The following is a 72,089-nucleotide window of genomic DNA, read 5'->3' as shown; positions in this document are numbered from 1 at the left end:
ACTTAAAGTTGGCTCCTTGTAAAGCTGATTAATATCTTAAGTGTGAAAAGGTCTATTTAAACTACATGTTGGGTTGAACTATTAGGCTATAAGTGTATTACATAATATAATGATGTATACTTACTACTAAATTGTCTATTCTTCTTACCAGTACACTTGGTACAATCAAAAACCTGATAATAAATTGTTCAAATAAGGCCTTCGAAAATAGTGGAATTAATTACTTTTGGAGTGTCAAGAACTCGTTGGAAGTACTTGATAAATTGCATGCATATATTGGTGATTTTGAATCTGTTCAAAGTTTTGATTTTTCTACCCTATATACCACATTGCCTCACATTCTCATTAAGAAAAAATTCACACACCTAATTAAATGGGCATTTAAAAAGTCAGAATGTGAATATATATGTTCAAACTCTTTTAGGTCATTTTTTAGTAGCAATAAACAAAAAAACTATGTCAATTGGACATGCTTTGATACTATATATGCCCTTGAATTTTTACTAGATAACATTTTTGTTCGCTTTGGAGATTCCGTATATCGTCAGGTTATCGGAATTCCAATGGGGACTAACTGTGCACCACTTATTGCGGACCTTTTTTATACGCCCGTTTACGGGACGTATTATGGTATACCTCTGTCCGTCCGTCGTCAACATGTCGGACATTAACTCAAAAATGCTTTAACCAATTTGTATAAAACTTTGGTGAATTGTTTATATCTATTGACGTGAGCTCCCTTTCGTTTTTCATAAATTTTAGATTGTATGTTTCCGAGTTATGGGGTTTTATTCATTAAAAAAAGGGGGATTTTCCAGTTTTCATCCAATAACTCAAGAATGCTTTCACTAACTTGCAAGAAATTGTGGTGAATTGTTTATATCTATTGACATGAGCTCCCTTTCTATTTTTATAAATTTTAGATTTTATGTTTCCGAGTTACAGGGTTTTATTCAGAAAAAAAGGGGGATTTTCCAGTTTTTGGACAAAAACTCAAAAATGCTTTCAGCAGTTCTTATGAAACTTTGGTGAATTGTTTATATCTATTGATGTAAGCTCCCTTTAGAATTTTATAAATTTTACATTTTACATTTCTGAGTTGTGGGGTTTTATTCATTAAAAAAGGGGGGATTTTCAAGTTTTCAGACAATAACTCAAAAATGCTGTCAGCAATTCTCATGAAACTTTGGTAAATTGTTTATATCTATTGATGTAAGCTCCCTTTTGATTTTCATAAATTTCTAATATGATTTTGAGAATTAATTGAACTTTATTTGTTTATAGTCTGAAAACAGATTTACTAAGTATTGCGCAACAGCACAGTGTATTACACAACAGCAAGAAATCTTTAATTGAATATAAATTCAATTCATATAACCAATTTCAAGTTCTTTGACTAGATTTATTCAGAAACCTATAATATGTCAAATATTTAATTACAATCCAAATTCAGACCTGTATCAAGCTTGAATATTGTGTCCATTTTTGCCCCAACTGTTCAGGGTTGGACCTCTGCGGGCGTATCAAGCTGCGCTCAGCGAAGCAGTTTATTTGTATTGCTATGAGTTACAATTTATGACAAAAATCAGTAAAGACCCATCGAAACAACATCTGATACACAAATTTAATAATACTTTTAGATATTTGGATTATATTTTGGCTCTCAATAATGACGACTTCAGTATGTATACTAAAGAAATTTATCCTGTTGAACTTACTTTAAATAAAGCTAATACTAACAATGACCACTGCCCTTTCCTCGATCTTGATATCTATATCATTAACGGAAAGCTTAATACTAAAATATATGATAAAAGAGATGATTTTTCATTTCCTATAGTTAATTATCCATTTTTAGATGGTGACGTTCCCTTGTCACCATCTTACGGTGTTTATATATCTCAACTTGTACGATTCGCTCGTGTATGTAACAATGTTTTAGATTTTAACGAGAGAAATTTATGTATTACTGAAAAATTATTACACCAGGGTTTTCGATATCACAAACTAGTCAAAACATTTACTAAATTTTATCATCGGTATAAGGACATCATTCGTAAATATAGCTCAACATGCAGACTTCTTATACGTTCAGGTATTTCACATCCAATTTTTTATGGAATTATTCTTTATAAAGCACAAAAATGTCAGTATTCACCTCTGAAACTAACAAAACCTTTAAATAGACTTATTAAGAAGGGATATAGTTACGATACTGTTGTCAGGTCATTAAAGATTGCATATTTTGGCGTTAATATTGATTCACTTATAGGGTCTTTGCATCGGCACTAAACACATTTATTTAAAAACCAGTTGTTGGCATGACACGGGTTATGTTCTTCTCATATATGTTATGATGGTATGATACTAAACCCCTAACGGGAAGGATTGTGCCTGATATTCATATGATGAAGACATAATCTTTCAATCAGTTTAATTGAAGTCTGGAGCTGGCATGTCAGTTAACTGCTAGTAGTCTGTTGTTATTTATGTATTATTGTCATTTTGTTTATTTTCTTTGGTTACATCTTCTGACATCAGACTTGGACTTCTCTTGAACTGAATTTTAATGTGCGTATTGTTATGCGTTTACTTTTCTACATTAGCTAGAGGTATAGGGGGAGGGTTGAGATCTCATGATCATAAACATGTTTAACCCCGCCGCATTTTTGCGCCTGTCCCAAGTCAGGAGCCTCTAGCCTTTGTTAGTCTTGTATTATTTTTAATTTTAGTTTCTTGTGTACAATTTGGAGTTTAGTATGGCGTTCATTATCACTGAACTAGTATATATATTTGTTTAGGGGCCAGCTGAAGGACGCCTCCGGGTGCGGGAATTTCTCGCTGCATTGAAGACCTGTTGGTGGCCTTCTGCTGTTGTCTGTTCTGTGGTCGGGTTGTTGTCTCTTTGACACATTCCCCATTTCCATTCTCAATTTTATTAAGTCTGAAATAGACCCTCATGATTTTTTTTTTTTTTGCAGGCTCCAAACTGGAATGCGTGGTGCTTTTGGTAAACCACAGGGAACAGTAGCTAGAGTACACATTGGCCAGCCTCTTATGTCTGTGAGAGCCCGTGACAATCATAAGGCTCCAGTCATTGAGGCACTTCGTCGTGCCAAGTTCAAGTATCCAGGTCGTCAGAAGGTAAATAAAAAATTATGTATTAATGTGATTGGATGTAAGGCTATAATATATTTTTTTAATTATGTCCCAGCCGTAGCGGAGGGGGCATCAAGTTTTACCCTTGTCCGTCCGTCCGTACATACGTACGTCCCAAAATTTGTTTCTGTTCTATAACTTTAGTTTGCCTCAACCCAATGTTATGAAACTTATACACAACGCTTATTACCACAAAACACAGATCATATTTGGATTTCAGATCAATTAAAAAATTTTGGTAGCGTCACTTTTACAGTTCTTGAGTTTATCCCTTTACAACGTTATATTCAAACGGGGGCATCATCTGTGTCCCATGGACACATTCCCCATTTATTATTTATGAATAACTGCAGTGTGTATGATTACAATATAAATTTTGAAACACATTGAAATATTTTATATGAAGAAATTCCACTTGAAGATAGTCATGCTATTATCTGACTTCAATTACTAAAACAGAATAATAAAGTTCTTATAATATCACAAATAAAAAAAAACAAATATTGTTGACAGTTTATGAAATGAACAAAGTTTGTATACATATAAAAATGAGATGTGGTATGATTGCGATTGAGAACATTCCACCAGAGTTTAAATTACAGATGATAGCAATAATAGTTCACCGTATGTCCTTTAACAATGAGCAAACCAATACTGTATAGTAAGCTATAAAAGGCCCAAGACCTGACACAATGTGAAACAATTCAAATGAGAACACTACTTAATTTATCAAAAACAAATGTGACAGACATAAGCTAATGACAACCACTGAATTACAGGTTCCTAACTTTAGGATGGCACATAAAGAATGCTGCAGGGTTAAACATGATTACTAGCACGTAACCTTCCCCTAGCCTGGCATCGTGATGTAGTGCTACATAGAACAAGCTATACAAAACATTTGCAAATGACTTAACTTGCTAGATCCTTTTACTTTAGGGCCAACATTAGTATACAAAATCTGAACTATAGTTTCTAGAACCATGAAATTAAAACAGAGTTCGAATGTGGCTTCTTACAATAATTTTCATATCAGTAAATCAAAATGTTTATGCTTATTGTTGACTTTATTTCTTGCATTGCACTTTTTTCCAGATCTATGTATCAAAGAAACATGGATTCACAAAATGGGAAAGGCCTGATTATGAAAAAATGAGACTAGATGGAAGACTAATTCCTGACGGTGTTGGAGCCCAGTATATGCCTGACCATGGTCCACTTAAGGCATGGAAAGATAGACAATAAATGAATAAACTGGGGAATTGATATCTTGTTAGCTTCTTTAGTATAACTGACATTATTTATTGAAGTAAAGAAAGCAATAACTATGTTAGTATCAACAAATACAGTTGTGTCCTCTCTTTCCAAGGTTTTACTAACTTTTTCAACATATCAAAAATGTAATACAGCTGCTGGGAAAAATACAAAACAAAACAAAGTTGTACAATCAAAATTGAAGAAACCTGTTGAAATCAAATTTTTCAACAACATTTGTGTACTTCTTTCAAACAGATAGTAGGCACAGAACTTGAGGACTATATGCTAGTTTAAAAAAATAGGTCTCTCATGAATTTCATATGATGTCATAGTCTGACAATCTGCCACTAGATAGCCATTTGACACCTATTCGTCATGTTACTTCTTTAGTGATCAGGTTATGGTTGGGTTAAATCTCTTTTTGTCTCGCCTTGACTGAGTCAAAAAGCGAGACATAGGTATGCTGTTTCCGGCGTCGGCGTCAACAATGTATTAGTTTGTGATTAGGTCTAGTTTATGGTGAACCACTAGTGGTAGGTCAATGCTATTTTGTATGCAGTTGTATTAGCATTGGCACATCTCATTACCATGGAGATTATTTGGCCCCGTCCCCTCAGTTATGGTCTATTGACTTTGCTTAGTTTACATGTATTAGTTTGTGATTAGGTCAGTTCATGGGGAACCACCAGTGGTAAGTTAATGATAATTGGTATGCAGTTGTATAAGTTTTGGCATATCTCATTTCCATGGAGATTATATGGCCCTGCCCCCTCAGTCATGGTCTATTGACTTTGAAACTTTTGCTTAGTTTTCATGTATTAGTTTGTAATTAGGTCAGTTTATTGGGAACCACTAGTGGTAGCTCAATGATATTTGGTATGTAGTTGTATTAGCATTGGCACATTTCATCACCATGGAGATTATTTGGCCCCACCCCCTCAGTTATGGTCTATTGACTTTGAAATTTTGTTTGTTTACTTGTATTAGTTTGTGTTTAGGTTTGTTTAAAGGGAACTACTTATGATAAGTCAGTTGTATTTGGTATGCAGTTGTATTAGCATTGGCACATCTCATTTCCATGGAGATTGTTTAGCCATGTACCTTCAGTCATGGTTCATAGACTGAATATTTGCCAAACTTAAATGTTAATGTGTTTCTATTTTAATTTCAACATTTGCATTATCAAAATTACCAAAAGGCGAGACATATCTCTGTGTTAACAGTTTAATTAAGTCATATAATGTGAATTAAAAGGAGATAGGTATATAAAAGACCGCAAACCAAAAACACAAATACCCAAAAGACTTCTAGAAGTCAGCATCATCTTCAACAATAGATGGGTGTCGTACAAAATGTCCAGCTCTTGATCTTTCTGATTCTGAACTAAACCAAAACAATTGGATCTGCTATCAATGCCAGATTCTCCAAATAACAAAAACATTAATGGTTGTTGCCAGAATTATAAGTAAAGTGAACATTTTATAATTGTGAGTAGTTGGGGTATAATAAAAAGTGCTTGCCATCCCCCATTACTTAAAATCTGGAACAGCACTAAAAATGGCATGGACAAATGCTAAAAAAAAGTAACTTTTATTTTGAGATATCTTAACTCCATCCTGATAAGTCTTGGTCAATGGAATAACAAAGTTCATATGAGAACATACAATGAAAATCAGTACAGGAAAAGCACAACTCTGAAATAGCTGTATAATATATTAAAAATCCTAAAATCAAAGAATGCTTTATACAGTCAATGACCGCAAGCTCAAAAGATGTTTTTTGCCTTCCTACACATTAATATTGGTGGCTTTGCTTCAGAGTAAATAGTATACAGCAATGACAGGAACACTGAATCTTGTGTAATGCCCTTAAAAAATTTGCATTAGGTATAAGGACTTTATATATTGGACCTATATTCTTTTTTATACAACAGCAAAAAATTTCTGTTCGTATAATGCTATCATGTCGTCCGAAGACACGTTTGGTTTCCGGACAGTAACTAGTTTAAGTGGATGGATCTCTGAAATTTTACCAGAAGGTTCAATACCACAAATGGAAGGTTGGGTTTGATTTTGGGGGTTATGGTACCAACAGTTTAGGAATTGAGGGCCAAAAACAAGCATTTTTGTAGTTTCCGGACAATAACTAGTAAGTGTATAGCTCTCTCTGAAATAGTACTACAAGGTTCCATACCACAAAGGGAAGGCTGGGATTGAGTTGGGGGATAATTGCCCCAAATGTTTAGAAAAAAGTGGCTGAAAACAAGCATTTTTCTTGTTTCCAGACAATAACTAGTGTTACAGTTTATGGAACTCTGAAATTGTACATTTTTCATGAAAAGAAAATTTTCAAAATTCCAAAAAAAAATTGGAGTGGATTTTGTTTCAAATTTTTTTTTGGGGGTTCATATTTTTTTCTTCTAAATTTTTGAAATTTCAAATTTTTTTAGGGGGGGACTTTTTTTTGAGTGATTTTTTTTTCATAATTTTTTGGTTTTTTTTCCCAAAAATTCTCCATTTTTACATTGATTATTTCTGATTTATATATAAAAGCAACAAATACTGATATGGCAGGAGATACACACCAAACAGTGTAAATTATTATATATAACAAATTAAGTATTGTGCAATAGTACAGTGTTGCGCAATAGCAAGAAATCTTCAATTGAAAATAAATACAATTCTTTTAACCAAATTCAATGGAATTAAATTAAGTCTTTAATTTTTGGGGGTTCTAACCTTGTATTACTATTTTGGATATTCGGCCCCATTTTTAAATTGGTCTCTTGTCTCATTGGCACTCATACCACATCTTCTTAGATCTATCTACATTGAGGTCCTAAGGGTCCAAAATTAAACTTTGTTTGATTTCATCAAAAACTGAACTATTGTGGCTCTATGATGTGCTGAATCTTATTGTGCATTTAGATTTATTATTTTGGGCCCTGTTTTCAAATTAGTCCATATTAAGGTTTGAAGGGTCCAAAATTAAACTTTGGTTGATTTCAACTAAAATTAAATTTTTGGTGTTTTTTTATACGACTGCAGGTTGTATATTGGTATGACGTTGGCGTCGTCGTCGTCCGAAGACGCATTGGTTTTCACACAATAACTTAAGTTTAAGTGAATGGATCTCTATGAAATTTTACCATAAGTTTCAATACCACAAAAGGAAGGTTGGGATTGATTTTGGGGGTTATGGTACCAACAGTGAAGGAATTAGGGGGCAAAAAGGGGCCATAAATAAGCATTTTTCTAGTTTCCAGACAATAACTTGTGGAACGGTGTATGGATCTCTCTGAAATTATACCACAAAGGGATGGTTAGGATTTGCTTTGGGGGGTTATGGCTCAAACTGTTTAGGAAAAAGGGGGAAAACATGGGTGTCCTGGTTAATGGACAAATACTTTAGTACAAAATATAATTTAAAGCAGTGTAAGGGAGATAATTTAAATACATCATTTGAATTACCTCCCTTACACTGCTTTTTATTAATTATGTATAAAGTAATGGTTAATGAACAATTAAGACAATTTAAAAGCAGTGTAAGGGAGGTAATCCAAATACAACGTTTTGAATACCTCTCTTACACTGCTTTTAAATTATGTTTAAAGAAATGCATATTTGTAAAGGAAAACCAGTAATAATATCTGCAAATGTTGCATCTTTTTTTTTTACAAAAAAATCCATATGAAAGATTTGACACCATATTTTAAATTCTATTATAAAATAGATTAAGTTAGCACTATGGTAAATTTAAATGGGTAATTATGGTTGCAAACTCCATTGGAAATTTGAATTGAGATTATGACCATATCTTGAGGGAAAGAATTTTTTTGGGGAAAAGGGGGGGGGGGGGGGGGGGGTAAAAAGAAATTGTGGGGGGTCAATTTTTTCTCATTTCAGATTTCAGAAATTAAAAAGAAAATTCTTCAAATATTATTTTTTTTTGCAAAAAAAATGTGTGTGAGGGGGGGGGGGGGTTAATACGCAACATCATAGTGTATTGCACAAAAGCAAAAAAAAGGGGGGGTAAATTTTTATTTTTGTTTGTGGGGGGAGGGGGGGGGGGGAATTCGCAACAGCAAAGTGTATTGCACAAAAGCAAAAAATTGAATATAAATTCAAAACATATAACCAATTCTAAGTTCTTTGACTACAGTTATTCTGTGTCAGAAACCTTTTATGTGTCAAATATCTAATTACAATCCAAATTCAGACCTGTATCAAGCGCGAATATTGCGTCCATTTTTGCCCCAACTGTTCAGGGTTGGACCTCTGCGGTCGTATCCAGCTGCGCTCGGCGAAGCAATTTATTCTATGTTTAAAAAAAAAAAAATGAGCGGTAATATCCTATAACTAAGCAAGTGACAATTTCGGTTATGTTGACCTATTTGTAGGTCTTATCTTGCTGTTAAAACATCATTTATATATCTGTTATAATAGTTTTCAAGATAATCGACAATACACAAATAAAATTCGTAAGGGGTTGCGCGGAACCCTGCGTCTCGCCTGCGATTGCTGCTGTCAGTGTAAAAGTGTAATGTTGACTTAAAATAGCATCGATCTTAAGAAAAAGTTTGTACGTGTGAACGAGGCATAAAAAAGTGAGTCCATTTATCAGTAAAATACAGAATTTTAAAAAAATATATCAAACTTTTTCTTAAGATCGATGCTATTTCATGGTCTTGAAGATTGGCTTCTGTTCAAGTTTCATAACAATCCATGAAGGTTTACAAATTTATCACGCCAACAAAAATTAATCCCAGACTGTCTAAATGTTAAATGTAAAAAACTAAGTCCATCTACTAGTATAAAAAAAATACTGAAAATGAAAAAATAATATTTTCAAAAGCTTGCTTCAGACATTATCTCGTAATCATAAAAAAGCTTCTGCCAAAGTTTCATAAAATTCTATGAAGGTTTGTTAAAGTAATTGATGTGTAACAAACTTTAACCGCAGACTGTATCTATTTTTTAAATTTAAAAAAAAAAGTCCATTTATCAGTTAAATACAGAAAAATGAAAAGAAATATTTTCAAATTTTTTCTCTGAATACTTAATTTTGGTCATATCTAAGCTTATGTCCATATTTCATAAAATTCCATGAAGGTTTGACAAAGTTATTGATGACTGAAAAACTTTAACCTCAGACTGTATCTACTTGTTAACTGTAAAAAAAAAAATCGTAAGGGTTCCACGGAACCCAGTGTCTCGCCTACTTTTTCTGTTAATTGCAGGCTCAACAAAAATGAGGAAGTAAATCAATAAAAATATTCCTCTTGATACTATCTTTTGATTGTAAGAAGCTTCTGTCCAGGTTTGGTAAAAATCCAGGATAGTATAAGAAAGTTAATAAATTTTAAAAACTTTAACCACAGAGTGAATGTGTTGTTTCCTGGCAGAAAATCTAAGTCCATTAAAAGTAAAATACGGAAAAAATGGATTTATTTTTTTACAAAATTTCCTTCTAGATACTAGCTTTTGATCATAAACAAGCTTCTGTCCAAGTTTGGTACAAATCCAAAATAGCAAAAGAAAGTTATTAAAATTTTAAAAACTTTAACCACAGAGTGAATGTGTTGTTTCCTGGTAGAAAACCTAAGTCCATTTAAAAGTAAAATAAGCGAAAAATGGATTTTTTTTTTACAAAATTTACTTCTGGATACTATCTTATGATCATAAACAAGCTTCTGTCCAAGTTTGGTAGAAACCCAGGATAGTTTAAGAAAGTTATTAAAATTTTAAAAACTTTAACCACAGAGTGAATGTAATATTTCCCGGCAGAAAAACTAAGTCCATTTATAAGTAAAATACGGAAAAAATGGAATTTTATTTTTACAAAATTTACTTCTGGATACTATCTTATGATCATAAACAAGCTTCTGTCCAAGTTTGGTAGAAATCCAGGATAGTTTAAGAAAGTTATTAAAATTTCAAAAACTTTAACCACAGAGTGAATATTTGTGGACGCCGCCGACGACAACGACCGTGACGCCGCCGACGACAACGACGACGACGACGACGACGACGCCGACGGAATGTAGGATCGCTATGTCTCGCTTTTTCGACTAAAGTCGAAGGCTCGACAAAAACTAAGTCCATTTATCAGTAAAATACGGAATGATGAAAATAAATATTTATAAATTTTTGCTCTGGATATTGTATTTTGATCATTAGCAAGCTTCTGTCCAATTTTTCTAATATTCCATGAAGGTTTGACAAAGTTATGGATGTCTAAAAATACTTCAACCACAGACTAAACCTAGATGTTGCCGCCGACGACGGAATCTAGGATCGCTATGACGGTTTCGCTTTCGCGACATAAATGTCGTAGACTCGACAAAAATGAAAAAATAAATTGTCATTTTAGGGCAATAACTTTTATAGTATAGGACTAAAAAATATATAGATCTAGTCCTGATAGTACATATGGGGAAGAGCAAAAGAAAAAAAAAAAAAAAAAACCAACATTGAAATGTACAGCTACTGCATGCTTCAGAAATGCTATAAAATTAAAATATCCACATCCATGACATGACTAAATTTCTACGCAATAACAAATCACTATTATCGGAAACACATTATGTAAGTATTGTTTACTAGAATACTAACACAATTACTACACGAGTGCATCTTAGTCTTGAACCGGTTATTAAGGCATTTCAAGTCTAAACACATCAAAAGAATTGAAAACCAAGAATATATAAAGCGAACCAAACATTAAGATATAGCAAAATAATACGATACTGTTATGCAAAACAAACTACTTAATCTAAGAGGCTATTTTAAAAAGGATTTGTATAGTACATTATACAAATCCTTGATTTAAATGAATAAAAGTTGTATATGAAAATAATTAAAATATTGAACACTCACTAAAACAGGGGATATAAAACAAAACTATATTCAGTGCTCGTGTGCCGTTTGGCTCGTCATCAGATGTACTTCTACCAGAAAATGGCCACACACAGTAAACTTTGACCTTGTCCACAGTTAATTTAGCTGAGAGAAACAAACTAGAAGTTTCACGGTGGGACACACAAACGGCACATATACTGGTATATCAGTAAAGCATTTTTAGTAACAATATTAGATAAGACAAAACATTGAAAGGCAAAATATTGTTTATTTCTAACTTTCAAGGATTTTTAAATAATAGTTGTATTTTCCTATTATCAATAAAAGAGGGGTGGACAGCTTTTGAGGGAGGTGGGAGGTGGAGGCGGGAGGTGGGAGACAAAAAATAGGTGGGAGAGAAAAAAAGATTCTAAAAGTGGGAGGCGGGAGGTGGGAGAAGGGTACCCCCTGTCCACCCCCTCATAAAATCCCTGATTAAAAATATGTTTTTCTTCACTTATGTATGATACGTCTCTGATTGCAACATGGATGTAATATCCTGTTATGGGTTTTTTTTCTTTAGTTTAGTGAACTTGCCGAGAAGTGTATCTAATACTTTCCTCTTTAATGCATTTTAAAAAAATTTGTTAAAAAATGCCAAAAATTTACGGAAACTGCCTCATGCTTTTAACTGTCAATTTATCACCTGATATCAAAGGGAGATAACTGATGCAACACAACCCACTTTCTGAACGATAACCAGATGAAAAACCACAAATATTTATTATTCAAAATGTTTTCACGAGTGTGAATGTTACGAATGTCAATCCCAATCCATAGAATGAACAATGAATGGTGAATATTTAATGAACAGTTAAATCCGAATGAAATTAAAGGATATGTGAGCAATGCAAGGGCACAAAAAAAACAAACCCAAAAAACAATAACATCAACATCACTGTCAAGTCATGACAGTAGACCCCAAAAAGACAACTATTTAGAAACTGAAAAAAAAAACCAACCTCAATAATATTTTTACAGTGTCCAATTTTAGATAAACATTTTTTTCCTTTTTCATTAGAAAAATCCATCAACTCTAAATTTATATTCTGAAACTGATACTACTAGACTATATCTATATTCTGTGCAAATATAAGTCTCTGATTTAAAAGATTATCGTTATTTTTTCTTTGTGTGGTGTCTTAAATTAAGTATGACTGCTTTAGTCTTAGAAGTCTTACAACCCATTTTTTTTCTACACTCATTCATTTACCATTGTACATGTTGTATGCACAAAGCATGAATAAATAATTGGAAAAAATGTATAAAATGAATAAGGAAGAAATACACTATCTACACCAAGAACTATATTAAATATCAGAATAGGTCTCCAGACTAACCATAAGTGCAGGACTTTGTCCTAATATTTTAGCCCAGCCACTATACAGAGTCTAATAGTTTTTTAATCAACTAAAATTGATGAAATCTGATTCCATTGAGAAATACACTACTAAGTTTAAGTTATATGTCCCCAGGGAAACCTGTGTGTGCTTGTTTGTATGACAGAACTTTTTCCATTGAGTATAAGATACTTAACTAGCTGTTATCAGTAACTCACTGTGTCAAAGGACAGTGGTTTCACACCCATGTCTGGTACATGGACCATGGTATTTTTTTTAAGAAAAACGTGCTCTACTGCTACATTTAAAGTTTGAATATCATTTGTTCTTGTGTCTATATTTTCAGTATTGGTGGAATCATTAGATTTCTGTTAACTTCTGTTTGGGTTTTAATCCAGTGTTCCCTAAATTAGTTCCCTGGAAAGAGTAGTGGGCTGATTTTATAATTGTAAATGAAAGCTTGTCATTTATTGTTACATGTATTAAAGTTTTTTATTGGTATGATAATTTGATTGACAACAAATTTAAGTAGAAGGTAAAAATCTTGGTGAAGAAAGGTATTTAGTTAGATATCTTCTTCTTGAGAAAACAATTTACATGTCCAAGAGATAAAATGGCATCCTTCACTACGTTGGTTGCTGCACATATGCTAAAAAAAGATGTTTTATTGAAAACAGACATTATCATTGTTATGAAGAGACATTATCATTGTTATGAAGAAAAACAAATATGAATCAATTCAAGGCCTTTTATAGCAGTTTTTGTAAGAGTTCTTTTACTGCTTTGCCTATTATTTCCTATTCCGTAGGTGTGACCCTCATTCAATGTTGCAACCTCCAGTCTTTTTTAATTTTTCCTAACCTTGACCTATAATGGTTTACTGTTATAAATTGTAACTTGGATGGAGAGTTGTCTCATTGGCACTCATACCACATCTTCCTATATCTATAAACACAATTTATGAAATCTAGGCTTCATTTACGTTAAAAAAGGGAAATTTTAACCTAAAAAGGGAACTTAAATAATCTAAATAACAGCGGAGCAAAGAAAGGTTTAGTAAGAACGGTCAGTCCATAGATTGTAATTGACAAATACTTAGTACAACACTTATATCTTGATTCTAACGCAAAATTTTAATTTCAAATCCCACTGGAAACAACACAAAACATGCACAAAATATTTAAAAGCAATAGTAATTTAGCATAACATTTTAAAAGTCAGCTGGTTAGAATAAAAATGTATCAAAGTTGCATTAGATAAAATCAGAAAAAAAGGGTTTAAATACCATAGGTATAATTGGCAAAAGGATGTGCAACCTTATCAGCTAAGAGATTTACCAAAACGTTCATAATAAATAGATATTTTATCGTTTTTACAGGTGATGAACAACATGTAAGTGAAAGACAGAATCTTCTAACAAGACTACTTGATGCTGTTAAACAGGTAAAGAATGTTTGATCTAAAGACAGAAAGAAAACTCTTTATCAAAATACCTTTGTAATTCCACTGTAAGCACAGAAAATGCTGAACAAACTATGTTAAAATGGCTATAAAAGAATTACATCCAGAAGACAATACATAAATGAAAAAAAAACCTAAAGAAATTAATAAAACAGATAAATATGAATAGTAAACACTTGAAACTAAAGCTAGGGCAATACAATCTAACAGAACCATGAATGAATTAAGTACTTTATAAAAAGGGTAAACACATCATGCTGAAGGCATGTGAAACCTGTCACAATGGTAAGAGGTTTGAGCTTGTAATGAATCAGAATATTGGAAAGGAGGTGAAGAAAATGCATAAAAAAAGAACTTTTTGACTTGGATGAATCTGAGTAAGCTATCAAATGTTATGACTTGCAGACCTATTGTGGACAGTTTCTTAATTCTTTGTCTGGTCTTATCTTCATTTGAGAAAACAGATTACTGTGGGTTCATCATTATTCATGGGATACCAATTATCATGGATTTCGTAGGTACAGGTAAACCATTAATTTAAATATTCAATGAAGTACCAATTTTCTATACGCTTGTATATAGACTTTGACAAAACCATGAAATCAAATATCCACAGTATTTTTTTTTATCCAAATCCTGGAAAATAGGTTTCAATAAAAATAAATGAATCCATAGTAACACTTTTTCCTTTATTTGTCATGAGGTAGACTTGTAATACATCAATTGAAGTTAGTAATAATGAAACATTTTTTTTTCATTTAAAGATATTTTTGATTATGAAAAATTCTCAACTATTTTTGAATTTGATCAAGCTCATTTTATGTTTTATAATCAGTGCCAGGTACGATTTGGTGGTAGAACAGAATTAGCTGCAGATGCTGATAGTCGAGTTTCCTGTCTCTGTGCTGCATGGGAAGCTGTATTGCAACATGGGTTAAAGCAAACTAGCAAAGCTTTTCAGGCTCTCAAGTAAGAATTGTGTTTTACAATATTTGAAATTCATGTTTTGAAATTGAAAAGTTTTCTGAAGAATTCTTTATATAAACAAGTTAATGTGAAATATATGTTGAACCTGAAGTATGTAAACAAGTAAACAATTTTAATATCAATTTCTTATGAGAAGCTAAAGTTTCTAATATCTATATATATTTTTAGCTCACCTGGCCATCGGGGCCAAGTGAGCTTTTCTCATCACTTGGCATCCGTCATCCGTAGTCCTGCATCCGTCGTCCGTAAACTTTTACAAAAATCTTCTCCTCTGAAACTACTGGGCCAAATTTGACCAAACTTGGCCACAGTCATCATTGGGGTATCTAGTTTAAAAAATGTGTCCGGTGACCCGGCCAACCAACCAAGATGGCCACCATGGCTAAAAATAGAACATAGGGGTAAAATGTAGATTTTGGCTTATATCTCTGAAACCAAAGCATTTAGAGCAAATCTGACATGGGGTAAAATTGTTTATCAGGTCAAGATCTATCTGCCCTGTAATTTTCAGATGAATCGGACAACCCGTTGTTGGGTTGCTGCCCCTAAATTGGTAATTTTAAGAAAATTTTGCAGCTTTTGGTTATTATCTTGAATATTATTATAGATAGAGATAAACTGTAAACAGCAATAATGTTCAGCAAAGTAAGATCTACAAATAAGTCAACTTGACCAAAATGGTCAGTTGACCCCTTAAGGAGTTATTGCCCTTTATAGTCAATTTTTAACCATTTTTCGTAAATTTTTGTAATCTTTTACAAAAATCTTCTCCTCTGAAACTACTAAGACAAATTTAACCAAACTTGTCCACAATCATCATTAGGGTATCTAGTTTCAAAAATGTGTCCGATGACCCCGCCCGCAAACCAAGATGGCTGACATGGCTAAAAAATAGTACATAGGGTAAAATGCAGTTTTTGGCTCATATCTCTGAAACCAAAGCATTTAGAGCAAATCTGATGATGATAAAATTGTTCATTAGGTCAAGATCTATCTGCCCTGAAATTTTCAGACCAATCAGGCAACACATTGTTGGGTTGCTGTCCCTGAATTGGTAATTTTAAGAAAATTTTCCAGCTTTTGGTTATTATCTTGAATATTATTATAGATAGAGATAAACTGTAAACAGCAATAATGTACAGCAAAGTAAGATCTACAAATAAGTCAACATGACCAAAATTGTCAATTGACCCCTTAAGGAGTTTTTAGTTTTTAGTTTATAGTCAATTTTTTACAGTTTTCATAAATTTTGTAAATTTTTGTAAATTTTTACAAAATATTTTCCACTGTAACTACTGGGCCAAGTTCATTATAGATAGAGATAATAGTAAGGAGCAAGAAAGTTCAGTAAAGTAAGATCTACAAACACATCACCATCACCAAAACACAATTTTGTCATGAATCCATCTGTGTCCTTTGTTTAATATGCACATAGACCAAGGTGAGCGACACAGGCTCTTTAGAGCCTCTAGTTTATACATGTTGTTTTTAATTTAGACTTATTTATATTTTTTATACATGTACATATTATATAGAATTTTGATCTAGCTTATATGTTTATGATTTACTGACAATTGAAATATGCATGGCACAAAAACAGTTTTTTTAAACTAGCGGTTTCATTTTCTTGGAAGAAAGCATTTTGTTGAATTATCTGAGTTTTTTAACTTTAATTTATAGGCAGGTAACAGAAATAACAGGTTTAAACAAAGTATCAGATGTAATTGCTGACATCACAAGTAAAGAGATAGAACCAGGTATGGTCATTTTATACTGAAGAAAATACTTTAATTTACCTTAATTTACTTCTGCACAATTCCTCATTTAAACATTTTTAATGTCTCTGAATAAATATTTCACCAGTGTGAACTTTAAGGGCTATTTAGTTAAATCCTGAAATATTGGTTCCAGTATTCAGGTACATGTTGTTCTCAAAAACTTTTTAAAAAAAAAGGTGATTTCAACCATTTGTTTTTAGCATCAATCCTATCAAAGATGGAGACCACAAAAAAAATATAAACAAACAGCAGATCATCAAACACTGCACAGACAACTGTTTGATTCTTAGACTGTCATTTTCCTCTATTTGTCATCTGTTAAGGATGTTCGCTCCTCTTGTTTTTGAATTTTTGCCCGATATTCGGAATCCTCTGGTTTTATCCATGTAGTGCCATTAAAAATTTGGCCCACTAACCCCTACTTTTCTTTCCAAAATTTGATTACATATAGTTTAAAATGTCATCATTGAAAATGTTATAAAATCCTTGTTATTTTTTCATCGTTTTTTAAAGAAAAAAGGTGCTAATGTTAAATGTATGAAAAATCTAGAGAGAATTATTTCCCGCCAAATTTTCAATGGTTTATATCTCGAAAACAAGCACACGGACCCTTCATTTTTTTCAGCTTTTTTAGTTTCTTTATTTATATACTATTAATCTATAACAGTCTTTTAAAAAGCTTGTTATTTTGAAACAGAGTAGCAAACATCCTTAAGAGTATTGTTTTAATGTGAGAGAAAGTTTTTACTAAGTAATGCATTTTCATGTCTGTTGGGTTATAAGATTATACATGTCTACAGTTAATTATTTCTTGAACTTTCATTTATATATATTGTCGTATATTACAGAGTACTGGCTCTATGTGAAAGAGCATCTAACAAAACATGAACAGGACAGATTTTTTACATTGAAGCATATAAACACAGATGCTGGACGTGGGAGGGCCTGGCTTAGAGCCTCACTGAATGAACATTCTCTTGAGCGTTACATGCATATGTTATTAGAACGAGATGAATTACTTCGGTAGGTATTCTTTGAAGATATAAAGAAAGTTCACATTGATAAATTTTGTAACAGTTTTTAAATTAAACAAAGCTGCCATAAAAAAAACACACATTTTCCCTCCCCAGAGATTACTATCTTTTTACTATGCATGGTCATAGTATTTAAATGTAGACTATATGGTTAGAAATTCAGTCTTGTACAATATTTTACTGGCTTTTATGTAATAGCCAAGAGAGCTGAATATGGTATTAAACACCAATTATCAATCAATCAATCATATTTATATGAAATTCACCCTTTGACTTTTGTAGCCTACTCTCCTATTCTATCTTTATAACATAATAAAAACATATTTATTTGTTTTTTTTTGTAGTAATCATTATGAAAACTGGGCATTTTTACGAGATCAGGAAAGAAACAGTATGTTGCCTAACATGGCTGCTGGTGAGTGAAAACAAGGCTGTAATGACTTCATTTTTGTCGACCTCTTGACATTTATGTCACAAAAGCCAGGCATAGCAATCCTAGATTCCATCGTTAGTTTCGGTAGTGTCAACATTTAGGTTCAGTCTGTAGTTAAAGGATTTTTGGACATCAATAACTTTGTCAAACCTTCATAAAAATTTAAGAAATTTGGACAGAAGCTCGTTATGACCATAATACAGTATCCAGAGCAAAATTATGAAATTTATTTTCTTTGCAGTTAACATTCAGATTTAGTCTGAGGTTAAAGTTTTTCAGTCATCAATAACTTTGTCAAACCTTCATGGAATTTGGACAGAAGCTTATTTATGACAAATGACAATATCCAGAGCAAAATTTCTGTATTTTACTGATAACTGGACTCACTTTTTAAGTCAACATTACACTTTTACACTGACAACAGTAATCGCAGGCGAGACGCAGGGTTCCAGGGAACCTCTTACAAATTTTTATAATATTTATGTGTCATACAAACCGAGTACAGAAAACAATTATGTCATTTAATCATGGATATGTATTTAACACATGATTATCATATAACCTTCAATCATTGTGGATACTAATTTTGATGGATTTTGAAAAAAAATTATTTTCGTAAATCCTGATTTCATGGTTTTGACAAATTCTGAATACAAGCCCTTATGAAATGGTTACCTTGATAATGTTTAACACTTTTGTAGTTCACCAGTAACCACGTCCAAAAAAATCCACAATGTAGAATTTTCTGAATTTTCAGAGATTTGCTGAATTATGTTACTTTATTTACTTGCATCCTGGATTTATTAGTAATCACATGGTTGGTTGTGATATAGTTGTTACTGTATAATTGGAAATTGTTCTGGTGTCCTACTTTCTCAAAGAATTGGATAAGTTTTCAATGTAGTTTTTATTACACATTTTCCAAATTTCATCAAAATTATAATTTAAAACATTTCTTTAATTTAAAGTTATAATTTAATTTCATTTTATGTGTGTAGTAATACAAGTACATATATCAAGTTTAAGAAAACATACTCTATTTAATTGACTTCTGTGTTGCTTTTTCAGGGCTTGGATCAATACTGTTTGCCATTAATGTGGATAACTCCGACTTAAATACAGTGAGACGTCCAACAACAGCTGTCAATATCCCTAATACAGCCAAACTGGTTGGTAGATTGGAAGAGGAGCCACGCCCAGTAATAGCTGGGGAGGAGAGTCCTCCTGGATCTGGATCTTATGGTCTGTTTACATTATCAGGTGTATTCAAGTATAACAGCAAGATAAACAAATCAATTCAAGTTTAATTAAGATTACAATGCCCTTCAGTCTTCATAAATTAGTCCTTGCTATCGTTCTTGTAAATGATGCCTTTATATTCAATCTCTAGTGTCTGCAACAATGATAATTCAATGATAAAACTGAAGTTTCATAAAAGTTGCAGATAAAAAATGTCTTGTTCAGATATGATAAATGGAATGAGTGTTAATTTATAATCAGTGTGATATTTTATCTTTATATGGTTTAGCATCTGATTTGACCCTTACCTGGGTTTTAGTAGCATTTTTTTTCTTCATTCTTTAATATTTATGAATTGTTGGTCCACCATTGTGTGGTTTGTTTGTCTTTTGTCTCTTAACAAGATGCTCTTTATTGCTTTAAAGTTTTTGATCACTCTTTGTTATCATCTTATTATACCCCCGCTTTAAAAAAGTGGGGTATACTGTTTTACCTCTGTCTGTCCGTCCATCCATCCGTCAGTCCGTCCCGTGAATATTTTTCGTCGCATCTTTCTCAGGAACTACATTACAAGGATTTCTGAAATTTGGTTTCAGGGTTTATATGAGTCAGCTATACTGTGTGATGCGTTTTCAGATTCATCACTCAACAACTTCCTGTTTACCTTATACTTTTATCGGGACGGGGGTATCATTAGTGAGCAGTATTCACTTGTTTTTACTACCAAGTTATGGTCTAGTGGCACATTTATTGTCTTTAGATTCCATTTGTCCACAAATATAGTCCCTAGTGTGGACAGTGTGTAACTTGCAAATTTTTTTCATACACCTTTCAAATTTATTTTAATTCTTTATATTTTATGCATATGATAGTAAGTAGGGGGATGAAATTGGTCCAAAAAAAGGTAAAAAATTATAGTATGTCTGAACTGAAAATGTCAATCTGAATTATAGATCCCCTTAACATAAAATTGTCAATATTTTGAGTTGGTAGACTTTTCTATAATTTTGATATGATTTGTTATAATTTTAATATAATTTGTACCTAAAGTAGTACACACTGTAAAATTCTTTTTGAGAAAATGCAGGTGGGATTTATTAAATTTCCATTTGTTCTTCTAAAGAAATGCACTACAAAATAACTGTCCAGGGCCGATGTTTTTTTCGAAATTATCTAGGTACATATTTTCCGATACAGTCAAAATTGATTCAGTAGTAAAATGTAAATATTTTGTATGATTATTTCACATCACATTTCCAAGTTTTTAGTCCCCTACCAACGAAGTCGAAGGGGACTTTAGGTTTTCACTCTGTCCGTCTGTCCATCCGTCAGTCCGGCAACTCAGCTTTCCACACTTTTTTTCTTCGTTCTTGAAGATATTGATTTGATATTTGGTATATAGTTATATCATGATAAGTTATAGATAAAGTTCGAATTTTGTTCAGGTCTGATGATTAAGTCCAGAGTTATGGTACATAAAAAAACTCCATAACTTATGTTAGAGTACTATGTTAAACCATATATATATGTACAAAGGGAGATAACTCATTTTTTAAAAGACATTCTTTGATAAATTGTTTGAGGAATTTTGTGGCAGGTTTATATGTTATTTTGTTCAAACTAATTTTCCGAATGCTACATGTATATATATATATATATATATATATATATATATATTTTTTTTTTTATTAAGTGAAATCCTTTAATTAGATAATAATCTATTTTTATTAAGGTATATATTTCATTACATTACATTGTGTAGATAAAAGTTGTTGACATTTTATAGATAAGTTACAAATCTATATTAGTTTGTGACAAATGAAAGAAAAAATATTTGGAACTATTAATTATATTTGATCGTAATTTGAAAATTGATATACATTGTATTACATCATATCTAATTTGAGAGAACTATTAATCATATCTAATGTTAGAGTGTTATAGGTTTTCCACACTTTTTTTCATCATGCTTGAAGATATTGATTGACAATTGGTATATAGTTTTATCATGACATGTTACAGATCAAGTTCAAATTTTTGTTTCTGTCTGATAATTTTGTGCAGAGTTATGGTCCTTGGACTTGAAAAAATTCACTCATATATTCAGTTTTCCACACTGTTTTTAGTCATGCTTGAAGATATTGACTTGCTTTTTTTGTTTGTTTACACCATGACAAGTTATAGAACAAGTTAGCATTTTGTTCCAGTATAATGAATTTTTACCCGGTAGGGGACTATGTATTGCTATGCAATACTCTCAGAATGCTTGTTTTTAATAATAAACTACAAGAAACTATTCAAAGTATATTATCAATAAATATTTCAACTTTATAGATCCAAAAAAGAAAGAAAAGAAGAAAAAGAAGAAAAATACTCATATTGTTAGTTTTGATGATGGGACTTCACAAACTTTATTTCATCATGTGAATCCCTCAGAGCAATATTCTACTCAGCAGACGGAGCAGATAACAGATATATCTGTATCTGGCACCTCACCAGTGGAAAATATTCTGAGGAGAGAATATTCCTTAAACAGAGAGCCAAGTATTGTTTCCAATACATCTCTAGACCAGGCTTCTGTCAGTTCTGCAGATTTTGATGTCAGGTAAATCATATATAGAAAATTATGCTGTCAAAAAAATTCACAAAGCGAAAAACAGTGTGATACACTTATTGAATATGTTTAAATGAGTAAAATGAAGAATATGAGAAAAATTTAGATGTTCATAGATTGTTCTGTTTTATTTTCTCACCTGTACTGCAATACTAAGATGTGCCATTTCTGGCTTTTGTTACCAGTTACTGCTCCATTAGTAGTAACCAGTATGTTGCTTAAGAAAAACATAATTCTGGATAAGTCATATTAAATCTATAAAAAATTATTGATTTCAGTGAGAGTACAATGCGACCAGTAGATTTTTCAGGTGATCCAATAGAATTTGGTATTTCTTCATTCAGAGCAGAGTCTAGTAGTATACTAGGATCATCTGGTTAGTACTTTAACTTAAGAACTAGTCAAGTACATAACTCAGGATGTGATACAAACTTTTCTGAAAAAATTGCTAAAAATTTATTGTTACCAGGTTGAATTTGTTTCTAAGGAAACAAATGCTTCAAAAATATGTTGCCTTTAAAGACTGAATCTTTTTGACTTATGCAGGATTGATTTAGGTCAACTTTTGAACGACATACCAGATCAATACCATTTACCTACTTTCTCAACATGAATGATTCTTGTTAAATTTTGCATTTTTTTCTACAAATTCTTTTGATTAATATATGTCTATTAATTAAGTATTCAAATCAGGTTTTTCTGTAATAAACTATTTTTGGTAGTATTAAGTGAAATGTTTGACAGTAGGTCAGCATCCCAGCAATTACTTTTAAGTCTTATAGTAATGGGTCATCTTAATGTATTTCTATCAAACATAAAAAAACATGAAAAATAGATTTCTTTTAAGCTGCTCAATAACATAAAAAAAAATGGACTTGTTAGTTACATTTTTCAAATAAAAGCTTGATATAAGACTCTTTACTTAATAATATCATTGGCAATGAGAAGCAAAGCATTAATTAGTTTGCAAAAATGTTGTCCTGCATTGATAGCTGTTATCTACTGCATTGCAAACTTTCTCTGTGACTGAGATAGTGATTTTGATGATGGAAGGAAACTGCCATGTGAGCTGCATAATCTTTTTATAAAACTAGAGGCTCTCATGAGCCTGTGTCGCTCACCTGATTCTACTTTGGTTTTGGAAATCATGTAAAAATAGATTAAAATCATAACAGATACCCTAATAATGAGTGAGGCCAAATTTGGTTTAATATTGGCCCTGTAATTAAATAAAAAATCCTGGTGGCCATCTTGAACAGTAAACCAGCAACAAAGAAGCAACACTTCATCAGCACCTCATAAGAAACATTTATGCCATGATTGGTTTCATTCCATTCAGTGCATCTCTAGAAGAAGCATTTGTATATATTTCCAATAGGGTCTTATGTTAAAGGAAGTCCCCCCGCTGGCGGCCATCGTGGATGAAGGATCAGCTTCAAAGTAACAACACTTAGTCAGCACCTCATAAGGAACATTCATGCATTGTTTGGTTTCATTCCATTCAGTGGTTCTCTAAAAGAAGACATTCGTATGTATTTCCCATAGGGTCCTATGTTAAACACTGTCCCCAGCTGGTGGCCATCTTGGATGATGGATCGGCTTCAAAGTAACAACAATTGGTCAGCACTTCATAAGGAACATTCATGCCATGTTTGGTTTTTCATTCCATTCAGTGGTTCTCTAAAAGAAGACATTCGTATGTATTTCCCGTAGGGTCCTATGTTAAACTAAGTCCCCCCCCCCCTGGCGGCCATCTTGGATGATGGGTCGGCTTCAAAGTAACAACACTTGGTCAGCACCTCAAAAGGAACATTCATGCCATGTTTGGTTTCATTCCATTCAGTGGTTCTCTAAAAGAAGAAATTTGTATGTATTTCCCGTAGGGCCCTATGTTAAACTAAGTCCCCTGCTGGCGGCCATCTTGGATAATGGATGGGCTTCAAAGTAACAACACTTGGTCAGCACCTCATAAGAAACATTCATGCCATGTTTGGTTTCATTCCATTCAGTGGTTCTCTAAAAGAAGACATTTGTATGTATTTCCCATAGGGCCCTATGTTAAACTAAGTCCCCCGCTGGCGGCCATCTTGGATGATGGATGGGCTTCAAAGTAACAACACTTGGTCAGCACCTCATAAGGAACATTAATGCCATGTTTGGTTTCATTCCATTCAGTGGTTCTCTAGAAGAAGTTCAAAATGTAAAAAGTTAACGACGGATGACGAACAACAGACGCCAAATGATGAGAAAAGCTCACTTGGCCCTTTGGGCCAGGTGAGCTAAAAAGGGGGGAATCAAAACTCAAAAGCCAAATAGAGACCAACAAAATCATGGCAAAAAACAAAAAGACAACAACCGTCTACAAAACACTACATTAGAAACTAATAACTGAGCGACACAAACCCCAACAAACATGGGGGGTGAACTCAGGTGCTCTGGTTGGGTTAGCAGATCCTGCTCCACATTTGTCACCCGTCGTGCTACTTTAAAATACATTGATGAGTACATAGTACCTCTGTGTTTTTCAGTTTCCTCTTCAGAACATGGTGGTATTGATGTACAATCAGCTGCTTTAGCTTTAGATATGGTACAGAGAGGAATGGATCACAGGTTAGTTGAGGAACCTTTTCTTACTATTGCCAAATCTTGGTTTGTCAACTGTCAGAAATATTGCATTTTTCTATAGCTGTAACTGTAAAATTAGGAATTTATGCATAAAATGTCAACATGGCAGTGAATGTCATAATAATTAAACTTATTGTTTAACATATTTTGCAGAAATTACATTAATAAATCTCACATTAGTATTTGTTGAATGTGATTTATAGCACATGTCATTAATGCAGACATTAAATTCATTATAATTATTTTTGTCAGTTATTTTTATACGCCCGTTTACGGGACGTATTATGGTATACCGTTGTCCGTCCGTCTGTCCGTCCGTTGTCAACATGTCGTACACTATCTCAAAAACACTTTAACCAATTTGCATGAAACTTTGTTGAATTGTTTATATCTATTGACGTGAGCTCCCTTTCAATTTTTATAAATTTTAGATTTGATGTTTCTGAGTTATGGGGTTTTATTCATTAAAAAAGGGGGGTTTTCTAACGGTTTTCGTGAAACTTTGGTGAATTGTTTATATCTATTGACGTAAGCTCCCTTTTAATTTTTATAAATTTTAGGTTTTACGTTTCAGAGTAATGGGATTTTATTCATAAAAAAGGGGGGATTTTCCAGTTTGCAGACAATAACTCAAAAGTGCTTTGAACAGTTTTCATTAAACTTCTGTGACTATTTTATATCTATTAAAATAACCTCCCTTTAGTTTTTTTATTAATTTCTGATATGACATTGAGGAGTTATGGAACTTAATTCTTTGAAAAAGCGACATGCGTATCATGCGCTCATGGCGCAGCTCTTAATTTCACATAACAGTCAAATTTCTTTCTTTCCAACAGTAGACAGAAAATATGAATTGAACCATACAATAATAAAACCAATTAAGAAATCTGCTGTTCAATTTTTACCTGCTGGTTTCTATACAGCTGTATCATGCTGTAGCGATGTTGTCGTCTTCGTCATCAATCGAAGATATTTGGTTTCCAGACAAGAAGTTGGGTATAAGTGAATGGTTCACTATGAAATTGTACCACAAGGTTCCATATCAAAAAAGAAGTGGGATTGGTTTTGGGGGTTATGGCCCAAACCGTTTAGGAATTAAAGGCCTAAAACAATACCTTTTTAATACTTTTTATAAAATGCTTATTTCTTGACCCATTTCAATGGGGTTTAATTCAAAGTCTTGAATTCTTGGGGTTCTTTAATATGCTGAATCTAACCATGTTTTATTTGAATTTTGGATTTGGGCCCAAAAAGAATTGGTCCACATTGAGGTTCAAAGGGTCCAAAAAATGAATTCTTGGGGTTCTTTGATATGCTGAATCTAACATGTATTTTTTAGATTTTTGATTTTGGGCCCAGTTTTTCAAGTTGGTCTAAAATTAACTTTGTTAAATTTCAACAGAAATTGAATTCTTGAGGTTCTTTGATATGCTAAATCTGACCGTGTATTTCGATTTTGGATTTTGGATCCTGTTATCCAATTGGTCTACATTGAGGTCCAAAGGGTCCAAAACTAAAATTAAGTTTGATTTCATCAAAAATTGAATTCTTTGGGTTCTTTGATATGCTGAATCTAGCCATGTATTTAGATTTTTGATATTGGACCATAATAGGTAAATGTCCAATTTCAAATTTTTCAGTCCTTAGACCACATTCATTCTATGTCAGATACTTACGCTGTGTCAAATATATAATCACAATCCAAATTCAGAGCTATATCAAGCTTGAAGGTTGTGTTCATAATTGCCCCAATTGTTCAGGGTTCAACCTCTGCGGTCATATCAAGCTGCCCCCTTCAGAGCATTTTATTTTTGTAATAAAATGGATTGTAGCATCATTTCTTCTTCAAAATTTCATGGTGTTAATGTATGTATTATATAGTTACAGAACAGCCGGAGATGGAGGAAATGATAAAGAAAATATAAGAAAAGATGCCATGTCAACAAGTATGTCTGATTTATTGACATTATTTAAAGATTATTGATGGTTTTTTCAAAAGAGATGTAGCCAAGAATCATACTTGAGCTTTTAAGACCATTAAAAATCTGTTTATCGTTATTTGTTGAGGCAATGTCAATGACGTAGGGTTACGACATCATGTATTCTTGTATACTTGACTGAGAAAAACCCATATAACTCGAGTAGTGTTATGGATTGTTATCATACAGAAAAATCAAAGGAAATTTTGAGAAAATAGTGATGCAGTTATTTTTAGAAATGCTGCTAATCTGCTTATGTATGTCAGATGCATATATTTTTCAATTGACAAGAGAAAGACAACTGTATCATCTCTCATTAAATATTATACAAAGCCAGTTGCCAATTTTTCTATCTTTTTGTTTCTGATTATATCTTCAAGTGAAAGAAGAGAAGTTTTCATGCTTTATTGTTATCTTTCCATTTCTTATAGTAGCTTATTATTGAAGAATCAGTTCATATAAATTTCATATAGGATGTTGGAAAAAATTTACAAATGGATAAAAGATTAAAAAGTGAATAATAAGTAGCAGTTACAGTCAAACCTGCTTTAAAAATCACATGTATTGAACGACCACTTATCAATCCCCCACAATAGATTTCCCTGCATATTTAAACTGTAATAAGCGACCACCTGTTTAACACGACCAGCCACCACACGCCCTGTCTTAAATGACCACAATTTACATGAAAGGATCAACAACTATGGAAAAAGTATAATCATACCACCAATCCCCCCGCCATTTTGATGATCGATGAAGATTGTTGACAATCTAACAATGGGCAAACCTTGAGTGAATCTGCTAGAACAGAATAGAATGTGTTTAGATGATTGATTCTGATCAAGATTTCTACAAAGTTCAACAATCAGGACGTATATATATATTATCAGTTCGTCAAATCAGTTTTCCACACTTTTTATGCCCCCGACGTAGCAGAGGGGGCATTAAGTTTTACCCTCTGTCCGTCCGTCTGTACGTCCCAAAATTGGTTTCCGTTCTCTAACTTTAGTTTGCCTCAACCAAATAATATGAAACTTATACACAATACTAATCACCACAAAACACAGATCAAGTTTGAATTTTAGTGGCATCACTTTTACCTTTCTAGAGTTACACCCCTTTACAAATGGAAAAATTGCTGAATTTTTCGTTTCCGTTCTCTAACTTTAGTTTCTCTCAACCAAATGTAATGAAACTTATGCACAAAACTGGTCCTTTCTCAAGCTGAGGAGCAATACAGTTGCCTGAGATACATAGTGAGGCAATTTATATAGAATCTTGAAGAACATGTGAAGGCTCTGCACCCAGGGTATTTTCACAGGAATTAGATTGGACATCATATAACAAGAACCTTGTCTTGGGATGTATAAAAAAAATTAAAAGAAAATACAAAAAGGCAAGGAAAAAAATTACTTACATAATGAACAGTTCTTATAATTAGTTCTTGTGGATATTCATACGAGACTAATACAGTATTGTTTACTTACATTAGTACGTTCAAACATTGTGATGCACATATATACTTCCTACTTTTCAAATTAGGGAACTTGTATTCAAAGACCACCTGTATTAAGAAACCACTTTTGTCTTGATCCCATGAGTGGTCTCTTAATACAGGTTTGACTGTTTATTTTAAATAACGCAGGTTAAAAATGATGTGAAAAAATAAGGGTTTAAGATAATTTTCATTTTTCTTTGAAGATGAATTAAAACAAGCAGTTGTAGCCATGATGGTCAGAAAAGATGATGTTGAAGAACAGAACAGGTTATTACTGTAGAAACATTCCAAATGTTCACATGTTTTTTTGTAACTGGTCAAATATTTTTTGATTTTAATGACAATTATTTAAACAATTGATAGCTGCTCAATGAAAATTGGCAATATAATTCCATTTAAACACATTTTACACAATGAAGGCACTTTCAAAATGGGGTAAATATAAAGGCAAATATAGAATTTCACTGTACTTGACACCCACCAATAGTTGAGATTTCAAAATGCCTGCCCTGGGTCTCATTTAAATTTCTATGGAACATATTTCAGGAAAAGGAGGAGGTATGATAAAAACCATTATTTGGCCCCTGAAATTGCAAAAATAGTAAAACTTTTCAAGCCTTTCAAAAATATGTAAATTTCATTGATAAATGAACAGGTTAAAATAATCTTGACACTTTAGTGAAGAAAGGTCACTTGTGATGTCATTATGATATTCTAACATGATGAAATTTACAAATTAGACCTCAAATAGCTATTTTACGCATTTTTTTTGTCAAAATATATATCAGCAACATCAAAACCAAAAAAGATATTTTGCATGCTTTAACATCTAAGTCAAACACATTTTGTAGCAAAATATCTTTTCTGGGTATTAAAGGTGTTGCTCATGTCTAAATGACAATGGCAAGATCTCAAAATAAGGCTAGTTTGGTAGTTTTTGCTGTTTTGCACTAAATGTTAGAAGTTTAAAGCCCTATTGCCAATCTGTAAGATAAATTTCAAAGATATTAATATGAATATCCAACAGACTAAGGGCTATTCCATTAAAATGTATGTGGGAGGGTAGGAAGGGAAGTTTAATTATTGAATGTGGGTCATGGGTAATTTTTTCGGTATGCGTCTATTACCATAATGCAAAATTATCTAAAAAATGGTTCTTGGTTGTAGGGATATTTTGAAAGTCCCTTCCTACCCTCCCACATACATTTCAATGGAATAGCCCTAATGTCTTATGAAAATCTTAAAGATGTTATTTGGTAAATTTTTAATACTTTGATTTTCAGATTCAAGGAACCGAAAAAAGTGGCCTTATATATTCTCCTTATACACATTCATTTAAGTCATATTGGAGTTTGAAATGTTGCCAGTATATACCATTTATATTGATAATAGCCATTTGTTAGGACACCAGTAAGCCAGTAATTGTATGTCACATGAAGTATTGAAACTAAATTTGTTTGCCTGATTTATTATTTGATATTTTTACCTTAAGGAATTTACATATGATGTTAGAACAAGAAATGGAAACATCATCCACGCTGAGAGCTGAGATAGAAGACATGAAAGTTCAGTTTTCTTCAAAGCAAGAAAAGGAAACTAATAGATATGAGTCACTACAAAAGTAAGTGTACTGTAAATTGAGTAAAAAAATCACTTTATAAATTTGGTGCCTCTGAAACTTTTTTCTGGTTATACCTTCAACAGGATGGATCAAACCTAAAATTTTGAAAGCCAGGGATGTGAAAAATACCTTTGTGAGGAGTTATATGACCATAAGGGTTAAACACAACATATTTGATTTAGTATAACACATGTTTTAGTTTGCCTGTACAAGAACATCATCAGGGGTTGTCTTTAGATTTATAATGTTTTTTTACCCTAAAGAATTTTGTTATTGATAGCAGATCTTTGATGGTCTGTTAAATTTATTTACAATTTTCTTGAGGTAGATTTAGATCATGACTTATTGTTCATTTTTAAAACCTTATGTTGACCTCTAGAACTTTTGTCTTTTTTTGTATGGGTCTGTGGCTGTCTCATTGACCATTTAACATATCTTCTGGTACAAGGAACTAAAAAATGTATAAACAGTGTTCCAGCTAGGTCATTTGCACAGGGCGGTCTGCCCGCCCTTTCCCGAGTGCCACCCTGTGCCCTTTTTCTGACGCCCTGCCCTTTTTCGTAAGTCCATGCCTTTATTGCCGTAATGTTTTGATGAAAATACAATTATTCTACCTGTCTTCATATTTATGACAAGTTTATGACCCTCATCTAATTAACATTTACAGCAGGTGTAATAAGTTGTGATTACAGATAATCCGCTTATCGACATCGGATGGGTCATTAATCCATTAATTAAACTTCATAATTGATCATTGTAATAATTTTCTCATTAAATTCGGTCAGTCAGCATTTCAATTTCAATATTTCTCAAAAGATGACAATTTGCGTTTGATGTATCCGTAGATCGTCTGTTGTTTATATTTTAAAGATTTTTTTTAAATTGATCTTTTAAACTAGTTTTAATCCAGAAGAAAGTGAAAACAATGCTTGACTGTACCTTTCATTGAATATCTATATCCAAATTAAATTAATTAAAGTTCTAATCCATGATCACAAATTGACTGCTTTGTTTACATTTGTTGAAAGCCATGTGCTTTTTTGGCGGGAAAATTCGGAAACCCCCTTTAACAAGAAACAGTTACATTTCATTGTTATTTATAGACACTAATATTTTATTTTGATTAACTGCTAAGATTATTTCATTAAAAATGAATACTTTCTTGGGATTAAACTGATAATACTTTAATACTCTACATCTAGGGGTGTGTAAAATGGAAAGGGGGGGTGGGGGGATTTTTAAAAAAGATTTTTTATATATAATATTACAAATATAAGTTTAACAGTCTGAAAAGACATGGTTAAATGGATTTTAATTCTGAAAAACTCAATGTGGTTTATTATAATTCATTTCTTATTTCTATCATAATCAGAAACACTGGGCTACATGTATTAGGCATTTCAAACATATATTATTGCCTTTATAAGAACATTCAAGACTATTAATAAGTATGTACCTGTAGTAAAAATGGTAGGGCCTTAAAATTTCTACTGGGCCCTTGGAAAAAAGTTTTGGGATCCAGGTTGGCCCCTGGAGAAAATGTAAGGTATTGTTCCTGACTGTATTGCAGATCTAGTGTAGTATTTTAACTGACATGCACAATTCATTTCACTAATGAAGTAAAAATAATTCTACAAAACGCCGTTGCGCTCTGCATTGCAACTTAACCTTAGACCTACCATGCATCAAAAATGTTCTAGAGAAGACTGGGCTAGTAATATACGTCCTTGCATGGTCCCTTTAATACTGTTACCCAAAATAAGGTTGATTTTCATCTAGCGTAAAAGTGACTTAACTCCCTCAAAACTCCTAGCTGAAACCCCTGCAGTTAACATAAGACAATGTTTGACATGCCCTTTTTGAAATATCAATCATCGTGCTAAAGTGCCCTTTTCATGATTGGCTCCCTGCCCTTTTGAAATCCTAGCTGGAACACTGATAAAGCAATAGGAGATGGAGAAATAATAAATACAAAGACTTGTACATAACTGAACATAAAGACTTGTACATAACATAACATCATGACTTGTACATAACTTAACATAAAGACTTGTACATAACATCATGACTTGTACATAACTTAACAGAAAGACTTGTACATAACTTAACAGAAAGACTTGTACATAACTTAACATAAAGACTTGTACATAACATAACATCATGACTTGTACATAACTTAACATAAAGACTTGTACATAACTTAACAGAAAGACATGTACATAACTTAACATAAAGACTTGTACATAACATAACATCATGACTTGTACATAACTTAACATAAAGACTTGTACATAACATAACATCATGACTTGTACATAACTTAACATAAAGACTTGTACATAACATAACATCATGACTTGTACATAACTTAACATAAAGACTTGTACATAACTTAACAGAAAGACATGTACATAACTTAACATAAAGACTTGTTCATAACATAACATCATGACTTGTACATAACTTAACATAAAGACTTGTACATAACTTAACAGAAAGACTTGTACATAACTTAACATAAAGACTTGTACATAACATAACATCATGACTTGTACATAACTTAACATAAAGACTTGTACATAACATAACATCATGACTTGTACATAACTTAACATAAAGACTTGTACATAACATAACATCATGACTTGTTCATAACTTAACATACAGACTTTTACATATACACAAATAAACATCAGATATATCGATATTCAGAGAAAATAACTCTGCCTGTCCAATAATTATAAGTAGTTTTGTGATAATTTCTATCTGACAGACATTTTGTCTAGATATTTAAAAAAGCCTGTCTGATTTAACCAAAATTTGCCCAACTTATCAAACTATAAGGACATGTTTAGAAGTTATTCTCTTTTAAAATCCGATTTTTTCTCAAAAGACCTTGTTGAAATATTGTTGGAATTGCAAAGAAAAGATTAATTATGAATTTATTTCAGAGAAAATGAGTTGCTGAAAAATCAATTGAGACGTTATGTTAATGCTGTACAGATGTTGAGAGCAGAGGGTTCACAGGATGAAAGCTGTAAGTCCACTTTGTAATATAATATAACTGTTAACATTGTAGTATCACAATATTGTGTGATTTCCCTTTAAGGATGTGTACCTGCATCATTTAATATTAAATTCTGCATTTTGCACCTGTTTAAATTCAATCATACATTTTCTAGTGCAAATAAAACTGTTGTAATTTTCCCAACTATGCAGTACTATCTTTAAATAATTTTAATTTTGGATGTAACATGTCTTCTGATTGGCTGAAAGTGTTTTGTCTATTAGCTCATAGACATAATTTTTTCATGTGACAGTGAAGTCACCAATGTTTTTTTATGTTATTTCTTCATAGACAGAAAAAAAATTACAGTCATTCCTTAAAATGATGAAAATAGTTATACATATTATTTATGCGCAAATTGATTGTGTATTTAAAGGTATGAATTACTTCGTACAAATGCTTTAAATCAAACCAGTACATTTAGGTTTGATATATGATAAATGAAAGGCACCATGGTATTTTGAAACCATGTATGTTTTCTTTATTGTTATCAGATGTTAGGGAGGGGAATCTATTCAAATAAAAGAATAAGTCTTGAATGGCAATTTTCTATAACAGTCAAATGTTTATATTTCAGTACAGTTAGGAGTACCTGTAGAGGAACCACAGCCCAATATACCTCCTGCTAAATCCAATATAGATTATAGCCATGAAGCTTCTGAATATGAGCAGAAACTCATACAGGTATGATGTAATTTTTCGGATACAAGAATGAGTAAGGCACCATTTTCACATACTTTTCATCATTGTTTATATTTGCATTATAGATTATTAGTATTAATGTTGCTTGAGTGCTTGATATCCAGTGGCAAATATGCTAACGTCACAGTACCCAAATTGCACAGAGTACCCAAATTGCACCTATTCAACAAAAATAGCTGCGGAAATCTGACAAGTTTTCTTTGAGACAAATCAATTTGTATTTTTATGATTTGACATTTTACACGTCTTTCAACATAGGTAAATATATTTAAATATACACAAAACGTTCACAGTATGTATCAACAGATTAAGCATCCACTGGAAAAGTAAAATCTACGGAAACATCGCCATGTGACGTTCACAAAAAGTCATCTTTTAAAAATGAGCAAATAAAATATGTAACAAGCATCCATTTCGTGAAAAATGAATAGAAAGCATGGACTAATGTCAAATTGTTCTAAATATTTGAAGAAATAAAACAAAACATCTGTTATTCGATTTTTAAGGATGTGAATTTACACATGGATGCAATTTGGGTACTCCTCATTACAGAATCATTTAGAGGTCGGTTTAAACCAATTTTTCTATGATTCAATATAGATTCAAAATTAAATTGGTGTTACAATATAGTAAATATGGATACATCTACAAAATGAACATAAAAAGGAAACTTTTGTCCGGACCATAAAAAAACGTAGGTGAAAAACTGTCAAAATAGGTGCAATTTGGGTACCCTCACGTTATGCATATTAAGAATAACAAACAAACACACAAATGACAAAACCTGTGTCCACCTAGTATAGGATTTCAATTCACATTAGCCTTCCCATCAAGAATTTCAAAACTCTTCTAGTTTTGAAAAACTAGAATTTTAATAGTAGAGGGCGTTGTGTTTCCAGTCTGTGTGTCTGTCTGTCCATCCATTTGTCAGTTTGGTATTGTGTTAAAGTTTTGGTTTAAATAAGTTAACCATGAAATTGTTGTCAAATCAACCTTAAACTTAGTATATATGTTCATTATGATGTTAACTTTAGAAATAAGTGCCAAATTAGGTTTTTGATCCAGATTTTGAGATTCACTGAACATGAAATGTGATAGCATGGGAGGGGCATGGTGTTCAAAAACTCACCAAAAATGTGATAGGAAGCAACCATGTTATTGATTGTTGATAGATCACTAAAATGCATTGGGTGTGGATGGATTTATAAAAATGTACACTTTTTGTTTTTAGGTTGCTGAAATGCATGGAGAGTTGATGGAATTTAATGAGATGTTACACAGGCAACTGAATCACAAAGAAGCATATATAAGGAGATTACAACAGGAGTTAATTGATCTGAGAGGACCGGTAATTTTAATTGAGGGAGAAAAAAAAAGCACTTCATTGACATTAGAGGACCTGTGATATAAGTTCAAACACAAAAAATAAACACACTGACTTATGGATAATAAAGACAGGAGTAAATTATTATAAGTAATTCTAATGCAAGTATTTGGTATCAATGGTTCTGATTGGATGACAGTAAGCGTAAAATTCTCTATCTCCTTGTCTGTAACTAAGGAAGCCGACATTTTGAATTGCGGAATGTATTGACATGTAATTTCTACAATAATAAGCCAAAAAACTCACTTGTTACGCCTCAAAATCTTCTTTTTATAAAATTTTATTACATTCTGAACTGACCAAGAAGCCAGAAAACGCCCGGTGTTTACGTTTCATGCCGGAAGCATACCTATGACATCACATAGTTTAGGGGCCAAAGAAGATAACATCTTTTCGCAGAATATTCTTTAATGAAATGTTACACTGAAATAATGATTGAAATTGAATTATGTACTTGTTTTGCATTAGAATAGAGATAACTGTATTGTATTTGAAGCTTTGCAGATGTCCATCGGCAGTTTTACTGTAGCCAGGTAAACTAAATTTGTGACAGTAATACTACCGATGGACGTCTCGCAAAGCTTCAAATACAATACAGTTATCTCTTAAAAGTCAAACAGCAACTCAAGCAGGCTGTCAATGGGGACCCACTGCCTATTTTTTTCTGCATAGAGATAAAAAAAAATTATGGGGGGAGGGAGGAAGGCTGAAAAAAGGGTGGAAATATCAAGATTGCAATCAAAAACCATATGATGTCATGTAGAATTTCAGTTTTCCATCAATTTTATTGGATGAATCAAACCAAACAAGGTAAGGCTGGATATGGGAAACTGCAGCTTAATTTTTTCTGACTGTAGTTTTTATGCATTTCTAAGGCCGAAGCAATATTATGCATAGTTACCACAATTGTTGGACTTCCATTTTGTTCAGTACAAAATGACTATAAAACTCTAATGCATTTTGATATCTGCCTTATAGATCAATATGGTCATAAATTATACCAAATGTCTTACTATGTATGAAGGATTTTTTCTATATTAGCTTTTATTTTTAATGCTCAGTTTGGAAAAAAAACCAAAGAAGTTTAAACATAAAAATAAATAAAACAAAGAAGGGATATAAAGATTTTCTCCAAGATCAACATTGCTTCAAAGAGCTGTAATCTTAAGAGTTTGATTAATTGGGAAAAGTTTACCACATCTTAAATTCAGAATATTTGATTCCTCTATACTTTCAGTTACCTAGAGATTTACATATGCATGGTGATCAGATTTCTAGTGACTCAGATAGGTATGTAATAGAAAAACAAAGGATATAGGGTATCTATCCATGACACACAATCAGTACATGCATAGCAAAAAACACACAAAAAGCAAAGGAACAGTGCTTTTATTGCTGTTCTTCATCTCAAAGTTACAGTGAGGCCTTCAACACGCAGCCAAAAAAAAATGTGTATATACTGCATGTGTACAAAATGTATAAAATAAATAAGAATTGGAATATAGAGTAAATCCATACTGATAGGCTAATTTGCCTGGTAGATACTCATGAGACAAAACAAAACAAAAAACCTGAAATGGATATCAGTAAAAAACGAAGTCTCTGCATGGTATTAACATGTATCTGTTTTGATTGATATGAACTAGAAGAATTAAGCAGTAATTTAATTGTAGAAAAAAGCTTAAACCATCAGCAAGACTAAAAAATGGAATCAGAATTTATATTACACATATATTTATGTACATATCTACATTGAAATAGTTTTTATTTTCAGCCTTTCTGTGCAATCAAAATCTCTTATCAATATATGGATTCCATCAGCATTTATAAGAGGATCCCCAAGGGATAATTATCATGTTTATCAGGTAATCAATACACATTGTTTCAAAGTCCACATTGAAATACTGTTAATTTATATTTATTCATGGATTTATTCACCTATTCTGTTGATTTTATGTGTAAATCCACAAAACTTTTTTATCTTAAATCGCCTTTCTGCTTTTTAGGGGTAAAAAATGCAATCAAATCCACATAGTCACTGCCTGGTTAGTTATATATTTTAGCCATGTCTCTACATGTGATTTATTAGTACATACAACATAGTGAAGTGAGGAAGATGCCAGTGTCAATAAATAAATAAATAATATATACACGGATATTCAATTTGCAAAAATGATGTGCTTTTTTTTTTTATTTACATAAGTTGCATGGCTTTTCTACCTACAATTAGAACTAATCTGATCAGTATACATTATCTTCACAAATTCACCTGTCCATAAGAATTTAGATATTTAGATTGAAACCCGTTTCTTTTTGTATTGACGTGTTCAATAATGTATAAATTTGAGGTAAACAGTACGACAGAAGAAAAAATAAAGAAAATAATTTGTAGATTCTTTGATCTTTGATGGTTTTGTGTAGAATACAATACAAATATATTTTATACTTTTACTTTGTAAAGCTTTACCGTACATCTATTATATATTAATTACATCATTGATTTCTAGGTTTATGTAAGAATCAAAGATGAAGAATGGAATGTGTATAAACGATACAGTGAATTTAGAGATTTACATGTTCATCTACGGAAGAAATATCCGATTGTTAATAAGTACGAATTTCCACCTAAGAAAACTATTGGTAAAAAGGTAAGGATAGATCAGTGATTAGATAATAAGCCATTTATAATATTATGAAGGCTTTTTGAGAACATACTATGGATGGCAAAGTGCTACATTTTCCCAAATTTTTCACTAAATAGTGCTATCTATTTAGAAGAAAAGCATTTTGTCATCCTTAACACTTAACTTGTAAAGGGCTGTTATATCGACGTAAAAAAAATATTTCTATTACTTACATTCTTCTCGAAAGATTGTAGTAATAGGTATGAATGAAAAGAAATATGGGTACTATAAATTCAGAAATAATTGCGAGATACAATCGCAATAATTAATTTCACATTTTTGTCTTTTCTTCTGCAATCGCAATAATAAATGCACGCAATAATTTCTGAATTTACAGTATTCTAAATGTGGAATTGATGCCCTAATATTTGTGATGTTAGCCATTCAAAATGAATTTCACAAACAATGTTGCATTAGAATCTGAATTTGCCATGGACTCATATTAACTATGAACCATAATGATTAGTGAAGTACTCTTGATCATACATTTTAGTATCTTCTTTTAAATTTTACAGGATGCAAAAGTTGTTGAAGGGAGAAGGAAAATGTTTCAGTCTTATTTGCGTAGTGTTGTGAATTATCTATCTGAAAACGATCCAGGTTTGGCAGACAGTATATGTAAAGTCAAACTCTCAGTTTTTCTACCGTTCTTCAGGTAGGTATAAGAACTTATAATATAGGTTAAATTTGTAATTACACCCCCTGCAACAAAGATGTGTAGGGTATAATGTTTTTGACCCGTCAATCAGTCATTCTGTTTGTCCTATTCTTGTCATCACAACTCCTCTGAAACCACTCAACAGAATTTCATGAAACTTTGTAGATAATAAGGACATACTATGTAGATGTGCATATCGACAGGAAATTATGATTAAATTATTTTTCTAGGAGTAATGCCACTTTGAACTTAGAATTTTGGCCTAAATGTACTACTGCAACAGTTTGTAATCACAACTCTTCTGAAACCACACAACAGAGTTTCATGAAACTTTGAAGTTAATGAGGACATAATATGTAAATGTGCACTTTGACCTATAATTGTTTACTTTTTATACATTGTGACTTGGATGGAGAGTTGTCTCATGGGCACTCATACCACATCTACTTACCGGTATTTCTATATACCCACAAGAAATTTTTATCAGTTGTTTTTTTGAGGAGTTATTAGTCTTTGAACTTAGGAATCTGTTGAGATTTTGTTTGTCCACTGACAATGTGGGGGGTGTGTGGTATGCCAGTTAAATTACAAAAAGTTAATTCACTTGTAATTAATACTTCCTAAATGTTTATAAAATATTTTTCAATATGAATACAGTACAAAAAAGAGCAACCCAGCAATACAAATCGTTAAGATGATCATTTATTTATTTATTTTTTTTTAGTGATAAGCCAATTGAAAAGGGAGAGAAAAAGAAAATGAAGAAGACTGTATCATCTACATCATTACCAGGAAATGTTCCTGAACCAATAAGGGAGACAATGCAAAATCAGTATGATGGATTATAGCGATATTGTAGCAGGTGGTTAAGAAACTTGTGCTTAAAATGTGATATTATTTTTTTTTATCTTAGTAAAATTTCCTTCTTGAGGCACTACAGGCGACTTACAGTTAACTGTTGCTAAATGCCTCTTTGTATGTGACAAGTATATTTGCTTGCCAATAAAAGGCAAAAATATCTATATACCAATGTATACATGTGACAGGCTAAATATACTCCTATCAGGATAGATTTTTTAATTTTAATACAAAAAATGGACCTATTGCTCAAGAACTTCTTATAATTTCATTCTTTAGATTTGTGAATCAAATTTCTACAATATTGTATCATAATTTTATACTATGATGTTTTTATGAAATATTATCAATATATAGGTGTCAACTCTATCATATCTATACATATTAATTTTGGGAGCCTCCAAATGTTATTTTCCAAAATTGGGAAATCTCCCAACTCAAGGCCAGTTTCCTGTTGGGGAGGTCAAATTTTCTTATTTGGAGATAATCTCTGAATGTCTCCTTATTTCATCAGTATTTCATTAAAGTAGCATTTTTTCAGGCAAAAACTGAAATATTATTGCCAAAACCACCACACATTGGCTTCTTAATAAAGTTGATTGATATATTTTAAAGCATTTCAAAATTAACTCCAAAAAGGAAGATTAAATAATATGAAAAGCAGGGAGACATAGGTTCTACAGCAAAACTCACTTAGAGGGAAGTCTCATACTTTGAAGGTTTAAAAAGTTGTCGCCTATGAGGTGACAATATATTTTTTGAGGATGAGGAGGTTTATATCTCCCAGACTGGAAATATATATGCTGGTAATATTAACACATTCTCACATACCATTTTGATTTGTTATTGTTAATAGGTACATTTCAGTAAAGACCAGGTCTTTTATCTTGGCCTGAGCCTTTTTAACTTCTAATTTTGAATTTATCAAAACCAGGTGAAAAGATGATTAACCAAGTTAACAAAACTGTGAATAAAACAGTTAAATAAAGAGAATAGAATTAAAGAAGACAAACTTATGATGGGAACTTGGCCAGTATTTTGATTTACAATAATAATATTTATAAAAATATTTTTTGCACTTTTTGCACCACGGCAAATAATATAATTTTTAATATTTCAATTGAGAAAAACTATAATGATACACAATACTTCATTATGTAAATACCCTTTAAATGCACTTTTAACCATACCCACTATGAACCTTACTTATGATAAACCTTTAAAAGATTCTCTTTAACAACCTTCTGTCAATAATCTTTATAAATTAAGGTAGACAGGAATATTTTTTTGAAAAATTTGTTGTATAAACCGAGTAATTGTTTTTTTTATTTTTGTCATATTGTAGATTTATCTCCCTTATTTTTGTCATGATATTGTAGATTTGTCTCCCTTATTTTTGTAATGATATTGTAGATTTATCTCCATTATTTTTGGTCATGATATTGTAGTTTATCTCCCTTATTTTTGTCATGATATTGTAGATTTATCTCCCTTATTTTTGGTCATGATACTGTAGTTTATCTACCTTTGTTCATGTTTTTTTTTAATTCCTGATGATTTGACTATGTATAGTTGATGTGCTTGCCAGTCATTCTGTTTGCCAAAATATTGTATTAGTCTGAATTTAACAACGTATTTTAAACTTTTATGACAATTTGAAATTTGCAATAGTGTGTATTTACATTTTAATTCAGGTCATCTCTCATTTTAATTTCAACTTTTTTTATAAAGAAATAGCAGATGTAATATTGAAAACATTGATTATAACTGTATGATTAAATTTTGTTGTTTTTTTTTTTTCGGTTTGTACGGGCAATTCCATTAAATACCAGTGATATGGAGAATGGGTGTGTCTGTAGAGGGCACTATTTTATTTCCTCAACAATATAGAAAATTTATAGCACTTCAGGTTTTCCGCTGTCTGTGGCCATTTTCGCATTTTGCAAAAAAATAAAAGTTACGGCCATTCAAATTCATTATTGGTGTGTTCGCAGCATAGTTTTGCATCTCATCTTTTTTTAACGATGGTGCGGAAAAGAACTGTTGTTTTGAAGAAAAATGTTCAAAAGTAAGAAAAATCTCGGGCCTTTATCATTCACTTAGACAGGAAGTATGTGATAAACTTATAGAAGATGAATCCCGTGTTTCCAGAAGTCAAATATGAAGATTTCATGATTTATGTTGCAATTATACAGGTTCTTTTAAAAAGTAAATGTTTATAATGAGTGTTTGTGTATTGCAATGTACACTTAATATGCAGAATTTTAATAGATTAGACAACAATGCTGCAAACTGATTTTTATTTGTTAGCAAGTAGGAAAATTTAAAACAAAAAATAGGTTTATGTAAATTGGTGAAAAAAATAGTTTGGCGAAAGAGGTGGCGTAAAAGAAAATTGACCCAAGAGAATCCCTGTAGCACTTCATATGATACAGAATGCTTAAATAATAAGTGTATATACATATGTATTACATGTACTTTAATTCTAAGCAGATTATAATTTTCACAACTGGTTGTGTATGTTTTGATAAGTGCGTATTTTTGCTCTTTATCAATTTTGATGTTAATTTCCTTGCTTTTCTTTAGTTTTGCCATTGTGATGTCATGGAAAAAGTCTACAATGATTGATGATGTCACAAAGAGAGGACACAATTTATTTTTTACTTAACCAGGAAAGAATGTCGAAGTCTACTTACATATCTTCTAAAAAATGTGAGAAACAGATTTGTTCACTGTTTCTTGTTTAATGCAATATTTCTGCATTCTTTAATTGTAAATATCAAATATTTTAAACCTCTTGCCTTTTAAATTTGGTAATTTAAAATGTCTTCAGTGGAAACTTGTGTTATCTAAAGGTGCTGGTAAAATCTTTGTATATTCATATATCTAATCTTGGAATATATGGCAGTGTGTAAAAGTAAAATAAACATAAATCAGTAAAATTTTACTATTTGAATTTTTTTTTTAAATACAATTTACATTTATCTATTAAAGTCCTAGCTCTGAAAATTAAATTTTAAAATATTTTCGAAGCAACATCTATGTTTTTGAAATGTTGACTGAAACTACGAATTTGATGAGTTAAGCCAATTGGCTAAGTTAAATACAATTGTGAACATGTGTTGTGATACAGGAAATAGACATGTCAATATATGATTAATATAATGATTGTATTTAGAGATTATGGGACCATGTGCAATATGGTGTTCAATATTGCTTTGCATTAGCAGTACTATTATAGTATAGCCGCTGCAAATCTTTTATGTGATGTTCAAATAAAATAAATATTTACAATAAATTGTTTAATAGTCTTACAATTTTCATCTACAATTTCAAAGTTAGATTACTGGGTTTGTACTAACATGAGCAAGACGACGGATGCCAGATGTGGAGCAGGATCTGCATACCCTTCCAAAGCACCTGAGATAATGTTGACCTTATTTGGCTTTTGCTCATTAGATGGATGACACAATGGATATTGACCTTGAGTTATGACCTTGTTCATCCTAAAAGGTTGTCATGGCCTGTTGTTCAGATTTGAGAAGTCACTAAACAGATGGAAATGTTTAGATACTGTTGTGGTTCTCTTAACATAGTTAAGATTTAAGGAACAATGCATTACAATCTTAAAGTTGTTCTAATCCCCTTCTTTTACCTCACCTAGGTGAAAGGATTAGTTTGAGCTATCCAATGTTATTCCATAACTTTTTCATTTGCGTAAATGTAACTGAGATCAATAACTACAGGAGTTGAAAAATTTATGTCACTTTTATTACTAAAATATGGTCTTAAATTGTTTTAGATAATTATTATCCCTAAGTATTTTGGGCCAATATCTTTGGAACCATATAAGGATTTTTTTTTCATATGCTTATGTGTCTTATGATAAAGATGCACCACAAAATAAGAAGATCAGGTTACCTTAACCATATTGTATACTCACTTGTATATGGTTGGAGACTGTTGTCCTCGACATGTCTTTTTGTTGTTTGTTGTGTCATTAATGTATGTCATACATCTCTTTTAATTCACTGTGATGAAGGTACAGCTAGAAAAGTGGATCAGATTCTGTTGGACTTTGATTTGGTACAGTGGGCTGCTTTCAGTCTGATAGTCTGTTAGTGCTTTGACACTGACAGTGACAACCAACGTCATGGCTTTGACATGGGAGATGAAGAGAAAGACAGAGGTCACCGCACTTTCATGGAACCTGACTTGACAGTTTAATTTTATGCAAGTATTTGGTCAAGTTAAATTGATGTACAAATGTATCTCAAAGATTATAAAAGTGACAAATTTAGAGTCAGAAATTGTAAATCTGGTGTGATCAAAATAAAAAGCAATGGATTCATGCCAACATACAACACTGACACTTAAAGTCTATTTGGAATGCCCCAGAAAGGTTAAATTAGCATATCTTATCATACTGCCCAGTAGTCAGTAATTACTGGTAGTCAAATCTGAGGAGGAAACTAAATGCATTTACGTAAAAGATTTCTTCAACCATTTGTGAGACATCTACCTCACACAGCCCACAAACTTGATGACAACCATAAAAGTTACCATTTGATTTTTGTCAGTTGGGTAAAGCAGAGATAGCCACTCGAGGATCTGTAAAAATACTGGTAGCTTAAGTGATCCTACTCCTTTTGATGTCGACACATAATCAAGATTCATCATATAATCAGTGGTCCATTTTGATGAGGTTTCAATTTCATATTTCATCCTTTTGTCCATATGTTTGCATAGTTCTCCACAACATTTTTCTGTATACCAAAAAGAAATTGCTGATATAAACCTATGATATAAGTTTCATAAAAATCTGGCAAGAATTGTACACTTGAGAGCGCTAACGGTGCAATTTTCCAAATTATTAAAGTTTCCAAGGAGCATAACTCTTTTAAAAATAATTGATCGGCACTGATTTTCGAACTCATCAAAGACATTGCTGATATAAACCTATAATATAAGTTTCATAAAAATCTTGCAAGAATTGTACACATGAGAGCGCTAATGATGCAATTTTCCATATAATTAATGTTTCCAAGGGCATTTCTCTTTTAAAAATAATTGATCTGCACTAATTTTCGAACTCTTCCAAGACATTGCTTATATAAACCTATGATATAAGTTTCATAAAAATCTAACAAGAATTGTACAAATGAGAGCGCTAACAATGCAATTTTCCATATAATTGATGTTTCCAAGAGGCATTACTCTTTTAAAAATAATTGATCGGCACTGGTTTTCGAACTCGTCCAAGACATTGCTGATATAAACCTATGATATAAGTTCCATAAAAATCTGGAAAGAATTGAACATGTGAGAGCGCTAACAAGATCGGACGGACGCCTGGTATTTCTATGTCCCCTGGGCAATATTTTTTTGAGGTAAAATAATCTAAATATTCTTATTAAGCAGAGGACAACCCATGCCTAGCAAATTTTAGGAGGGGACACGCCTGCCACACCCCCACCTGAATCCGTCCCTGAAAACTGAGAGAGACGATCTGACGGGGGCAAAAATGTTCAGCATGATGAGAATTACCTGTTGTAATTGATGTCAAAACTGTCAGATGACTTCTTATAGAAGTTATTGCCCTTAAACGACAAATTTTACCATTTTTTTTTCATTTTTGCCCATTATTTCGAAAATTATAATAGATAGATAGAAACTTCAAACAAAAAAAATGATCAGCAAGACGAGATCTACAAATAAGTCAAAATTAATGATTGAAATTGTTTGTCAACACCTCATTGAAGTGATTGCCCTTTAATGACTTTTTTTCCAAATTTTTTGCGTTTTTGCTTATTATTATGAAAACTACAATAGAAAGATAGAAATTTTAAATAGCAATAAAATGCTCGGCAGGGCGCAGCTTGATACGACCGCAGAGGTCGAACTCTGAACAATTGGGGCCAGTATGGACACAACATTCAAGCTTGATACAGCTCTGAATTTGGATGGTGATTAAATATTTGACACAGCATAAGTTTCTGACACAGAATGAATGTGGTCTAATGAAGTAAAAAAAAATCAAATTTACCTATTATGGTCCAATATCCAAAATCTAAATACATGGATTGATTCAGCATATCAAAGAATCCCAAGAATTCAATTTTTGATGAAATCAAACAAAAGTTTAATTTTGGACCCTTTTGACCTCAATGTGGACCAATTTGATAACGGGGCCCAAAAATCAAAAATCTAAATACATGGTTAGATTTACCATATCAAAGAACTCCATATATTCAATTTTTGTTGAAATCAAACAAAGTTTAATTTTTGGACCCCAATTTGGACCAACTTGAAAACTGGGCCGATAATCAAAAATCTAAATACACGTTTAGATTCAGCATATCAATGAACCCCAAGAATTCAATTTTTTTAAAATCAAACTAAGTTTAATTTTGGACCCTTTTGACCTTAATGTAGACCAATTTGAAAACAGGACCCAAAATTAAAAGTCTAAATACACGATTAGATTCTGCATATCAAAGAACCTCAATAATTCAATTTTTGATGAAATTAAACACAGTTTAATTTTGGACCCTTTGGACCTCATGTGGACCAATTTGATAAAGGAGCCCACAATCCAAAATCTCTCAATACATGGTTAGATTCAGCATTTCAAAGAACCCCATCAATAATTTTTTTGTTGAATCAGACAAAGTTTAATTTTGGACCAACTTGAAAACTGGTCCCAAAAATCTAATATTAGAAAAGTATTGTTTTTGGCCCCTAATTCCTAAACAGTTTGGGCCATAACCCCCAAAATTATTCCTAACCTTCCTTTTTTGGTATGGAACCGTGTGGTACAATTTCAGAAAGATCCATACACTAACACACAATTTATTTTCTGGAAACTAGAAAAATACTTATTTTGACCACTTTTGGGCCCCTTGTTCCTAAACTGTTGGGACCATAACCCCCAAAATCAATCCCAACCTTTCTTTTGTGGTTTCAAACCTTGTGTTTAAATTTCATAGAGATCCATTCACTTAAACTAAAGTTATTGTCTGGAAACTAAGTGTCTTCGGACGACACTGACAACGACGACGACAACGTGATACCAATATACAAATGCAAAATTTTTTTGCGGCTGTGTAAAAATGATTGGCCAGACAAGATCTACAAATAAGTCAGTAGGACCGAAGTATATTGGTATGACGTTGGCGTCGTCATCGTCCGAAAACACATTGGTTTTCGCACAATAACCTTAGTTTAAGTGAATGAAAATAACTTGTGGAACAGTGTATGAATCTCTCTGAAATTATACCACAAGTCTCCATACCACAAAGGGATGGTTATGATTGGCTTTGGGGGGTTGTGGCTCAAATCGTTTAGGAATTAGGGGCAAAAAAGTGAGAAAAAACAAGGGTGTACTGGTTAATGGACAATTACTTAAGTACAAATTACAGTGTAAGGGAGGTAATTCAAAAACTACTTTGAATTACCTCCCTTACACGGCTTTTAAATAATGTACAAAGAATTTTTGTATTGTCTTGAGGTGATTAGCTGTCAATTCATTTTTAGAAGTTACTATTTAAATAATTTTAAAAATACTGATTAAGGTAAATTAATTTTAGCTATGATTATGTATAATTTTTTCTCCTCAAGATTTCAGAAATCAAAAAGAAAATCCTTCTAATTATTATTTTTTTTTTAAAAAGGGCAGGGGGGAGGTCAATTCGCAACAGCATAGTGTATTGCACAAAAGCAAAAAATTGCTTATAAATTCAAATCATATAACCAATTATAAGTTCTTTGACTAGTTATTCTGTGTCAGAAACCTATTATGTGTCAAATATTGAATTACAATCCAAATTCAGACCTGTATCAAGCGCGAATATTGTGTCCATTTTTGCCCCAACTGTTCAGGGTTGGACCTCTGCGGTGGTATCCAGCTGCGCTCGGTGAAGCAATTTATTCCTTTTATCTTGAAACTATAATACATGTAGATAGATAGAAACTTTAAAAAGCAAAATTGATCAGCAAGACAAGATCTACAAATAAGCCATCATGGTCAAAATCTTCAATTGACTCTTTATTGGAGTTGTTGCCCTTTAATGATAATATTTGCCATATTTTGCATTTTTTGCCTATTATCTTGAAAACTATAATAAGAAATAGAAACTTTAAAAAAAAAATTATCAGCAGGACAAGATCTACAAATATGTCAACAGTGCCGAAATTGTCATTTAACTTTAGTACTGTTATTCCCCTTTAATGATGATTTTTACAAAAAAGTGACAATTGTTGAAGATGCAGATGAGCGGCACAGGCTATTTAGACCCTCGAGTTGTCATTTTTTGTAATTCGGTGTTGATGACAAATCTTATATAGTCCGTTAAATTTATTCACAACTTTTCTATACTTCAGTTGTTTTCAGAGCTTGATATACGACAAATGGTCTAAATAGGCAAAAGGGGGGTGGGGGGCTGGCATATATGTATAGCTGATTTCTCCTAACCACAAGATGTGCCTGTACAATGTCAAGCTATCTAAAACATGTGTTGTTCGTGGATGTTCATCTGTGTTTACATATCTACTTTTCAGAAGTGGTCAAGCGTTGGTGTGGTTTGTTGTACTGTCCATTAATTTTGGTAGTTCTTGTTATCCTTTTAAATGAATCATTATATTGATTAGACACTAGTCCTATCTATTGTTGAAGAGCATTTGTTGACCTATATATGTTTTTTAGTGTTGTTGTGTTGTTGTGTTGCTGTCTCTACACACAAAGCTGATTTATATCCTTGACATAGCTGTAAACATCTCCTTGACAGGATGGAATTTTAAGATTTAAAATTTTTCTAGTTGATTCAATGGTTGCAATTCACAATAAAGTCAAACTTGAGTTACCTGAATTAAGTACTCAGGAAAATGTTTTTCATTTTATCTTAAAGAATGTATAAAAAATACTGAAACAGGTCCCAAAGATTTAGAGCTTTAGATATGGTATATGGATGCATGTCAAGTGTTGAAAAGCTGTTTGTTGCCCTTAAATGTTTTTTTCCGCTTGTTGTTAGTTGTTGGGTTGCTTGTCAATCAAATACATCCTACATCTCCATGTTTTCTAAGTATTCAAATGACTTACACAAAAAGATGAAACAAATTGTATATTAATTTTTTATTTCTTCACATATATCTAAAACAACATATTTAATAATAATTAAAGGTAAACAGTATCATAAATCATCCATGCTCTGTAGAACTGGTTTTGAGGTTGAATTTTCTTTTCGGTTAGAAATTTCACTGTCATTTTCATCAATTTTGTGCACAGAAGTAAGCTGCCCATTTTCTATATTGTTATATGCATGCTTCCACAACCCTGAGTTTGCTATTTCTCTACTTACAACAAGTAATAGCTCCTTATCACCCTCATGTAGTTCTGACTGTAAATAATCAAGTAATAAATTATCATCACCGATTAGTTCTGGCGACTCTAATTTGGAGTCTAAATTGTAATAAACATCTCCTATTTTCCTGAATGATATCCAATGTTTTCTCTTAAAAGGTAGATGGAAAAATCCCCATTTATAGTCCGAAGGTGTGTTCAGAATGAACCCAAATATGTTATCTGGAGAAAGGCACCTTATATCCCTGAAAAATATTTTTAAAATATTAAAATTGAGTTGAAAATCATATTACATGTTATTTTCATTTTGAAATCTCCATTTTTAAACAGTTCAATTATGCAAGAACAAAATAAAATATGTTTGTTTCTTCCATTCATGCCTTTGTTTGTTCTTCTATGAATATATCATGGCACCATAATTTAGATTAAACAATATTCAGATACAAAGTGTCTAAATTTTAGAGCATGTTTTCCATTCAAATCCTTATTGTAAAGGAAATCAAACCTTTCCCCAGAATCAGTTGGTGTTTACCATGGCATTTAAATTTTTGCAAAGTGAACTGTTGCATTTAATAGACAAATAGCTTTTGTTCTCTGTGGCAGTCATTCAATGGGAGCTAAATTGCTTTAAATATTTTCTTGATAGCCAATCATTCATCTGGATGTACAAAAAAACTCCTAGTGATTAAAATACAAGCACATGTAACAATACTTATAAATTAAATAAATGTATTTACCACCTAACCTTTGTATAGCAGAACCAAAAATTAATAAAATGCTTTGCCGAGCGCAGTCTGATACGACTGCAGAGGTCGAACCCTGAACAGGAGCAAGTTTGGACACAATATTCAAGCTTGATACTGTCAGAATTTGGATTGTGATCAAATTTTTGACATAATATAGGTTTTTGACACAAAATAAATGTGATAAAAGATCTTAAAAATTTGAAATGAGAAATTTTATTTCCCTAGTATGGCCTGATATCCAAAATCTAACAACATGGTTAGATTCAGCATATAAAAAACACCAAAAATTTTATTTTAGTTGAAATCAAACAAAGTTAAATTTTGGACCCTCTTGCTATTGTGCAATACTATGCAACTGAAGATTTCTTGCTATTGCGCAAAACTGTGCAACTGAAGATTTCTTGCTATTGCCCAATATTGTGCTATCGAAGATTTCTTGCTATTGAAGATTTCTTACTATTGCGCAATACTGTGCAATTGAAGATTTCTTGCTATTGCGCAATACTGTGCAATTGAAGATTTCTTGCTATTGCGCAAACTCAACCCAGCCTTCCCTTTGTGGTAAGGTACCTTGTAGTACAATTTCAGAGAGATCCATGCACTTATACACAAAGTATTGTCTGGAAACTAGAAAAATGCTTGTTTTAGGCCCCTAATTCATGAACATTTGGGGCGATTACCCGCAAACTCAATCCCAGCCTTCCCTTTTTGACATGGAACCATGTGGTACAATTTCAGAGAGATCCATACACTTATACACAAGTTATTGTCCGTAAACTACAAAACTGCTCATTTTTGGCCCCTAATTCCTACACTGTTGGTACCATAACCCCCAAAATCAATCCCAACCTTCCTTTTGTGGTATTGAACCTTCTGGTAAAGTATCATAGAGATCCATTCACAAAAACTAAAGTTAAAAAATTTTTGCAGTCGTTTAAAAATTGTGGTTCAACATAATCATGATATTACAAATTTTCTGTAGGCTTAAGGATACAATTTCTCTTTACCACAAAAAGAGTCCAGGAAAAAAGAATTTTTTCTCAATCAACAAAAATTACTATCTGAAACAATGAATCCACAGTGTGAACCATGATCAAACATTAACTTTTTAACTTACTTTCGTTTATCAAACCAAATGGTTTCACAATCTTTTGTCTGTACTGCTGCCATCAATACATTGACATCATAGTTTCCAAAGCCAAGTAAACTTCTATGGGGATTTATAAAACAGTCTGGAGACAAGCTACAGAAGAAAAAGATATAATATGATAAACATTTAGGCGCATCAATATCACTGGAATACTGTTGTAAAGATAGCTGCTAGCCAGGGTACAATTTCTACTTAAAGAAATCATTTTCCTAGAAATTTAATGCTTTGTTATGAGTAAATAAGACTTTGTTGACATTTTTATAATGCTTGCTCTCCATATTCATCCAAGAAGACCTTCCAGATGTTCCAGCAATGACATAATAAAGAAGAAGACTTATTCACTGCTTCTTTGATATATTGGTTATTTCTCAGAATTCACTCATATATATCCACCACATGCAATTTTCTCTCCTAACTACGACACAAGTTTTTCTCTCATGCTGTATTGATGCAGTTAAAATATTTTGTTATCTTTAATTAGATTGATTAACAAATGTTATCAGACATTCAAGCTACAAAATATGTTGATAACTTGTTTATATCTTTATTTTGGAACATCACACAGAAATCTATGTGTTTCATGTACAATTTTAATTAACTCTTTTAATGTATAATACATAAACACCAAAATTTAAACCAATGCCATTTATTTAATACTATGTTGTACTTTGTTCTCTTATGACTAGTCCTTTCTACAGTTTTTAGAAGCTTAGCATATGAGATGCAATATGATGTAATAGTATTAGCATTATGATATTGGAAACGTATGGGAAAACTTGAATGTGAAAGTCATCTACTGGTTGAATTGTCAATACCAAAAACAATGGTTTTCTCATCAGTCATCGCTCTTTCAGAGCCAACATATTCATTTAAATACACCATTTCTAATTCAATTGATCATGAAACTACATTAGAAAAACTTTAAGTATGGTTTTAGCAACAGTTTGTGGAAATTTAGGAACATTTCAGTTAATTGAGTGCATTTGAGTATATTTGATTAGTTATATATGTAGGACTAGTGTGAATGGTGTTGGTAATCCTAACCATGATGGTCACGCTGAAGTGCGTTTTAAATCACACTGAAGTGTGATGGTGGCATTGTGATGCTATCTATTTGATTGCTACGCCAAAATGTGTTGGTGGTAATGCTGAAGCGTGATGCACTACATAAACTATGTATCAATGTTTTTCATGTTCACATGTCGAAGTTGATTGGTTTGTAAGAAGCAGCTTTTCAAAGTATTATTTTTAGAGTAAATCATTGACGGTCTTACCCATTTAATTCAAAACAGTCACATTAAATATTCATTACATTTCCAGCTATAACTGTATTGTTGTAGCTCAACACAAAAAAAAAAGCTTGGACAAAAATATTGATTGATTGATTGATTGGTGTTTGCCACTTTCAACACTACTGTGCTATTTCGTGGTGGTCAGTTTTTATTAGTGGAGGAAGCCAGAGTGCTCGGAGAGAACCAACGACCTTTGGTAGGAAAACCGACAATCCTAGTCAATTATTATAGGGACAAAAAGAAACCACAGCTCATACAATCGTTCATCGATAAATTGACCACTATATTTATTTTACATTAAAACATGTACTAATTTCAAAGACTGATAATAATGGAAGTATACTGTAGTTTGAAATGCAAATACTACTTGATTAAATAGAACAAACTTAAAATAAGCAACTAATCTTTTCGATTGCTGTGATGAGAGCAAATAATAAGATGGATCATTGTAAAAATGGTTTATGGAGTGTTTGGTATTTTCATACTAACTAATAAAAATTCAAACGATCATAATAATTGCACATCTTTGGATTTAAAACTAGTCATCATGCATCATGTAGACAATTGCAAATCAGCAAAAGGTCCATATAGTAATAAGGTGCAGACCATCATACTTCAGTTTGTCCATTGCACTTCAGCATCCCTATTCCACCTCTGAATCCTACATATATAACAAACATAAGCTTTGTTTAATGATATTGTGAATTATTGATCATTTTAATCAACTACTAAAAATGAAGTAAATAATATTATATTTCTATATAGGGGGTCGTTCTATGTGTTAAATTTACTTTAAACAAAATTCATCCAAATCTTTTTTACTGAATGCCTTTTTATCTTGAAACAAATTGTTCAGCGCGTGCAAAGCACACAGTTCTTTAACTTGTTTTTCGTGATAAAGATCGACTTTCGGTGATTCCATATCATCTAGCATCTGCATAGACAAATTCGATGAAGATTTTTTTCTTGTAATGCTATAGACGGATGTTCATAATTTGTATTCAGTTGTATAATTGTAAGCTTTATGGCTTTATGCGTCTCTCTTTGGCGATATCAATGTCTTTCCATTTTCGTTTTTAAAGGTGTCAAAAATAGCAGGTAATAACCGGAACTGTGTACAATGTGCAATACGTCATGTAATACTGTGTGTATGCTAATATTGCTTTTCAATCAAAACGGGTTAACGTATCTGCAACACGCCCACAAACGTTGAAAGGGGCGGGGATTTCATTCCAAAAGGTGAATCATTTCCGAAAGGAAATACATTCATCTACGCCCACTTTTCCCGCGATTTCATAGCTAAATCTTATTACCGCAAAAAGAAAATATACTACCATTATCTTCTATTAAAATATCACAAATACCGCAGTTAGTTATGAATGAATCTAACGTAAATTTCATTATTTTATTAATGAGTAATCTTGGAAATAACTATACGAAAATTACTTTTGTTCGTTTTATATTTACATTTTTTAAACAGGGTCTTTCGTTGCCCGTTATGGTATATTACTGGTCTATTTGGTTATAAGTTTTTTTACGGTATTACACGGTACCGAAAAGAAATGAGACCATAATACACAGCACTATTTCTTAATGTTTTCCGATATAAGGTGCATCTTAGTATTTGCACTAGCTGCCCTCTGAATATATTAGTGTTGGGAAAACTGTATACTTAGGACAATTTGACAAGATGTCTAACGTGGAATATAGACCTGCTGAAACTTTGACCATTCGATTAAGCCGACGGGACTCGGGTGTGTCATGGGGATTTCGTCTGCAGGGTGGCACGGATTTTAACATTCCACTGTCTGTACAGTCGGTAGGTAAACGTTGATTTAAATCAGAGTAAATAGGACAATTAAAGAAAGTAACCTTTAGTTAGAATATCCAGTGATTAATGGAAGATAAAGTGTGAAGGTGTTTGGAGGCAAAACTTTTTTTTTCGAAGGCACTTGTAACAATAACTCAAAAAGTTAATATTAATGAAAAAAGACTCATTTATATTCAGTGCATGTGCTCATATGTGAAATCATTATAAAATTTACAAAGAAAACACATATGTGCATTAAAAATAATGAAAACAGGCATCCAGCCAATAGCAGAAGGGTATCACTTTCACTGACTCCCATATAAGGTCATGTATGTTACATACAGGTGTATTGTATAATGAATGAAGTCTGTATAGTAATACATGTAATGTCAAACATGTTTTAAATATACAAATACTTGCTTGGATCATATTTACAATTTTGTAGTATAGATATTGCTACAATTGGGGATGAAGTGGGGCACTGATATATATATATACAATATAGTCTTTAATATTAATTGTGATATTCTAGAAGGCTATTATTTACTTATTATTAATTAATTTAATTGGGGTGAATGTCACAAGTAAACTGTCAGAAAAAATTATCAATTAAGAGATGTGTGCAATTTGGCCTGCTGTTTTTTTTTTTATGAAATGAAAAGAAAAGACAACTTTTTTTGTTGAAAAATTAGAAATATAGATAATGTTGATTGTTTTTATCTGGTTCCTATATTTAAAGCCAATAAGACCAATTCAATCATTTCATTTCCATTTTATTCCAGCATCACCTGCATATGGAGTACATGTATATATCTAATTCAATTTGATATTCAAAGATTTGCATGTAATTACTGCTTACATTTGAAAGCTATTAACCCAAAGGTTATGAATGATAAAGTATAAGTCATACATGTATCATACAAAGTTTGACAAAGGCCAACATGATTTGGATGACGATTTTGAACATCTGTGTCATGTAATACATTAATAATAATAATAAACATGTAATGTAGTACTTAATAATAACGGAATTTTGTTTGATAATAATTAAATATGGAAACATAATTTTGCATTTGAAAACATCAGTGTTATGTTTTTTTTGTGTGTTTTTTTCGCTTATCTCTGATCAATTCTTTTCAAATTTTTATATAGCTGTCACAGAAGCATTTAGTTAGTAAAAACCACTTTTCATTTTACAGTTTAGTAGTCAAAAATAAAGTTTTTCTTTGAAAAAAGTAAAGTTATCATGTTTATAATATCTTCATATTTTTTTTCAAATTAGAATGAATTGTTCCTTAATATATAATGACTAGTAGTATGGCATTTAAAATAGTTTGTGTTCTGGACAACAGCTAGTTTAGACCCTCAGACCTATCTTAAGGTATAATGTTTGATTTGTTTATAGAGATCTAAGCATTGTTCTACATTTCTTTCTATTGAGCGAGTAAATGTATTAAATTCCTGAAGATTATTGTTATGGAAAATATCTCTAAATTTTCAACCATTGATTATTTATATGTAAACAAGAGAAGAAAATATAAATAAAACATTTTTGAAATTGTTGAGTTAAAACTTGTTGTACCATGTGTATGATTTTTTAAATATCGACCTTAAAGAGGAGTAATTTATACTTTACTGAATTGCAACAACATGTAAAAGAGGGAATATTATATATATATATATATATATTTCATGAAAAGTTTTGGTTATATATTATTAAAGAATGCATTGTAATTTTTTCATTACATTGAATGGAAGAAAGCAAAACAAAAGTCTGTTTCTCCTGTTTTAGGACTTACAGCTGTAAAGTAAGATACATTTAAGGGTCAATAATTTATTTTTTGTATCATATAAATTAATGATAGTTTTAACATTGCATCTTAAGTCAAATTTAGAGTGGACTTCAAAAATTTGGGACAAACAATACTTCTTTTTAAATTTGGCCTGATGTAAGTCATATGGCATGTATGGGCCCCGATATGGTGTATCTTAAATATTTTTAAAAATCATTTTTTGCTCTGATTAATTCCTAATGCTTCCTTGCTTTTTATGAACCATTCTTTTCTTCATGAAGAAATATATTTCACTATTCCAAGAGATTTTGCACAGATTTATGTAATGTTAACAGATAAGTTAAAACACCCAATATTTTGGTCTTTAAATTTTTGAAGCAGATTGAAACATTTAAGTTCCTGATGAGCCCAATCATTAAAAGGGTCCTAAGGGGTCTTTTTCATGTTAGGACTAGTGTGGTCTTCCCCCAACAGAGGTTGTGTATTCTATATATCCTGCATAACCACAGGCAAGTTCCATCATCATGGTAGGCTAAAATATTTGTTTTCTTTTCAGGTAAATCCAAACAGTGTTGCAGATAGGGCAGGTTTGCAGGCAGGGGATGGTATCCTATTTATTAACAATGCCAACACAGATCAGCTTTCGCATGAACAAGCCAAGATGGAAATGATCAGATCTGGCAATGAAATATACATGACTGTAGTCAGGTAATAATTTCATAATGTAATTGATATTTATGGGATATATTTCTTGCTTCTTTTGATCATTAATATGATAAGTGTCATAGTTATGGTCTGAGGAAAGAGATAAAACAGTCGGTTATCAACTTTCTAAAAATGTTTGCGAACTTAACCTTAAACATTTTACCATACAAATTCTCTCAACTTCTTGGCCAAAATGAAAGCATTACTTGCTAATTTTCTACAATTGAATTTTGTGTTGCACACACAAATTTATTAAAGTTAAGGTAAACATATTAATATCAAAAGCAGAATGATGAAATATTCTGCTGTCTTATAATGAAATTAACACTTTATACATTTGGTGCTTCTCTGGATTTACCTTTTATTATCAGGAATGCTCAAAATTTGGTGCTTCTCTGGATTTACCCTTATCAGGAATGCTCAAAATTTGGTGCTTCTCTGGATTTACCTTTATCAGGAATGCTCAAAATTTGGTGCTTCTCTGGATTTACCTTTATCAGGAACGCTCAAACTAAAAAAAATGAAACCAAAAATGTATGAATACATGAATCTGGGAGGAGCTATATATGATGTCATATATGTTGTAAAAATTTATGTTTACCTTTTGATCTCAGTTGTATCTAAGCAATTCAAACTTTTGTTCTTTGAACACAGTCTATGTTTCCAGTTATTGTTTTGTACATGGCTCCTCTTTTAATAAAAAGTCATTGCAATACTTTGATATATCAAGCAAATTATTAGCTGTTTCATGTACAATTTATATTAATTATTATTCAAGCAAGTTAATAGAATGTGTGAAAGATTCATCAGACTTTGAGTTTGAATGGTAAAATTATGAAAGGGTCCTTAAATCAAACTTAAGGAACCAGGCCTCAGACCTCTGCATTTTATCCCCTGATAGATACTCAATAGCACGCATTAATATGTTTTTTGTTGTTGAAGAATTAATTTCCACTTTTTTTAATTTTAAACTCAGAAAGAAGTATTTCCATTTTGGTCAAAAACTTTCATGCAGCTCAGAACATGTTGAAAGAAGCTTTTGGACATTATGAAATAGATTTCTGAAGTTTTAAATTGACATTTGAAAATTTAATTAATTATTATTCACTACTATTTTTCCATCTGCGACTGTCATACAAATTATTTTTTTAGAATATTCAATGTTCCCAAACTGGGAAATAGAGATAACTCTTGATGCATATTTCATATGGGAGACAACTTTTGGAATAATACAATGTAATATAAGTGAGGATTGATTTTATCATTATTTAATGAATTTACAATAATCACATGAACTATTTTATTTACAGAGGTGCTGTAGAAGTATGGAAACCAAAAGTTACAGCCTTGTCAGATCTACGTCCACAAGAATTACGTCAGATAAAGACAGCTACTGGAGATACCGTTACAGCAGTTCAGAAAACAGACCTCACCCGAGATGGACCACTGGTATAAATGCATTTAGTAACTTTTAGAATATCTTAAGGGATTTGTTTTTTTAGTTACAGTTCATTTTAAATATTAGTGTAAGTTAGGTACATTACAGTTTTAAACTTGTTATTAAATTTACTTCTTATAATGACAATACAATTAGATTAAAATAGCAACTATTTTTTCTTTATATCATTAAACATATTTACTATACAAATTCCTGATTTAAAAAAAAAATAGTAGAAAGGGAATTTAGAAAATCAATTAGAAATGTTCAAAAGAAATAAGGAAATATCCAAAAGTAGAAAATGCAATCAGATACCTTTCTTTTATGAAGTATAGTACTTATTATAACATGTAATTTTGTATTTTTTTAGTTTATATTTAATTTGTGGTGACAATTAACTGATTAAAATAGGTCTTTTCAAAATCTACCCATGTACAATTCCACATCCATATATGACACTGTAATAGTCCAATGTACTAATTTATCATCTGTAATTCATTTAGACAATCTACACAAAACATTAAAAAAAAATCATGAATATTTCAATTTATTATAAATTTAGGAGTCATTAAAAATAGGAAGTAGCCACAATCGTTCAGCCAAACCATTTGGACAATCAAGTCAGTATGAACCGCCAAGACCAGAATACCAACAGCAACAGTATCGACCACCCCCTCAACAACAACATTATCAACCACCCCCTCAACAACAGCAGCAATATAGACAACAACAACAACAACAGCAGCAACAGTATAGGCCACCACCACAACAACAACGTCAGCCAATGAGTCCTACATCACCAAAGGCACCTGTTCCCACAGTTGTCCATGCTCAATTTAATTCCCCAATAGGCTTGTATTCTGCTCCTCATATTGCTGAAAGTTACGATGTCCAGACAAAAGGAATACAGAAAGAAATGGAAAAGTAAGATATTTAATTAATAGGATTATTTGATTGGTCAGTTTTTCACTGTAAAATTTTAAAAATAGTTTTTGTCTTACCTTGTGTAAAAGGTAAATTGATCTAATGCATACTTGAGTGACATTTTGTGCACTAATCAATTGATTTAAATCTGATGGTTAAAGTCTGTTATTAACTTTAACACTTTGATAGGTTATAAAAGTCCTAAACAATGGATATCTAACCAATGATATAGCGTTGTGATAAATTTGGTGTACTGTACAGACATTGAATTTACCCATTATCCTTTAAATTCTAAAATGGTGGATTGACAAATTTCAAGAAAATTTGTGAACAGGGTAATGTCTTATGGTGTAAGCCGTAAGGTATGAAATATGTAATATTACTTTTTGTTTTTACAGCTTAGACGTTGAAGATGCACCTGTAGGAATGAAAATAAGTGGAACATATCAGCCATTGCCAGAAGACACAGGTGATGATGATGATGATGACACAGAGTTCACTGAGCATGCTCCCTTACCTGAAACAGCAGACGACAACTCTAACAGTGTGAAGTGTGAAGACAATAATCAGCATGAAATTATTAATACTAATCCAGATTTGGAAAGTATGTTGTTAGTTTTCTCAAAGTTTTTACTGTGAAGGTTCCCTAATTCGCGGTTATCATTTTGAGTTTTTCAGATTTGAATTCATTATTTGAAATTCGAAACTTGGCAATGAACAAATCATTGAAAAACTGTAATTAGTCAGGAATTTAGTTAGCCATTAAAGCCAGAATGAAAATCTTGTCACAGTAAGAAAAAAATAATCTGATGACTAAACAAATCTTTGTTTTTAATTCTATTGTCCACAGAATATCAGACATACTGTGAACTAAGAATCTTGTTGAATTCTTTTATTTTTGCCCAAAGGCAACAAGATTATTAGAACTCACATTTTACATTTTGATCACATCTTTTGCAGCTTTTCCTGAAATGACATGAATACTTATTGCATTTTTGTCTTTTGATCAACAACTATGGTAATAAAGGCATGCCATTATGTGTGTATTTTCATCCTATTGGTATCGTCTCATTTGTCAGGATGATTAACAGTTACAGTAGAAACCATATAGGTGTTTACCAATTTTCTTGCAATAGGTCTGTTCAGAATTTTTTTTTATATAAGATCTACTAAAATAATTGTATTTGATATTGACTAATTGAAACAGCCTAATTCAGGTGACATTGCCTAACATCTAATTGAGTTTCCATGTAGAAATTTTTGTAAAAAAACCCTGAAAAATATATAACTTTTTGATTTAAATGCCTTTTGGTAACATGAAAGTAGATTGACCACTAGCAAGAAAACTGGTTAACCTAGAATGATTTCTGGTGTTATTATTGACCCTTGACTTTGTTTGTTGAATTTTCAGAATGCATGGGTGTGTTTTATTGTTTTGTATATGTATTAACTGTTAGTTTTTTTTTCTTCCAAAGAGTTACAAACAATTACTTACAAAGAAAGCCAATCAATGTTTTATTCTCAGAGATCCAGAGGATATATAGATTGATTGTCACAATGTCACAAACTTTCCATGTTTTCATCCTTTCCTCGAAATAACAAAGGAAATATCTGAACTAAACCCTGATAGGAATTTTTCATAGAAAGCAATTCAAAATTTTAAATTGCCTGAGGTCACCAGGTAACTTTTAAGCAAATTTAAGAGTTGGTTTTGAACATTTTTAATGGTGACAAGTCACAGGTCCTTTGAAATGAGACATCAGTTTGCAAGGTTGCCCTCCAAACCTCCCAAGGTTGCAGGTCTGGTATGACCAATTTGGAGATGCCTACATGTATTGAATGGAAAATATTGCTGATCTTGAAGGATCAGTTCTTATAAAGATTATAATACTATAAATATAATAGTTCCAGACTTTTTGCAGACAGGAATGCTGAAAAACATTTTTTAGCATTTAACTGATGTTTAAAAATAATTTTAAAAATATTGACCTGATCAGATTTTTGCTGGCATTGGGTCTGCAGTGCCCACTACTAAAGTGAAAATATACTTTTATAGATTTGGTGTGTCCAAAGCACATTTCTGGATTAACCTTCATCTGGAATGCTCAAGCCCAAAGTAAAGACCGACTGCTACAATTTTAAAGAGGTCATTTATGTAAGAAAAGGATCTGCTAGTCAGTGGAGCAATTAAGGATCGTGTAGGCCTATAGTTTCTTTGAAGTCCAATTTAAAAAAAAAAAAAAAATATTCCTATAATTTGTACATTATAAACTTTTATTTAGATGAAAGTTAAAGTTTTTGTTTGATAATTTTTATCTTGATCAATGTCTTTTACAATATTACAGATATAAATGTCTGTTATTTAATGCTTACTATAACAATTTTCAATAAAATAAACAAAGAAATATGTGTTATTGTTAAGGTTAGAGTCTATAAAACCCTCCTATCATCACCCTAGAAAATTTAAATGCTATGATGTGTGATAAGAAAATATGATATTTGTTTTCAAAAATTGTGTCTGAATTGTTAGGCTTGTCGATTTTAAACTTCACTTAAAGATAATCTCAAGTACCATCACTGTGCAATATTTGTGGTCACTTTAATTCACGGAAGGTGAATCAACTACCGGTAAATGTTTGCACAACAATATTCACTGTTGACCCATATACTTCTAAGTGTTAAAAGTCAACTTGACAGCTACTTGTATATCTGCATTGTTTTAAACTCAGACAGTTCAAATATAATATGTGTCTGTAGTATTGGCAATGAATAGATTTTGAAAAGTAATGGTTGTTGCTTGGTTCTGTTTTTTTTATTAGAAAAAAATGTATTTTTTAAATTTGAAAATTCAAATTGCTGCCAAGTAAATAAATTCTTGACCACTGTGATTGAATGTAATTTAGTTGTCCAACCAGTTTAAACTTATATTTCTTATTATTTCTTTATATAGTTGCCTCTTTTAAGGTCAATCCTCTTTAGCAAATTTAAATCTCGATAAAGATGTCATCAGGTAAGAAGTTATTTTACCAAGAAATTACTGCCGCTTATTTATGTACAGTTAAGCTGACCCTATGGGAAGAGTTGCTTCCCTTGAGAGAGACAGGCTAGTTAAGCTGACCCTATGGGAAGAGTTGCTTCCCTTGAGAGGGATGTCATAAGATGTGGGACAACATAGGAACTGATGTTAGAAATTGTATGACAGTTCTGTAGAATTTTTTTGTATTAAAATTATAAAAAAAAACTATTTTAGGACCTAGTGGATTTAGATCAGTGACAGCACCAAAGTTTGATCCCTCACAAAACCAGTCACCGAAGCAAGAATCAATGCACTGTGTAAAGTGTGGAAATATGGTCAGGTGAGTATTCCCAGAATGCAATGTACAGTTTTAAATACTGTAAACTTACTCATTTAGTATATTTTAACTTTGAACAAAAGGACAGTACAAGTAGGAAATAACATAAAAATTAGAAAATTTAGCATGAATTAGCACATGACAATCTACTTTTAAAATTCATTATTGCATCCTTTACCAAAAAAACTTACTTCATATGCATACATCTTCTTGGCAAAAATTTAAGCGCTTACTCTGATATTTTGTGATACAATTGTTCATGTATTGAAATCTTGTGAAAATCACTACCCATAGATATATTTTATGGCAAAAGTGGAACCCATTGATATATTTCTCAGTTATCACATATACAATTTTTGACATCTTAATTTGATTTACAAGGATAAAATAGTATGTATACAGATATCTAATAGAAAGATAAAAATAACTGACCCATTGACATTTTAGCTGTGTGGAATTGCAACCCATTGATTTATTTGACAAAAAAGGGACCCATTCCAGCAACACGTCTGTGTATACCTTCATATAGGAAGAGGCTGCTTCCAATTCAAGCAAAATCAATGAGTATACTACATGTATCACAATACCACAATGCTAAAAGGCTCTGGGGAGAACACTGTATTTTGGTGTCCATATTACCCAGAATGCATTTGATTCTGAAATGATAAATTATGTTTTATTTCAGTGGTGTATTTGTAAAGATCAAAGGACAGCCATACCATGCACAGTGTTTTACATGTACTTCTTGTGGTGTAAATCTAAAACAGAAAGGTAAGAACAAACATATAGACCATACTTTTTTTATTTCTCTATAAGATTGTTATTTACATGTGTCATCAGGAATTTTTGAAAGGGGAGGCATAATTCCATAAAACAAGAAGTATCAGCAATTGTAACGAGGCGAGAGAAAAATTGGACAATTAAATGCTAAAAAATTATATATTTTCAAATTAGTGGGGACCAGGCAGACTGTACTCCCGACTGAATCCGCCACTGGTCATCTATCAACATATGACCAATAGGTTTTACTGTTTTCTGTTTTTCTGTCTTTCATTTAGCCTTCTAACTTTTTTTATTCAAGCATCATAAACGAGTAGTTTATAGATGAAAGGCACATGTGGCAAACAAAATTATAAGCCTGGTATCCTTGATGAGTTTTTTTCTAATAATATATATGTATTGCATATTGGGTAAACTCTAATAATATATATGTATTGCATATCGGGTAAACTCAAATAATATATATGTATTGCATATTGGGTAAACTCTAATAATATATCATATTGGGTAAACTCTAATAATATATATCATATTGGGTAAACTCTAATAATATATATCATATTGGGTAAACTCTAATAATATATATCATATTGGGTAAACTCTAATAATATATATCATATTGGGTAAACTCTAAAAATATATATGTATTGCATATTGGGTAAACTCTAAAAATATATATGTATTGCATATTGGGTAAACTCTAATAATGTATATCATATTGGGTAAACTCTAATAATGTATATCATATTGGGTAAACTCTAATAATGTATATCATATTGGGTAAACTCTAATAATGTATATCATATTGGGTAAACTCTAATAATGTATTGCATATTGGGTAAACTCTAATAATGTATTGCATATTGGGTAAACTCTAATAATGTATTGCATATTGGGTATTTCTGATGTGTATCTGTATCTAATTTTTCAGGTTATTTTGTGATAGAAGGTTGTTTATTCTGTGAAATCCATGCTAAACAAAGAGCAGAAGCCCCTGGTCCAAACATGAGACAAGCTGATGTTATTTATCGGTAAGCTTGATAAAACACAAAATTAATGTTGTTTATCGGAAATAATTGTAAATCACCAAATGATAGAAGGATGTAGTTGAAAAACAAATATAAACATAAATTAAGAAATGTTATCATGAAATTATATTGGTGATAGCTAATAATTATTTTGAAAATTAATAATGAGTGAGTTCTAGCACTTATAATTTAAAAGAGAAATAAGTGATAAAAATGTAACAAAGTTTCGTTTACTGGGAACATATGGTTACTCAAAGGATTGATTTTGTCCAAATTGTTTACAGGTAACATTTTTCGAGATTAAGAGCTGTTATTTGTCATGTCTTGTGACATAACACATACCTTCATTTATGACCTTCTCTTTCCTTTCTTTATTTCAGATAAACAGTCCTGGTTAAAACCTGTGTAAGACTTTGCAGTGTGATTCCCAGAAGATATCTACAAATATGATCTGATTTACAGAATGCTCAGATTTGTATATTTATGCTCATATGTATTTATACCTTTGTGAAAATTTTAAAGAGTTACTGTGGATTCATTTATTTTCGTGGGTACCAATTATCATGGATTGATGAAAACTTGTATTTTCGTGGACATTTGATTTCATAATTTGGCCCATGTCTGCATACAACCTGATGGAAAATTTGTAATTCGTTGAACATTTAGATTTGTGGTTCATCTGTACCCACGAAATCCACGAAAATTGGGATCCAACGAATAATAATGAATCCACAATAAGTTACAGATTTCCTCTAAAAGTATGTGTCCTTGATAGAAGACCAAGGCGTTCAAAAAATAGTAGAAGGTTTATAGATTCATAATTATAATTGGTTGTTTTTTTGTAAGGACTTTGTGGATGTCTAATACTGTGGATGCATTATTATTCGTGGGAAACCAATTTTCATAGATTTCATGCGTATTGGTAAACCAAGCAAGTCAAAGATTGTCTAAGATATAGAAATATGTACTGATAACTTTTATTGTAAAGAGGAAAAGTTTTGCAAAGAACTTTTTTTTTGGCTAATATTTCACAATAACGATAAATTTGCAAACAGAACTGCATAAATATCCAGTCATGTAAATTTTATCTTTGAAGCAGATTTGAATAAATACCAAGAATAACTAGGAAATAATACTTCACGAACAGGTTCAGCCATTTGAATTGACAAAATTCAGACTCCACAAAAAAATAAACTGATTTATAGTATTTTGTTAAAGTAGATATTTATTCATTTTCAATATTTACTAGAGTAGATTTTCATGCACTGCAATATATTTTTTTATAAAAAAAACTTTGCTTACTGCTTGCTGTGTAGGTACACAGACAATTATTTTTTGATAAAATTACTTTTTTGTGTTCAGGTTAAGTTTGAATTAGGAAATTTGCCTTCAAACTTCATGTATACTAATGTTAAGCTGTGATACAATACAAATTTTGGTCAGTTTTTTATGTTACTGTATAATGCGATATTATAACTAAAACTATATTTTTGTGTTTCTATGATATTATGACTTAATATTCCCTGGCGGAATATATTCAATAATGATATTGTTATACATGTATTATAAGTTTGGAAATATTAGTCATGCAAACATAAGCAGATATTTCTGGGGAATGTTTATATGTATGAACGAGGAACAATTAAGGGAAATTGTACATTATATGTATGGTGGATGATATCGGGGTAATACGTGATTGATGCTCTACTTGAGGGGGGCTTCATTTGTAATGGAGTGAGTGTAGAGGGTTAAAACTGTTTTAAAAAAGCTATATCCAGGATATTTAGTAGTATCTTCAAACATTTCATTTGAGAATTGACCTCTTAACTGTCATCACCCATTTCAATTCTTTTTTGCAAGAGTTATCTTTCTTGACTAGTCAGACTCATTTATAGATATGTGCAATGTTTTTAATGTTTGGAAAATCAGGACAACATGCTATCACCTAACATAATAAAAAGTAATGCATATCATATTTTATGGCTTCAATTTTTTTTCTCAAATTTGAAGATTCTGTTCTACAAATGAAGTTGAATACTACTCTGGGGACATTTCTCTTCTCTTACAAAACTCCATATAAAAATACTGAGTAGACTTATTTATGAACTAGCCTCTAGAATGCCTATATCTTTAAGAAATATGAACGTTATATGCCTTTTTTAGTTCCTACGGGTTGTACCGGGTATTTTTTTTAGAAGTTTTTAGAAAAATTCTCTACAGACATATTGTGTGAATGAATGTTTATACTGAGCTTTTTGGAGTGGTCAGTTCTATTTTGTCCCCCCACTTTCATCTTTTCGCCCTTTTTTTGAGTATTTAATATGTACACTGTTTTGTTTGTAACATACTTTTGGGTAGAAAGTTTCAATTTCAAAAGACTTGAAGTACGTGTAAGTACAGATTGTTTTGTGAAACAGTTGACTGGATTGTAAATTGAGAGATATCTGAAGTATATTTTGTTAATCAGAGACTGACACAAGTTGTATCATACAACGGTACAAAAAAAGACTGTTAAATATTTATATTATAAATACATTTTTACTTGAAATGTTTCAATATTTTATTTAAAGGTCATTTCAACCATCATGCAGCTGTTCAACAAATTATTGCTTTCTTTTTGGTGTCTGTTTCCATTTTTTTGTGTTTGTTATGTTATTGGGTACTTTTACTTGAAACAGGGCATTGATTCATGTAAAGAAATGAAAGTATTCTGTTGATTTTTTTTTTTAACTATTCTTATTTTAATATGTAAATTTATTTCATTACACCAGATGTGAAAATACTATTGACAATTCAGTATCTATTGTTGTACTTTTCGTACTCGAGTCACATGGTAAGATTGGATTAGTATCTGTAATAAATAACTAGTTGATACAGATACTTAAATCTAGGTCAATTTCGATTACAGACAATATGAGTAATAGAAGAACAAATAGCACAGAGTTTTGTGAACTTTTATTAAATAATCAATTGCCAATGGTATTTTCACACACTGTGTAATGTGTAATTGGAGTGAAAGACGTGATTGTATGTTAGAAGATATTATATGTTTAATAGAAGTACAGTTGAACCTTGCTCTATTTTGTTGTGAAAAATCTCTTTTAGTCCTTATTTTGCAGAGTATTTCTTTTGAAATGTCCACTTTTATCTAAAACTAGTTTGAGAAAAGGAAAGTTTACCTACTAAGAATATGTTAGATGTTGGACATGGAAAAAGTGAGGTTGTTGATAAACCTCATTGTTATGATGAAACATATGTGGTGAAAAATTGAAAAACATAAAGGATAAGGCCTGGTAAGACCCCTTTTTGGACCCAAAATATAGCATTTTAAAAATTTGTTAAAAATGTAAACTTTGAGCTATTTATTTGAAAGTAGAATAATTTTGTTTCATAAATAAGGGCTGTTTTTGACAATACAATGCACATGCATTAGGTACTAGCATCATTAATTCATGCAAAGTCACTGAAATCTTCACAATTTTAGCATTTATGCTAATTTTTAAACGGTTTTTGTCTAAAATAAAAGTTGCTGCACTTGTGTTCAGTCTTAACATTTAAATATATGTTGTATTTGATGACAATACATAACATAGATAAAGGTTGAGACTGAACACGAATGCGACCACTTCCATTTTAGACAAAAAGCATCTGAAAAGTGATGTTTTGTGGCATATTTAAGAGATTCTTCATACTTATGCTTGAATTTAAGTGTCTATAATGACCAAACCAGTTCAAATCTTTTACCTGAACTAATTGAATCGACTGAAGTAGACACTTAAGTGTTTAAAAAATGTCAAAAATCTTTCTTCAGATGTACTTCAAATTTAGGCCAAAATTGACCCTTACCGGACCTTCTCCTTTCCTTTGGATTACTGTTTATAAAATACAACATTTACATAATAGCAGGATTTTCATTATTCTTCTGTTTGTAAAGAATAAATATTTTGATGCAAAGAAAAGGTAGGTTTTCATGCATTTACCAAAAAGATTGATCTAGATGTTGTGTCAGACATGCCAAACTGCCAACAATGTATATATAATTACCATAGCAAGGTTCAGTTGTTTGTTTACCAGAATAGATATTTTATTTCATTTTGAAGTGGTTTTTTTTTATTTTGTAATTTTTACATTTATATGCAATGTCCCATATGGGCACTTCCTGTAAAGGTGCTTAAAATTATTTTTATAGTTAAATGTTTGTAGTATATTTAGATTAGAACATTAGAAGTTGTAGTATATTTAGAAGATTAGATTATTTATATATTTTTACACACAAATCTGAAATATACATGCAGCACATTGTAGCCTTCAGTAAAAAATACACTATTTTTGTATACTGTTTTTTCGTGATACTTTTTTCTCTGTCTCACAGCAGACAGGGATACAGTAATGTTAGTCATCCAGATTTTTTTAGTTGCTCAAGTGATCACTAGATCTTTAATCGGCATATCATCTATGCACATTGATGCATACAGCATAAAGTTCTGTATCATGGCATTATATTTATGAAGAAATGCTTATAGGTTAATATTGAAAATATGGAATGAATGTTGAAAAATTATATTCATAATAATGACTGATATCGAAAATTTATATTTTTTTTCCCTTCAATTTTGTGGGTCAGTTTTAGTTGGGTTGAATGCCTTCTAAATCTGTATCAAATTTATTGTTTATATAGAATACATGTAATGATGTATAGTCTTTTTCAGTTGCGTCTTATTTAAATAATACCTTCAATGAGTTTAAAGGTTATTTGTGTATAGTTATTTTTAGAATGTGATGAATGTTGTTATTATACCCTGCAATACTTAGATCTGCTATTTTGTATACTGCTTTACACCACTTATCTATTTGTTGGAATAAAGTTTATGAAAAGTTGTATTATGTCCATCAGCACTGTATGTAAGATATTATTCATAGGGCATATTTGGTATAGGTCAATGAGATAGAAACTCGTCTACACTTCAAAAAATATGTTGAGAGTTCAATATGCAGCTATAGATATAAGAAGATGTGGTATGAGTGCCAATGAGACAACTCTCCATCCAAGTCACAATTTGTAAAAGTAAACCATTAAAGGTCAAAATACGGTCTTCAACACGGAGCCTTGGCTCACCCCGAACAGCAAGCTATAAAGGGCCCCAAAAATGACTAGTGTAAAACAATTCAAATGGGGAAAACGAAGGGTGTAATTTATATAAAAAACGAGAAACAAGAAACACTTATGAACCACATCAACAAACTACTGAACATCAGATTCCCGACTAACAGATTTATACCTGCCAACTTCTCAAAATCTCCATGGGGGATAAGTGCAAGAGGACCCAATGCCCCTCTTACATTATCATAAGTGTTTTAAATCTACTACTATTTTGTTCAAATGAGTATGTATGTGCTTAAATACCATTTTAAGTCATTTGAATGGGCTATTCCAGAAATAATCCATCCCCCCCCCCCCCCTATGGAAGACATTGGAATTCCAGATTTTTTTTTCTCAATTTTTTCTAAAATTCCAGACAAATTTCCAATCTGCACAAAAAATTTCCAAACTTCTCGTCTATTGGTGCACAAGAAATTCCATGAATTTTCCAAAGGGTAGAGTAATTTCCACATAATTTTTACTGGTAGTCGTTAAGAATTTCCAGAACAGAAATACTTTGCAACCCATTATTTCCAGGTATAAAACACAAGAGTTCTGATCAATTCCCTATGTATGTTCATCTCTTAAAAGACTTCAAATAATGGGGGAGGGGACAAAACTTTGATACAGTGATAGTATAGTTTAAATTTAAAGAGCAGGAGCATTCAAAATATTGTTTAATTCATTTTATAAGTTGCACTTTGTAATTAAAGCTTTTTCACAGACTGTCTCTTTTGGAGAGATATATATATATTATTAGTAGATATTTTGTTTTGTGTATGTACAGAGACTGTATTATATGTCTCTGGTATGTACTAGTTCCCAGATATGATTTTGTGGGGTAGAGATACTACAGAATTTAGTATTTATTTGTTTAAACTCTTTAGAAGTTCGTGCATGTAAATATTAAAAGTATATGCTGCACAGCCCTTTGTTTTGACCTTTGAATAAAATAGTAGTACATACATGTATCAACAACTTTCCATTTCAGGATATAATTAAATTGTTACGAAACTTCATAGTACAAGAGGCACAGTTTTAGCTGTAAAGGTACCCGTAGTTCCTATGGGAAATTGCATTGTCTTTATTTACAGAAGTGCAACCTATATTCTATCTTGAATTGTTTCATATATATATACAAAACTGTTGAATGTTAATTAGGTGCAAATGTCACAATAATTGGATTAATAGCATATATGACTACTCACTAGTGGAAAATTATATCACATGGAAAGATAAAAACAGAGAAAATTTGGTTTGATCATGAAAGTATTATATATTAAATATAATACTTTCATGGTTTGATAAATATTGAATGCCTTAATGACCTTTGTTAACACATCAAAAATATATCTTGACATATGATTAAATGTAGCTTCAGACACTTGTGATGTAATATATATAATCAAGGAGATGATAATTTCAACCAAGTTATGTATTAAAATCTGTATTTTTCACCCTTTTCATATATATTAAAGGATTAATTAACACCAATAAATTGTGCAATTTGATATCCTAAATTTTATGATGAAATTTAGGGTTTGTCCTATAACACCAACTAATGCCAGATTTTAGGTCACTTCAGCTAAATAGCCAGAACATTGACCAATTAACAGATAATTGATACATCATTTATTCAAACACACTTGTTTGTCTTCACAGCAGGAAATTGTCTAATTACCACAATATTGTAGAAGACTGACCAGAAATGACCAGCTGTGGACTATGACTCTACTATGGTTTGCAAAATACTGCTACAAATAAATAGATTGTTATCAGAATCAGTGGAAAACTGTCTACTGACTTTTGAATTTACATTAAGAAGATCCCCCCCTTTTTTTTAAAAATAATAGTCTTAATACAAGGCAATAGTAAAAGTTGAGTATTTGTGGTTAGTGTTTTATTTTCACACGAAAGAATATAACTAAGATATGGAAAATGGATATGAATAAGAAATGACTGATGTTTTTTAAAAGAAATAAATTTTGAAAATTTAAAAAGTTGATAAAAATTCTTTTCACAAAAAAACCCCTGACATTCCTAATTTATACCCTGTTTAACTATTTATTTTTTTTCTAGCCTGCCACTAGTCGGCAAAGCTAGACATATGTAGCAATCCTTCACTCTAGCATCATCAACATTTAAGTTCATTTTTAAGTTAATTTCTATTTTTTTAAACGACAGAAGCTTTGTTAAATCTTCATGGAATTCTGCTTAACTGACAGACACTTCTTCTATACAAAGATCATGAAGATAGCATCCAGAGAAATTTTTATTCTTTTTTTCAATATTTCATTCATTTAATGGACCATGGAAAATGAATATAATAATACTTCAATGAATGGACTAATTAGATATAAGAAGATGTGGTATGAGTGCCAATGAGACAACTCTCCATCCAAGTCAAAATTTATAAAAGTAAACCATTATAGGTCACAGTACAGTCTTCAACACAGAGCCTTGGCTCACACCGAACAGTAAGCTATAAAGGGCCCCAAAAAATTACTAGTGTAAAACCATTCAAACGGTTTATTTTGCACTAACAAGGTATACATGTACAAAACTTTAATTTTTTCAAAATACTAAGGATTTTTTTATTCCAGGAATAGATTACCGTAGCTGTATTTTGCAAAACCTCTATGGAATTTTGGGCCAATGCTCTATAACTTCATAATTTATAAATTATTAGGTCTTTTATTAAACTTTTTGATTCAAGCATCACTGTTGAGTATTTTGTAGAGAGAACCCTATCTGGTGTACACAATTTTAAGCCTGGTATCAACAACGTGGTTTTTTAAACAGTCTGAGGGTTAAGCTTTTTTTAAGACTTCAATAACTTTGTCAAGCATTATGGAATAGTTGATATGTTGATTGGTGTTAAATGCCACTTCAGCACTATTGTGCTATTTTGTGGGCCTGGCTGTCAGTTTTTATTGGTGGAGGAAGCCGGAGAAAAACGACCTTCGGTTGGAAAACTAACAATCGGAATCCTAGTAAATTATGATTGAAGTTGAGGGCACTGCCTTGTGTAGGAATAGTTGACAGGCCAATGCAGTAGCGGATCCAGAACTTTTTGTAAAAGGGGCGGGGGGCACTGACTGACCTAGCTGACTTAAGGGGTTGGGCTGCTCCAGTCATGCTTCAGTGATTCCTTATATAAGCAACCAAATGTTTCCCACCAAAGGGGGGTCCCTTCCCCTGGATCCGCCTATGCAATGAGCCAATGATACAGTGTTAGAATACTTAAAACACTTGGGCACTAAAGCCCTTATTTTTGTTCAATAAACATTTAGAT

The 72,089-nt window shown here is 31.7% G+C and overlaps 4 protein-coding genes across 6 annotated transcripts in view; 3 read left to right on the top strand and 1 right to left on the bottom strand.

Moving 5' to 3' along the window:
- Positions 1-4,425, top strand: part of LOC127708983 (60S ribosomal protein L10-like) — a 7,276-nt gene extending 2,851 nt beyond the window's left edge. Inside the window, exons 4-5 of the mRNA XM_052214231.1 lie at positions 2,982-3,144; positions 4,255-4,425. Of these exons, the coding sequence (XP_052070191.1) occupies positions 2,982-3,144; positions 4,255-4,404 (313 nt within the window). The 3' untranslated portion in view covers positions 4,405-4,425. The remainder of the gene's footprint in view (positions 1-2,981; positions 3,145-4,254) is intronic.
- A 7,538-nt stretch (positions 4,426-11,963) lies between these two features.
- On the top strand, positions 11,964-41,171 carry LOC127708969 (sorting nexin-29-like). Its single transcript, XM_052214200.1, has 21 exons — positions 11,964-12,110; positions 14,034-14,098; positions 14,952-15,085; positions 16,784-16,860; positions 17,730-17,904; positions 18,260-18,330; positions 19,417-19,590; positions 21,922-22,192; positions 22,480-22,577; positions 24,730-24,811; positions 26,708-26,772; positions 28,507-28,570; positions 29,796-29,924; positions 32,876-32,961; positions 33,569-33,675; positions 34,925-35,041; positions 36,315-36,367; positions 36,852-36,942; positions 37,585-37,725; positions 38,277-38,416; positions 39,144-41,171. The coding sequence occupies exons 1-21, from the start codon at positions 12,104-12,106 to the stop codon at positions 39,265-39,267; spliced, it is 2,271 nt and encodes a 756-aa protein (XP_052070160.1). The 5' UTR covers positions 11,964-12,103; the 3' UTR covers positions 39,268-41,171.
- Positions 41,172-48,392: 7,221 nt separating this feature from the next.
- Positions 48,393-52,936, bottom strand: LOC127708982 (josephin-2-like). 2 transcript variants are annotated; one of them, XM_052214229.1, is made up of 3 exons: positions 52,615-52,936; positions 50,499-50,624; positions 48,393-48,880 (listed from the first exon to the last, which is right to left on the bottom strand). In XM_052214229.1, exons 1-3 carry the CDS (start codon positions 52,761-52,763, stop codon positions 48,466-48,468), a joined length of 690 nt encoding a protein of 229 aa, XP_052070189.1. In that variant the 5' UTR covers positions 52,764-52,936; the 3' UTR covers positions 48,393-48,465. The 2 variants fall into 2 exon arrangements, with proteins under 2 accessions (XP_052070189.1, XP_052070190.1); XM_052214230.1 differs by having other exon boundaries at positions 52,313-52,750.
- Positions 52,937-53,374: 438 nt separating this feature from the next.
- LOC127708978 (PDZ and LIM domain protein 1-like) lies at positions 53,375-68,533 on the top strand. 2 transcript variants are annotated; one of them, XM_052214221.1, is made up of 9 exons: positions 53,375-53,642; positions 55,983-56,134; positions 57,442-57,580; positions 58,132-58,493; positions 58,892-59,097; positions 61,744-61,849; positions 62,532-62,617; positions 63,558-63,657; positions 64,035-68,533. In XM_052214221.1, the coding sequence occupies exons 1-9, from the start codon at positions 53,514-53,516 to the stop codon at positions 64,036-64,038; spliced, it is 1,284 nt and encodes a 427-aa protein (XP_052070181.1). In that variant the 5' UTR covers positions 53,375-53,513; the 3' UTR covers positions 64,039-68,533. The 2 variants fall into 2 exon arrangements, with proteins under 2 accessions (XP_052070181.1, XP_052070182.1); XM_052214222.1 differs by having other exon boundaries at positions 53,376-53,642; positions 58,892-58,962.
- Positions 68,534-72,089: the final 3,556 nt, after the last annotated feature.

This window comes from Mytilus californianus, unplaced genomic scaffold (assembly GCF_021869535.1).
Source record: "Mytilus californianus isolate M0D057914Y unplaced genomic scaffold, xbMytCali1.0.p SCAF_7, whole genome shotgun sequence".
Classification (NCBI taxonomy): Eukaryota; Metazoa; Mollusca; class Bivalvia; order Mytilida; family Mytilidae; genus Mytilus; species Mytilus californianus.
Note: the sequence above shows the minus strand (reverse complement) of the source record. Positions and strands in the feature narration are given on the sequence as shown.

What these genes read in the sequence shown, in the direction of transcription:
- LOC127708969 (XM_052214200.1), top strand. An exon ending in TACTTGATGCTGTTAAACAG is followed by an intron (nt 14,099 to 14,951) that starts GTAAAGAATGTT and finishes TTTTATAATCAG; the next exon opens with TGCCAGGTACGATTTGGTGG. An exon ending in ATGAGCAGAAACTCATACAG is followed by an intron (nt 33,676 to 34,924) that starts GTATGATGTAAT and finishes TTTTGTTTTTAG; the next exon opens with GTTGCTGAAATGCATGGAGA.
- LOC127708982 (XM_052214229.1), bottom strand. Translation starts at nt 52,763, where the DNA reads ATGCAGATGCTAGATGATATGGAATCACCGAAAGTCGATCTTTATCAC. An exon ending in TTGGATGAATTTTGTTTAAA is followed by an intron (nt 50,625 to 52,614) that starts GTAAATTTAACA and finishes TTTCTTCTGTAG; the next exon opens with CTTGTCTCCAGACTGTTTTA. An exon ending in ATTTGGTTTGATAAACGAAA is followed by an intron (nt 48,881 to 50,498) that starts GTAAGTTAAAAA and finishes AATATTTTTCAG; the next exon opens with GGATATAAGGTGCCTTTCTC.
- LOC127708978 (XM_052214221.1), top strand. Translation starts at nt 53,514, where the DNA reads ATGTCTAACGTGGAATATAGACCTGCTGAAACTTTGACCATTCGATTA. An exon ending in ATATACATGACTGTAGTCAG is followed by an intron (nt 56,135 to 57,441) that starts GTAATAATTTCA and finishes TTTTATTTACAG; the next exon opens with AGGTGCTGTAGAAGTATGGA. An exon ending in TCACCCGAGATGGACCACTG is followed by an intron (nt 57,581 to 58,131) that starts GTATAAATGCAT and finishes TTATAAATTTAG; the next exon opens with GAGTCATTAAAAATAGGAAG.